The sequence below is a fragment of the Gastrolobium bilobum genome, unplaced genomic scaffold (genome assembly GCF_033153095.1).
Source record: "Gastrolobium bilobum isolate Gb01-03AN ecotype WA unplaced genomic scaffold, APGP_CSIRO_Gbil_v1 utg1406, whole genome shotgun sequence".
NCBI lineage: Eukaryota > Viridiplantae > Streptophyta > Magnoliopsida > Fabales > Fabaceae > Gastrolobium > Gastrolobium bilobum.
Window position 1 is genome coordinate 27,947 of NW_026899660.1, and position 64,482 is coordinate 92,428.

At 37.2% G+C, this 64,482-nt stretch overlaps 2 protein-coding genes across 2 annotated transcripts; one reads left to right on the forward strand and one right to left on the reverse strand.

The window, feature by feature from the left end:
• Positions 1-22,566: 22,566 nt before the first annotated feature.
• On the forward strand, positions 22,567-49,207 carry LOC133292399 (metacaspase-1). The gene is made up of 5 exons (XM_061490799.1): positions 22,567-23,008; positions 37,917-38,250; positions 48,422-48,542; positions 48,644-48,865; positions 48,992-49,207. The coding sequence occupies exons 1-5, from the start codon at positions 22,654-22,656 to the stop codon at positions 49,049-49,051; spliced, it is 1,092 nt and encodes a 363-aa protein (XP_061346783.1). The 5' UTR covers positions 22,567-22,653; the 3' UTR covers positions 49,052-49,207.
• Positions 49,208-50,681: 1,474 nt separating this feature from the next.
• Positions 50,682-60,225, reverse strand: LOC133292402 (uncharacterized). The gene is made up of 12 exons (XM_061490803.1): positions 60,076-60,225; positions 59,865-59,970; positions 55,865-55,972; positions 55,616-55,735; positions 55,453-55,503; positions 54,987-55,365; positions 53,900-54,834; positions 53,255-53,789; positions 52,969-53,160; positions 52,505-52,788; positions 51,410-52,346; positions 50,682-51,267 (listed from the first exon to the last, which is right to left on the reverse strand). Exons 1-12 carry the CDS (start codon positions 60,223-60,225, stop codon positions 50,682-50,684), a joined length of 4,383 nt encoding a protein of 1,460 aa, XP_061346787.1.
• Positions 60,226-64,482: the final 4,257 nt, after the last annotated feature.

The following is a 64,482-nucleotide window of genomic DNA, read 5'->3' on the forward strand; positions in this document are numbered from 1 at the left end:
GGGAATCACCAAGGGATTGGGGTTTCTGATTAATTTATCAATCAGGGTAGTAAGGGATTACATCTTGATGATAAGAAAAAAATTGATTAACATCACATGGGAGATAACTCATTATAGGAGTTGATTCTGACATAAGTTCATGCTTGAGGGAAATTGATATCTGACTACTTGTTTAGAGTATAATTCACAGTTTTATTTGTTAATTAAGTTTTAATACAATTCAACTAAGTTTCTGGTGACAAGAAATCAATGCAATCAATCATCTTTTATTTGATTCAACTTAAGTATATATGGTTAGTCGATGTTTGAATCCAAATCCTCGTGGGAACGATCTTTACTCATCATCTTGTGTGACTAGTACACTTGCTAAATCCACAACAAGTTTTTACCTCAGGAACACTCTCATAAGTAAGTGTTTGGCCTTTTTCGTTCCTTACCAGCTTTAGCTCACACAGATCAGCATCCCTCAAAAATCTGAAGATTAAATTCTCTTCACTTTTCCTATTTCAAGTACTCAGAGAAAGAATAAAAATGATTAATCATTGACTTTGTGTTTCATGTTATTGGCTATTCAAAATTGTACAGCCATAATACTATAACTGAATTGTATGTACCAAGCAGTTTGAACAATTTTTTTTTTTTTTGGGATTGTGTGGTTAGTGAACCACCCCAAAACTACGTTCCTGGAACAGAACGTATGTTATTTGGACTTTGGAGTTGAACATCAGACGTTCCCTCCATTTGGGAGCCATGTGGTTAAGGTTAACTACCCCAAAAGTTTGCTCTTTGTTAGAGAGCAAATGCATCCACTGGGTTGCCTCCCACAGCGCTTAGTTTAATGTCTTTAGCTAGACATGATACTTACCTTTCAGTTGAACTCAGAAAGAGGGATACTCTCCTCTTTTTCATTGAAGGTTTCATCAGTGTATAGCTTCAACCTGTGTCCATTAACTTTGAAAGAACGACCATGCTCAGATCCTTGAATCTCAAAAGCTTCATTCCTTGCATCATTTATAATCTGGTATGGCCCAGTCCATCTTGATTTGAGTTTTCCTGGGAACAGTCTTAGTTTGGAATTGAAGAGCAACACTTTTCGGCCAATTTTTAGTTCTCTGTTCCTGATCCTTTTATCGTACCACTTCTTCATCTTTTCTTTGTATAATTTATGATTCTCATACGTGTTCCATCTGAATTCTTCTAACTCTTCAAGTTGTAGCAGTCTATTTTCTCCTGCTGCCTTCTCATCCATGTTGAGGGCATAAACTGCCCAGTACGCTTTGTGTTCTAGTTCGAGGGGAAGGTGGCATGCTTTGCCAAATATCAATCTATATGGGGAACATCCTAAGGGTGTTCTGTATGCAGTTCTGTAAGCCCATAATGCTTCATCTAACTTGAGAGACCAGTCTTTGCGAGAAGGGTTGACTACCTTCACTAAAATTCTCTTAACCTCCCGGTTTGAGACAACAATGAGACCACTGGTTTGTGGATGATATGGGGTCGTGACTTTGTGTCTAACTCCATATTTTTCCAACAATCTCTCAAGTTGGCGGTTAATGAAATGTTTCCCACCATCGCTGATGAGACAGCGAGTGGTACCATATCTGGTCAAAATGTTTTTCTTTAGAAATTTTGTAACCACCTTAGCATCATTAGTGGGTAAAGCAACCGCTTCCACCCACTTGCTTACATAATTCAACTTCTAAAATGGGATTAAGGGGCATTTCATTTTGTTTGGTTAAGTTACCTTCCCTTTGACATTTATCACATTGTTTAGCATATTGAAGTGCGTATTTAAAAAGGGAAGGCCAGTAAAAACGAGATTGAAGAACCTTGGATGCAGTCCTTATTCCACCCAGATGGCCTCCATATGGGGATGGATGGCAGTGTAGAAGGATTTGGGGTTGTTCCTCTTCTGGAACATATCTCCTTATCATCTGATCTGCGCATCTTTTGAATAATAATGGTTCATCCCAGAGATAGTTCCTGCAATCATGAAAAAATTTCTTCTTCTGCATCCTGTTTGCTTCATATGGTTCCAGTCCTGCTGCCAGGAAGTTGGCTATATCAGCAAACCAAGGAACGTCTGTTTCTGTGTGATTGATGACAAATAATTGCTCGTCAGGGAATGTTTCCTTGATTGGTAGTCCCACTTCAATGTGTTCTAATCTGGACAAGTGATCTGCAATTTGGTTTTCACATCTTTTTCTTTCTTTGATCTCCAGATTGAATTCTTGCAGCAAGAGGATCCATCTTATCAATCTTGGCTTTGCTTCTTTCTTGGCAAAAAGATACTTAAGAGCTGCATGGTCAGTATGAACAGTAACTTTTGATCCTAAAATGTAAGGTCTGAACTTTTCGCAGGCATATACTACAGCCAACAGTTCCTTTTCAGTGACTGTATAGTTCACCTGAGCTTCATTCAAAGTTTTGCTGGCATAGTATATGCTACGAAAGAGTTTGTCCTTCCTCTGGCCCAGAACTACCCCAATAGCTTGGTCACTTGCATCACACATTAATTCAAAGGGTACGTTCCAGTCAGGAGGTTGGATGGCAGGTGTAGTAACGAGCTTGTTTTTCAAGGTTTCAAAAGCTTTCAGACAATCAGAGTTAAACTCAAATTTTACATCTTTTACTAACAAGTGGCACAAAGGTCTAGCTATCTTGGAAAAATATTTAATGAACCTTCTGTAGAAACTCGCATGCCCAAGAAATGATCTCAGAGTTTTGATATTAACCGGTGGTGGCATCTTTGCTATTGCTTCTACTTTGGCTTGATCCACTTCTAGTCCTTTTTTGGAAATTTTATGTCCCAGGACGATTCCTTCTTTCACCATGAAGTGGCATTTTTCCCAGTTAAGCACCAAATTAGAGGTGAGACATCTTTGGAGGACTTTTTCTAAGTTATCTAAGCAGTGGACATATGACGTTCCCAACACCGAGAAGTCATCCATGAAAACTTCTACTCCTTCACCTATCAAATCAGAAAAAATAGAGAACATACACCTCTGGAACGTTGCTAGTGCATTACATAACCCGAAAGGCATCCTTCTGAAAGCAAACGTTTCGTATGGGCAAGTGAAGGTGGTCTTGTGTTGATCTTCTGATGCTAGAGCAATTTGGTTATACCCAGAATAACCATCAAGGAAACATAAATATTCCTTACATGCTAGATGATCCAACATCTGATCTGTAAAAGGGAGTGGGAGGTGGTCTTTTCTGGTGGCATTATTGAGCTTTCTGTAATCTTGGCAAATTCTCCACCCTGTAACTTTTCTTACGGGGATTAGCTCATTTTTCTCATTTAATTCCACAGTTATGCCCCCCCTTTTGGGAACGCACTGGACAGGACTCACCCAACTGCTGTCAGATATTGGATATATGATACCTGCATCTAGCCATTTGATGACTTCCTTTCTTACCACTTCCTTTATTATAGGATTTTATCTCCTTTGGTGTTCTACTGAAAAACTGTTAGGATCAGTCAATAATATCTTATGCATACAAAAAGAAGGACTGATACCTTTGAGGTCTACTATGGTCCAATCGATAGCTCCTTGGTACTTCTTCAGATTGTTGATCAGCAGTTCTTCTTGTTCCTTGGTGAGAAATGAGGAGATGATCACAGGGAGGGTGTTAATATTTCCAAGGTATGCATACTTTAAGTGTTGGGGAAGAGGATTTAGTTCAAGATTAGGAGGGTGTTCTGAAAATGGTCGTTTGAGTTGCTTTTCCTGTTCAGTTCTTAGCAGCAGTTCAGGTTTCCTTTCTTGCAGATAGCAATTATGCTCCTCCTTTTGTGGACTTTCTTCTTCTTCTATTTTTCTGCTGAGCTGGTTATCTAACAAAGTGATTGCAGAACATTCTTCTAAATCTCCATCTTCATCCTGATACTTTATTTCTTTTACGATATTGAATTTGATTTCATCATCATGAACTTTCATGGTTAGCTCCCCTTTTTGTACATTGATGACCGCTCCGCCAGTTGCTAGGAACGGTCTACCCAGAATGATGGGAATGTCAATGTCATCTTCGTAATCCAAGATGATGAAATCTGCGGGTAAGATGAATTTATCTACTTTAACTAGTAGATCTTCAATCTTTCCTCATGGTTTGACAATGGATCTGTCTGCCATCTGTAATGTTACCGTGGTTGGTTTTGCTGGTTGATGGGACGTAAATTCATTCCCATCTAAGCCTAATTTGATGGAAAAATACCATTCGTTCTCTCATCTGATGAGCGACTTCAGCATGAAAATCACTTGTTTTACAAATTTGTGACAAAAATACAGTGGGGGAACGGATGATGACGTAATCCTTTGAAAACATATTAAAAGGGGAACAGATTGAGAGCATTTATTACACCTGCTCCCTTCATTTAATGCTTCTGTTCATTTTGCAGGAAACGTGGAAACAACGTCTTCTAAAAGCAAAGGCGGTGCACCACTTAAGCACCAAGAAACGTGAACAGTAGAGAATCAAGAGTTCTCATTGGCTAAAAAGAAAGCAAGGCATGAGGGACTGCAAGAAAACAACTAATCATCAAGAAAAACTGTCTCATCAAGCAAATTGCAAGCTTCTAAACACGGATGCCACCGCCCCATCCCTTCAGTCAAGAAACCAACTCCAAAGGATTTTACAAGACTGCCAATCCCTCTTCTGCCTATAAAAAGGACGTCCCAAACACGAAGACATCATCGAATTCCTTAGAAATAAAATTCCTGAAGAAGAGATCACCTAAATATTAGTTAGTAGTTTAATTTTGTATAGTTGTAGTTGTAGTTAAGTGACAACACTTCTACCTTGTTCTGTAACATTCACTTGAGACTCCTCACGAGCATCAACCATCTTCCCCATTTTATATTTTGTTGTAATCTTTCTTGTTTCATTTCAATATAAGTGTTTCTTCTTTCCTTTCCACTCGTTATCTCTGAACTGAATCTCGAGTCTATGGGACTTCAGTTTAGAATAATTATGTTTAAAGTATCAGCCTTGGGCTGAAATATCTGTGGGACGGATAAGCTGTAAAACTCTTAAAGAATTATTTCCAAAACTCTTGACTGAAGCTTTTTGTATTTCTTTGGCTAAGTAAGCTATATTCGTTGTGTATCAATGGAAATTGAACACATACTGAGAAAGGAACTTCCTTAAGGAAGGGATTTCAGACAGCTTAGCTATTGGGGAAGGTAGTGTTATGGAAAAAACACTACTGATCACCTTAGGAATAAGGGGCCACTTCGTCCATTTTAAGGTTCTGTACTAAGTACCTGTTGGAGTCAAGGGAGCCATAGGAATATGGAAACTTGTGAGCCATCTAGTCCATGAGCTGAGGAATCAGAGTTGGTACATAAGAAACGGGGACAAAGCCAAAAAGTGCTAAGTCTTGAGTAGAGGAAATAACTATTTAAGAATGGAACAGTGAATCCGTTCCTTCTGTTAAACTGTTTTTAAAACCATCCACCTTGTTGTCTCTTGATTATAGTTATTACTGTTTTATTCTTACTTTGTTTAATCTTGTATCTATCAAACTCCAATGATTATTATCACACCTTCTTTTAAACAGGAAGGAGCACATATATAATGCAGCGAGCAATTGTTTGCCATCAGAGTAAACTTACTGTTCCTGAGGAACGTTGTCAAGATAGTAGGGAATGTTTGACCAGATAGTTCAATCACTAACTTTTCTTTTCATTTTCATTCTTTATAAAATAGTTTAAGACAATATTTAGAGTTCTATCCTCGTGGGAACGATAATATGGGCCTTAATACACCCATTATTACTTGATGCGTTCACTTGCGCACTTGGGTTGGAAGTAAGGGAACAACTCTATTTTCTGTTGCTAATTGAGAACAGAGGAACGTCCCCCATCAGAATATATATTTTTCCACCATCAGCAAACCACCCAACACTGGTCCAGTGGACAATTGTTTAAAAACGGACAGAGGCATGAGATTGATGCTTGCCCCCAAATCACACAAGGCTTTATCTTGGTATGTGTTTCCTATGATGCAAGGAATGGTGAAACTTCCTGGATCTTGGAGTTTATGGGGGAGTTTACCCAAGTACTGGCAGCTTTCTTGTGTCATTTTTACAGTCTCATTTTTCGTTATCCCTCTCTTTTTGGAGAGAACATCTTTCATGAATTTTACGTACCTGGGCATTTGCTCTAGTGCGTCCACCAGAGTTATGTTGATGTGGAGTTGTTTGAGAATGTCCAGGAATTTTCCAAACTACTTATCATCTTGTTGTTTCTTTGTTCTCTGGGGGAACGAAATTTTTACTGGTGTTTGCTTGCTCTGAGTTGGACTGATTGTTTGACTTCTCCCCACCTAGGTTTCGTCGGCTTCAGTTTCTTTTCCAATCTCTAGGTGCTGCTCGTAGCTGGTTGTTGTTGTTGTGCTTTTGGAGCTGTTTCATATGTTTCCTTATGTTCTTCCCCCTTATTCAGAGTTGTGGGTTGTGTAGTGATTTTTCCACTTCTCAATGTGACAACTTTGATTTGTTCTGAATGAGAATTGGGAGAAGCAAGGACGTTCTCTGGTGAAGTTGTCGAGGGAACTTCAGTGTCCCCTCGTAGTTTTCCTGGTGTTCTTGTATTGAGGTTGGAAGCTATCTGTCCCAGGTGGGACTCAATGTTCCTAACCACTGCATCATTCCTGGTGACATATTCTTTGACATAGTTTTCCAGGGTGTTGATGCGTTGGTCATCTCTGTGGAACGGAACGTAATTGGTTCTTCTTTGTTGTTCAAACGTTCCACTGCTGCTTCCTTGTTGATACTGTTGCTGCTGATTGTTGAATGGTCTTTGGTTCATGGATGGTCTCCATTGGGGATTATGGTTTTGATCTTTTGTTATAGTTCCTCCGGGATTTGAGTTGGTGTTGCGTCCTGCTTGCTGATTGTCTCTGGCTTGGGTGAAGTTCCTGTTGCCAAAGTTCTCTGCATAACACACCAATGCAGTAGATGGACAGTCTGTTGAATCATGAAGGTCACCACAGGCTGAGCATGGTTCAGTTTCAGCTGCTGTGAGTTGCAAGACTTCCATTCTTGGTGCTTCTTGATCAGCCTTCAGGTTCTTCCATGGAAGTTTGTTGGTCTAGTTCTAGCATGCCAGGCTTCCTTACTGGGCTCACCCTGTCTATTGGCCATTGGAGACATCTTTCTGAAGTGCCTTCTATGATTTCATACCTGGATTCAAGCGTTCCTTCCTGTAAAAAAATATCCTCCTGCAGCAAAATCTAAATGTGACTGAGAAGTATGGTCAAGTCCTTTATAAAAAGATTGTTACACTCCCCAAGTCTCTACCCTATGGTTTGGACATTTTCTGATGATGTCCCTGTATCTCTCCCAAGCTTCATAGAGATTTTCTCCATAAAACATCCTGAAGTTAGAGAGTTCTGCTCTCACATCAGCTTGGCGAGACATAGGGAGAAACCTTTCTATAAACTTGTTAGAAAGTTCCTCTCACGAGTGTATTGATCCAGGGGTGAGAGTTTTCATCCATGTTTTTGCTTTTAAGCCCAAGGAGTGAGGAAATAACCTTATTCTCATACTTTCCTTTGTCACACCCTCAACTTTAAAATTATCACAAATATCTTGAAATGTTGTGAGGTGTGTGTAAGGATCTTCTGCAGGGAGTCCATTGAAGACTCCAGCTTCCCTGATCATGTGAAACATGATGGGTTTCAGTTCAAAATTAGGTGCTACAGGAGGAAGGATTACTCCCCTCTCTGGTCTGTTCCTGAAAGGAGCAGCCAAAGTTCTAAAGTTTTGCTCAGGAGGAATATCTTCATTATTATTGTGATGAGCCATATTTCCAAAAATTTCTTCCCTGAGGTTTCTTCTTCTTCTGTGAAAGGTACGTTCTGGCTCAGGATCAAAGAAAAACTCAGGTATTTCAGTGGAGTGGTGAGAATCTGTTTCAGACTCTTCACTCATAAACTATAAAACACAAGTTATATGAAAATCAGAATCAGTGACAAGAAATAAATGAAAAGAAAATATGAACTATACAGAGTATGTACTAAAAACAGTAATAAGAACAAAATTTAGTGTTTCTATCATCGGCAACGGCGCCAAAAACTTGTTGGGTTGTTTGTTGTAGGTGGAAAAATATATATTCTGATGGAGGACGTTCCTCTATTTCAAATTAGCAAGGGGAAACAGATTTGTTCCCTTACTTCCAACCCAAGTGCGCAAGTACACGCATTAAGTAATAATGGGTGTATTAATGCCCAGATTATCATTCCCACGAGGATATAACTCTAAATAATGCCTTAAACTATTTTATAAAGAATGAAAATGAGAGGAAAAGTTAGTGATTGAACTGTCTGGTCAAACGTTCCCAACTTTCTTGACAACGTTCCTCAAGAATAGTAGGTTCAGTCTGATGGCAAACAACTCCTCGCGTCGTTATATATTTGATCCCTCTTGATGAGAGAAGGTACGACAATAGTCATTGGAGATTGATAGATACAAGATTGAATAAAGTAAAAATAAAATAGTAATAACTATAATAAAGAGACAACAAGGTGAATGGTTTTAAAACAATTTTAACACAAGGAACAGATTCCCTGCTCCATTCTTAAACAGTTACTTTCTCTGCTCAAGACTTAGCACTTTTTGGCTTTGTCCCAGTTTCTTAAATGCCAACTCTGATTCCTCAGCTCATTGACTGGATGGCTCACAAGTTTCCATATTCCTATGGCTCCCTTGACACCAACAGGTACTTGGTACAGAACCTTAAAATGGACGAAGTGGCCCCTTAATCCTAAGGTAACCAATAGTGTTGTTGCCAAAACACTACCTTCCCCACTGGCTAAGCTGTCTGAAATCCCTTCCTTAAGGAAGTTCCTTTCTCAGTATGTGTTCTATTTTCATTGATACACAATGAATATAGCTTACTTAGCCAGAGAAATACAAAAAGCTTCAATATAAGAGTTTTTAAAATAGCTTTTTTAAGAACTTTGCAGCTTATCTGTTCCACAGACACTTCAGCCCATGGCTGTTACTTTAAACATAATTATTCTAAACTGAAGTCCCATAGACCCGAGATTCAATTCAGAGATAACGAGTGGAAAGGAAAGAAGAAACACTTATATTGAAATAAAACAAGAAAGATTACAACAAAATGTAAAGTGGAGAAGATGGTTGATGCTCGTTAGGAGTTTCAAGTGAGTGATACCGAATAAGGGAGAAGTGTTGTCACTTAACTATAGTTACAACTATACAAAATTAACTACAAACTAAATACTAAGTGATCTTCTTATTAAGGAATTCAATCCCTTAGGAATTCAATGATGTCTTCGAGTTTGGGACGTCCTATTTATAGGCAGAAGAGTGAGTGACAATCTTGTAAAATTCCTTGGAGTTTGTTTCTTGACTGAAGGGACGGGGCGGTGGCAACAGTGTTTGGAAGCTTGCAACTTGCTAGATAGGACAGTTATTATTGAGATTAGTCATTTTCTTGCAGTCCCACATGTCTTGCTTTCTTCCCAGCCAATGAGAACTCTTTATTCCCTGTTGTGCATGTTTCTTTGTGTTTAATTGATGCACCGCCTCTGCTTTATGGAGACTTTGTTTCCACGTTTCCTGCAAAGTGATCAGAAGCATTAAATAAGTGGAGCAGGTGCAATAAATGCTCTCAATTCGTTCCCCTCTTAATATGTTTTCCAAAATATTACGTCATCATCCGTTCCCCCACTGTGTTTTTGTCAAAAAAATGTAAAACAAGTGATTTTCATGCTGAAGTTGCTCATCAGATGAGGGAACAGATGGTATTTTGCCATCAAAATAGGCTTAAATGGGAACGAATTTACGTCCCATAAAAAACCCCAAAACTAAACTATTGGTTGTCCTCAAACAACTCAGAAATAGTGGTTTAGGCTGCTCAATTTCAAAGAATAGCTCAACATCAAAAACTTGAGCCAGTTAGCAATCATAATCTATTAAAAAAATGAACTACTTTCCATAGGTATAAAGTAGAAAGAATTTGTTCCAAGGTAAGTGAAGGTTGCTGATCTTCTGTCTCACTATCACTCAGGGCTTGGTGTTTCTTTGTCCGTTCCTGGATGTGATTCTTCAGAACTTGCTTTTCTGCTGCTTTCCTATAAAGTGCAGATTTTTTCCCTTCCAAGGATCTTTTGAGAGGAATGTTTATGGAGGTGTGGAAGAATGATGGTCATGATCATGGGGCCAAGGAACGTTCATTTTTGTGCTTTTGCACCGTAAAGCGTGCCGATTGAATTTTGAGCTCTAGGTTTTGAATACAAGTTATGAATGGTATATGGGACTAGGAAATATGATTTCTGATGAAAATTGATGGAAATTAGTAAGTTTGGGGAAGCGTGCCTACGACGCGCGTAACAGCTTAAAACTGCAATTTTTCCTAACGACCGAAAAACTCCGGATTCATCTGATCAAAGGCAATTAAAGGACAATGGTTAATGTTAAAAATTAGAGTTTCTAAATAGGTTATGAAATTATGGACGTTTAGTGGAATCAGAGGGAGTTTTGAATTATTTTGAAATCGGGTGAGGTGACAGTGGGGCCCACCTCACTTAAGCCCACATGTATATGACTATTCATCACCACTTTCCTTTCTCTTTCTCTCTCCAAGGGCCGCAGGTTTCACCATGAAAAGGGGGGAAGAACTTGGTTTGATTCATGGTGATTTAGCCACCAAATTGAGAAAAGTTTGTCATCAAAATTCAAGTAAACGACGAGCCGGACTCAACCATACCATCCATTAGCTTTGAAACTCGCTCATTTGAGAGGGAGGAGGAAAAATCAGCCACGAAATTCAAGGGGTTTTTGTGATTTTGGAGTTGATTGCTCAAGCCATTGCTTGGGGATCACTAGGAGGAGCCTTGTGACTTGATTGTGGGTAAGTTTCAACACCTTTCATGGATTGATTGATGAATTTAATTTCATGAAAACCTAGGGCTTGTATGCTTGATTTATGGAGTTAGAGAGCTCAAAATGAAATTGTGTATTAGATAAAAGCAGCTTAGACTGATATTTTAGAGTGATAGAAAACATAAAAAATATTGAGGAAATATGTTCATAACTTAGGAAATTTTGATGAGAAATCCAACACTTTGTGATTTTGAATTGTTATAGGATTGTGTAATTGAGTTGTTGGATGTTTATATGATTTAATATTAGGATGTTATGATGCATTGCATTGCTAAATAGGATTGGATATCCCTTGGTGGGAGGCAAGGGGGAATTCGGCCATATGTAGGATAATAGGGAATTTGATGTTGTAAAATTAATTGGTTGATGTGTTGTATGATTAAATGGTATTTTGAATGAGTTGTATGTTGAGTGAATGCATTGGAAGTTAAGGAAAAATAATTGGATTGTGTAGGAGGTGTAATTGGACCTAGAGTGAAATTAATGACAAAATAAGGTTGTGATGATGTAGGATGCAATTTGGCACCTAAAATGACATTGTGGTAGCCTTTGGATGCTTAAGAAAAATGAAAAGAAAATAAAGAAAAATAAATTATATTTTTACACTATAATGGCCAAACCTACCACGGTGTAGAGGAGGAATTTGACGTTTTGTGAATTTGGTGGATTCGCCGTATATTAATGATCCGTGTATAATCAATGTAGGTTGTCTTCCGCGAATTTGAACCGTGAGCTCGGTGGGTTGCCCTTGGTCCCGGACCAAAAGGGATTGTGGTAAGTATTTTGAATCATGCATTTATGCTTGATAATTGGCATGTAATTGGTGAATAGAAATTAAATTGGGAATGTCCTATGTGTAGGCATTTCTGTTTGTGTACCTAGCTCAGGGAAGTATTACATTGGAGCTACGTGAAGGAGATTAGTAAGGTAATCCCTTGGTACTGGGGTTTGATCCCCTTGTGTGTTCCACCATGCCCGTTAAGGGTAATGGTAAGAAGTGTGTGTAAATAATATAGGATAACATGTTCATGCATATTGTATGTGTGGTGGTACATAGGATGTACCGTGTCTCTGGCCAGTAGACTATTTGCCTTCGGGAGTTACAGACTTCCACTGGATAGGTCTCCGTGAGGGAGTTCCAGTTGACCCGGGGTCGTGGTGTGTGATCCGGATAGGAGCACACTAGGAAGTCTCGGGTGGTTATGGATGGAGGGTGCCTTGCTTGATGTTCTGAGAACACGCCTTGGTTTGAAACCCGTAGGCTTATATGCCGATGCCAATAGGCTGAACGTTGCGTGATTTTGGCATTGACCATTCCATCTTCGTCGTATTTTGTATCCCTATGCTCCCCTATTTCACTAAATCCCTTGCTTTATCCCATTTTCAGATGTTATGTTGTATTATTTATATGCATCGAAGTGAGCCATTGGGCGGAGTATTCTCCAAAACCTCTGGGTTACTGAGATATATTCGTACATCTCACCCCGTTTTGGGGACTTTATTTCAGGAGGTAGCAGTGGTGTCGGGGCGACGGGCAAGAAGCCCGTGGGTTGAGCAGAAGGACTTTTTCTATTTTCATTTTGTTGGCCATTGGGCCTAGGCTAGACTTAGGTCATGAACAATGCATATGATTAGGATTATTGTTATCATTTTGTTCATGATGTATTTTGTCTAAGTTTAGTCTTTGATCATTATGTTTTATTTTGTATACTTGAAGGAAGATTGTAATATGTCTATTTGAAGTTGTAAATTGTAATATGAAGAATTGATGTAACAATGAAGTATGTAATATGATGAAAGGGCAATAGGCCTATCTAGGATGTGAATGGTGCTTTATGATTCAAAGAATGCATGCAAATTGGATCTTGTGATTGAAATAAGTTAAATTGAGAAAGTAAGTATGAATTATGTATATTGATTAAATTGGATATAAACTGTGAAGGGTTGTAAGAGCACCAAGGCATTGCTGGTCCTTGTGTGCCACCCAATGATTATTAGGTACAAATTGAGGTTAGAGAACACTTTTGCAAATTTGGGATTTATTGGAAAAACAAAGGAAACTCTGGCGAATTTTCTAGAAATTGGCAGAATTTAGGAGAACTTTGGGAGAGCATATCTCCCTCCACAGAAGTCCGATAGGGATGTTCCATACACTGTTTTAAATATTGAGATGTCCTCTATCTTGTGTTAAAAGTTGAGAAAATTCTGGGTTGGGAGTCGGCCTGTAGAAGGAAGAGAACATGGACTGCTCATTTGGCCACTGCAGTTGTGGCTGATTTGGAGCGAGTTTGGGAAATTTATTCCCGCTTCGTTTCTTGGTCAAATTAGGCTTATGATATGTCAAATTGAAGCTTGAGGTTTCTAGTTTACTGTATAAAATTTAGAGAGCAATTGGTTGAGCGTATTGTCCATAATAATGGATTTAGTGAAGGATGTTTGGAGCCGGTTTGAGGTTGGCTGGCAGATTTGCTTGTCCAACTTCAAACGGCGTTATCCGGAGCAAACGAGAACTTTATGACTCGTGTGATAGCTTTCTAGAAAGATAATTAAGTCTAGAATAACATACTAAAAGATGAAAGGCTTGTGGAATGCGGTTTTCCCGCAAAAATTCAAAGACCAAACCATGTTCGAATAGGTAGAAAACGTAAAAGTGAGATTTTAGCTAAGTGGATTTATGGGAACCCCTTAGTGACTTGAGAGAAGTAATATATGTTATAAAATTAGTTTAAATAATTATTTTGCAAAGATTTTACATTTACGGTCACAACTTTTATTTATTACGCTTTTTATTGTTTTAAATGCTCGCGTAATAAACGAAAAAAGTTTACTCGCATTTTTATAAATGAATTGCTGTGATTGTAACTGCGCTTAATTTTATAATTAATGTTAACAATACCGGTGTACAACGGGCTGTTACACCTACCTGCTGGTCTGAGGTTAGAGATAAGGAGCTTTTTGGCTTGGATTTCGTCCAAGATACCACCCAGCAGATCCAGATGATCAGAGAGAAGCTGAAGCAGGCGCAGAATCGCTAGAAGAGCTATTATGATGTTAAGCATCGTCCACTGGAGTTCAGTGAAGGTGAGCACGTGTTTATGAGACTATCACCTGTCACCGGTGTTGGTCGGGCCCTCGGAGTGAGGAAGCTTAGCCCGAGATTCATAGGGCCATACCAGATTCTTGGTAGGGTAGGGTCTGTTGCCTACCGCCTTTCCTTGCCTCCGAACTTGGCCAACATCCATGACGTGTTTCACGTGTCTCGGCTTCGAAGGTATATAGCGGATCCTTCGCATGTGGTGCAACCTGATGATGTGGAGGTTCGAGAGAACCTAAAGACTCCTATCGGACCACTCAAGATTCTCGATCGTGGCGAGAAGAAGCTTAGGAGCAAGATCATTCCGATGGTCCACGTGCAATGGACAGGAAGAACTCCTGAGGAGTGTACTTGGGAGCGAGAGGACGAGCTTCTCCGGCAGTAGCCTGAGTTTCGGGACAGGTATGTTTTTGATTTTGCAGACAAAATCCTTAAAAGGTGGGGTGAATGTAAGAACCCGCACCGTTAAATTAGAAATTTAATTAATTAATTATGAGCTTAAGTGGATAAATTCCATAATTTACCTTGAATAATTATGAGAGGGCTTAAATAATTATAGTAAGTGATTAAAAATGTTGAAAGTCGCTTTTCTGACGAAAAGTGCAGATACCGGTTCTGCCTCACGAGAGGTGTGCGTCCACCACTCATGGGCATCGCCCTCCAGCATGTAGGTCGAGAACATCAGCTTCTGTGGGTCTGTACACTGCATAAACCGAAAGATCTTGTCCAGCGACTCTAGCCATCTCGCAGCAGCAATAGGATCCAGAGATCCCTCAAACACAGGCGGCTTATGCTTCTTGAAAGCATTCAGCCGGCGATCAATCACATCACGATCCTCAGCAATCCCCACAAGGGGCTCCCCCATCTCAGCGGCATGAGTAGCACTGCCGATGTGACTATGGCTCTCCTCCTGAACACTAGGTGGAGGCGGTGGCGGTGGTGGTGGAGCATGGCCTACAGCAGGACCAGCCCTCATCTCCTCCAACATGACTCGCATCATCGTCATGTTCGCCATCCTGTTCGCCTCGAGGACTTCCTCAGTGGTCCTCCGGTTCGCTTCACGAACCTCAGTTGCGGCTATCCGGTTCGCCTCGCGAACAGCTTCCATCATTGCCTCGTTGGCCACTCTAGCGGCCTCCTGATCGACTAACCTAGCCGCCTGCATCTCAGCCAATGCAGTCAGGATAGGATTAGATTGATCCTCAGAAGTCTCTCGTGTTCTCCCGGACCTTACCATGACTCTGCACAAGTTACACAAATTATGAGTTGATCAGGCCCACGCAATGTGATCACATATACAGCATCATAATAAAATTCGACGGAGTAAACACAAAGACAGACACAACCAAGCAACCTAGCAATTGCAATACATACAGCTTTTCCCTCGAACCAGGCTCTGATACCATAAATGTAACACCCCGTATATATATATCCGGTAATGTTATCATAATATCGTATTAAGCTGCGCTTAATTAAAATGCGGAATTACTTTTTCTTTTCAATTATGATGTCATTAACATTACCAACTTGCTTAATAATCAATTAATAAAACGTCGCCTGTATGTAATTGCAATAAAACAGCTAACTGAAATACCTCATAACATAGATAATATAAGTGTGGCTCTAGTCACGGAACTACAACAATGCAGACCGGACCATCTAACAGTTTATACAACTCCAAACTACAAGTACTAACAGAAAGTGTCATGGACAATCCCCATGCTCACTCAAATAAGGCAACATGCCCAACATCAGTCTCAACAACAACATATCAAAAATAACGGAAAACATAAACAGCATCCAAATCCAGTCATGCTAACATAAGCAGTAAAACAACATAATCAGCTAAGCTCCGGCCTCCTGCCGCCTGAGGCATTAGTACCCATACTACCTGATCCTGAAATAAGCAGTCCCCAAACGTGGGGTAAGATCTCTAATCTAGAAATCTCAGTAAGTCAATGAGTCCTCAAGGATCTTCCACCCCAAGCTCACTTATATGTGCAATATAAGTTCAAAAGCAGTTTATCATTTATCATTTCAAAAACAATGCAATGCAGCAGATAATCATGTCATGTGTGTCAATAATAATCTACTGGCCAGAGACAGTGCAGGTATACATCTATCACCTACACACCGTGCAAGTACCACTTGCATTCACCCCGGTACACCGTCTTGTATGGCGCTACATACTCAGGCTTCCCGTCAAGATGAAACAACACATGCATATTAAAAGCCATTACATGTAAAGTTCAATCAACATATCAAATATCCAAAAGCATGTACACAACATGCATAAACCATACCCCCATGGGACATGGTGGAACCACAACATGGCTAAACCGAGGACACGAAAGCTTACCTTGCAAGCTAACTCCAAAAGCCAAGAGTCCACAGCTCAAAGTCCAAACACAGCAGATTCACAATCTGTTATGGACCAATACTATATCAATAATAATGCAACACAAGCATATAACTTAAGGACAACGCCTTTCCTTACGTTTTACGTCTTAAGGCTCCATACCAAGCCATAAGTCCTTAATCACTTAATTCTGACTTAGTTCATTAATTACAGAAGTTCAACTTCATCAATCTAGGGTCCACAAACCCCCAATAGCCTACTGTACACACAACACAGCTACTGTTCTACGAAATCTCAGAATATCCGGATATTCCTCGGGATCATATCCGGATATGCAATATTCGGATATCTCACTGTACATATCTGGATATGCCATATCCGGATATCCCGAATCCCATATCCGGATACACAAAACCCATATCCGGATATCACATATCCGGATATTCATCGGGCACATATCCAGATATTTCACGATAGAATGCAGAAAATGCATTTCGTGAAGATATCCTTCCAAGGTTGGGTTTTTAACGATTTAAAGCACCTAAACATGCATTTCTAGGTGTGTTCAACATTACCCCACAACAAGTTATCATCTTTAAGCCTTAACATGCATCAAGCTTTCATTTTTAAGCATAAAACTCAATATCAAAGGTGACAAGGCTTACCAAAGCTCAAACTCAAAAAAGGGTGCTCTTGGAGCTCACACAACAGCTCCAAGGTTCTGTCTCTCTCTGCACACGAAAATGGTGCACAAAGGTGGTTCTTTTACACAACAAGGAAGCTCCTTGAAGCTTCAAAACACCTAAGGAAAGCTCCCTCCTTCCCAAAACGTGAAAACAGCAAGCTCACCCTCTCAAGACAGAAGCCAAACTCAGAAATGAAGTCTCTTTCTCACTCACAAGGATTGTTCACACTCACCCAATGTGTTTACAAGAGAAAAAGTGAAGAATCAAGGAAGAAAAGGCCTTGAACCTCAAGAAAAGGAAGGAGAAAACCCAAAGGCTGTGTTTCTGGTCAGCCACCAACACAACTCACGTAGCAAAATCTGGTATCTAGGGCAATGTGCCCTTAATAAGGGTATTTATAGCCCAAACGCACTTAAACACACAGTATTAACTTTAATTGCTACGCTTAGCATTTTAATCCCAAACTTTGGATTATGAAACTACATAATTTTCTAAGATTTATCATATTTTTCTTATAATTTTCTGAGCACTTTTCCGGTACGCGCTTTTCCAAGCTAGTACCAGTTTCCAACACCAGTTCTCATTATCTGGACTAGAAACTCGTTTTACAAGTCCTACATATTATTCTAGTAATTATCATGCTCTTACATTAATTTTTCGGGACGCATTTATACCGACTAGCAGAACCTGTACCTGTACTTTTCTTCCGAAAAGCGACTTTCAGCATTATTATTCACTCACTATAATTATTAAAGCCTCATAATAATTATTAGGGTCAATTATTGAATCATTTCCTATTTTCTCATAATTTATTAATTAAATATCTTAATTAACGGTGCGGGTTCTTACATTTATTAAACCATATCTAGATTAATTTCTAAAAATTGGTCAAAGTAAGAAAAATTAATAACCAATGAAAGTTGGTTTAGGTCAAAGTTGAATGCAAAGTTGTTAAGTTAGTAATATAACTTAACTTTGTGAATTCTTTGCATGATTTTTGATATATGATTGATTCTTTGAGACCTTGTATGTTTTATATTTTTAAAGGTCAAAGTTAAGTGTTGACTAACCAATAAGAATTAAGGTTGAATAGTCTTGAACAAATGGACCAATGGTTGTTAAGTTTGAAAGTCTTAAGTGTTCAAAATGCCAAGTAAGCAATCCTAGTCATCCTTGTATATGGTTGGATGGTTTCTACATGTGTGAAGGATCTAGAATGTTGTAGAGAAATATGACAAGGCTAATGTGAAGACAAAGGACCAATAGTATTTTAACTTGTGTATAAAGTGGTAAAGTGAAAGTTTAAGTAACTTTGTGTAAATTTTTGAGACATAACCAGTCACCAAATGTCTTCCTAAGTCCCACGTCCATTTTCTTCTTCTTCCTCCTCACATGGCCGTGACATATACCTAGAGAGAGAAAGTGTGAGTTCTTGGAATTTTAAGCACTTTGTGGAGAAAACTCATTACACAAAAGTTGTAGTGCTTGATCTTATGAGCTTGAATCTATTTTGCTTTCTTCTTGAAGAGCTTTGTAGAGAGAGTAACTCTCATCCAAAGAGTGTTGGCACTATTCATCTAGAGAGAGAAAGTTAGGGTTTTTGGAAATTGATTGGTGGAAAAGAAAGCTTGGTGTTCAATGAATCTATTCAAGGTATTAATTTCTAATTTTGATGGTTGGAAGATGATTTTTCATGAGGTTAAAGTTTGATTAGGGTTTATGATGATTATGAATATTTGATGTTGTTTGATGTGGTGTAAAGTTGTTTTGAGGTTGTATGTTAATTTTATGTAAAATTATGCTTGGAATTGTTTTAATGAGTTAAAGAACCTTGTATTTTGACAAGACATAATTCAGCCATTAAGGGTTTAATTGTGTAAATCATGTGTTTGGTGAAATGTAATAATAGAATTAAGGTTCTAGAATGATTTGATGATGTATGGTTGAAAAGAAATCAATTGGAAATGTTATATAAAATTTTGGAAAATTAATTAAGGTCATTCGACCATTCGAACATAAAATAGCTAGGATAATGTTATGATAGTGTTTAATTAATCAAAGTGTACCTAGTGTATGTTTAAGTAAGATTTGAAGTGGTTTTCATGGATATGGAATTAAATTGATGACATAGAAACCATATAAGTGTCATAGGAAAAGTATAGAATGTAATGTCAAGTAATGATCATATAAGTGAACTAGAGTGTTTAATGAATTGTGTAGTGAAATTGAAGGTGGATTATAAGGTGTTTAAGTTGGCTAATCATAGAGAATTATGACATGTATAATTTGGCCAACATAGGTTAAATTACCTAAAATTATGTAACTTGACAACTAAATATTTGGTAATGTTCAATTGGTAAAAAGAATGAAGATTGAACATAGTTTAAGTGAATTTGATGTGAGGAAAGTAAATAAATTTACATAGGTGTCATTATGACTATGTGAAGAAAAATAAAGTGAAAGGACATTGAATCCAAATCATGTAAAGTTTGTAAACATGATAATTTGTGAAAGAACGTTACACTAATAAAGTGTATGTAATTGTGTGTGAGAGAATGCAAGTTAAAGTGTTGGGTAAGGTTTATGTGTGATGCGAAATAACCTAATATCAAGTGATTATAAACTAGGTTGAATGATATATCAATTTGAGTAAGTAATTGAAAAAAAGAATGCATAAAAATGCATGATTTTGATGGGATGCAATTTGGCCATGATGATTTAAATATCATGGTATGTTAATTAAATTTAATTAAAGGTTGTGCGATGTTTGTGATATGAAAACAAGTAAGTTTCAAGTGGTATTAAGGTATGTTAAGCCTGAATTAAATGTTAAATACTTACGTGAGCTAGTGATTAACTAACTAGAAATGTGGGTCTAATGTTAAGGTATGAAATTTTGTTAAGACTTGTGTGGTATGACATGAACTGTTACTTGAAAGTTAACTGCAAGTTAATGAAAAAGAAGATTAAAAGAATTACCAAGTGGGTAATTAAGTTAATGTGTAAATGGTATTTGGTTGTGTGTATAATGTCATATGTTTTAGATTGATGATTGATTATGTTTTATCATGGTTTAAACGGACACAGTAGGTGGACATAAAAAATGCAGGTTGTGTGGACAACAATTTATAAATAGGACGTTGATCAGGTAAGTTCTCAGTTTATGAGCTTTCTCCATCTTTATGTTTCGCCGTAATCAGATATATGGTTATGGTTTCTGTTTGAAATATCTGTAAGAAATATTAATCATTGCATAGATTGCATTTATATAGGATCAATAACTATATATGATTGGTATGATTAAATAATATGATCTTATATGAATTGATTTGAAAGTCTGTAAATAATTATGTTATGCTTGATGAATGAAATGATGTGAAATTATATGATTTGCTATGATTAACATGCTGAATGATTGATGCATTGATAACATGTGCATTATGTATGATTGTTATGAATAACATGTCAATAGATGTAATATGCAAGTTTTTCTGTTTCCACTTAATGAATGATGTTGAACCTGAATTTGTAAATAACATGTTGTATTGGTTTATGCAAATTGAATGATATGTTATTTAATATGATGTGTGTGGTTTAATATGTTCTGCTAATATGTTCTTTTGATCATGATTATGTTTGAAATTCTGTGTAGAATGTACTTTAAGTAATGTTATGATTCTGTTACCAGCAGGTAAACTGTTGTGTTGTGAGGATCTAATAATAAAGTAAAGAATGGTGTATAATTATAATACACTGATATAAATGATTATGATTGGAAATAAGAGTGTTGTGGTAGATATATACATACAATATATATATGAGAATTCTAGTACGAGGCCATTTAATAATTTGGTCGTACAAGTGGAGAATTTCCGTAAAAAGGATAGCTCTGGTGGAACTTTTGAGAATAAATATCATTGTGAAAGTATGTGCTTTTCAGTTGATTCTGATTACTCTGTAAAATAGAGATATATAATATTCTAGTGTGTTTTGAGGATTTTGATGTCTATGTGTTATGATATGTTCTGGTGATTGTGACAGAATGTATTCTGATTAATTCTGATATGGATAATTCTAATATGAGTTTATGATTGTTGAAGTAAAGTCTGTTTGTGTAAGAAAGGTAAATTCTAGTTGAATATAAATACTAGAACGAAGTTATAAAGTATATGTTGTGGAAGTTTTGTTTGTTAAGAGAAATAATGGAATTATAAGATAACCAAAATATTATTAACGTCATTCCAATGTCTTAAGGGGCAACATTATGTCTAGCTAGAACTTTTACTGCAAATGCAATATCAGGCCTGTTGCAATTTGCAGAGTATAATAGTGCTCCTATGATGCTTAATATTAGGAGCGTAAGGTCATAATCCTTTATAGTTGGTTTATTTTGGTATAAATGGATCTATATTCGCTTCCGGTAAACATACCATCATTAGGGCACCTATATAGTAACATTGGTGCACTAAAATAACCATTTTGGAAGATGATAGATTTGCAAGCTGAGACAATAATATATTTAAGATCACCATACAATGATCTTAACAGTTTGATGCTAAACATGTTGTGAATTTCATTTTTTCCATATGGGATATAAGGAATCCTTCAGGAATTTTTATATAAATATCATCGTCAAGTGACCATGTATTCATGATGTCCATTAAATGCATATCAAGATGCTTCCTAATTGCCTCAATGACCATGTAACAAAACATAATAAAATCCATTATGGAAGAATAAACATCGTAATTGATTTAGGGTTTCTACGAAAACCCTTGTTCTTTCTTAATTGCCTCAGAACATTCAATCTCATCTGAATGCTTCTAGCATTCAATCTCATATATATATATATATATATATATATATATATATATATATATATATATATATATATATATATATATATAGGGGTACGATATATTTACCACCAAAAAAGTTTACCACATTTACAACCAACCTAATCACCATTGATTTCCGTCAATCTAACGGTTATAATTTATTAGATTTATTGAAAATTAATAATTAATTAATAAGTACGACTCAATAATTCTCAATAAATTATAACCGTTAGATTGACGAAAATCAACAGTAACTAGATTGGTTGTAAGAGTAATAAACTTTTTTTGTTCTAAGTATATCATTTCCCATATATATATATGAGATAGGATCATTTGACACCAGTGTCAAATTTAAAGTTTGACACCTCATCTGATAGCCTTTAGATCAAGAAAGATCAATGGTGTAACATGTTTACTAATCAGGGTCGTTGATCTTTTTTAATCTAACGGCTATCAGATGAGGTGTCAAACTTCAAATTTGACACTGGTATCAAATGATCTTACCTCTATATATATATATATATATATATATATATATATATATATATATAAGTCACCCGATTGTGACGTGGATTGTGACGTCTAAAGGTTAGCTTACCTAAAAGGTCAAATCTCTCTTTTTCAAATCGATTTTGAAAAACGCGTAGCAGTTGCCATTACTCCAATCTCTTAACTTCACAAAACCCGTTCTCTTCTCAAACACTCTCTTCCTCCATAAACAAATTCCCCCAAAATCTCGATTTACCAATTCAGCTGCAATCATGTACAGCAACATGCTCGTCAACTGCACCAACTGCCGCACACCTCTGCAGCTACCAGCTGGCGCCGGTTCTATCCGTTGCGCGCTCTGCCACGCTGTCACTCACATCGCTGACCCACGCGCTCTCCCACCTCAGCCCGCATCATCTCCCCAAGCGCCGTTCCCGTCTCCTTACAACCACGCGCCGCCCGGCCTCCCGCCGAATCCTCACGGCCGCAAGAAGGCTGTCGTCGTCGGCATCTCGTACCGGTACTCGCGGCACGAGCTCAAGGGATGCATCAACGACGCAAAGTGCATGCGTCACCTTCTCATCAACAAGTTCAATTTTCCCGATTCTTCCATCATCATGCTCACCGGTATGTTCCTGATGCTGTCTTTGATCGATGCGTTTTCTGTTTGTTTCCCGAGAAAATAACTGGTGGAAATAATATAGGATGTGCGAACTTGGGGAATTTTGTTAAGATTGGATTTTTTCTCTCAATAATTCAGGTTTTAAATTTTCTTGTTAATTTCGTTTAAATCAAATAATTCGTTCTGTTTGAATGCAATTTTCTCAATAAATTCAGACTTTATTTTAGGAATTCTAATATTTGTTGGATTTCAGAGCCAAACCCGTTTTCATGTTAAATTGGTTTAGATATTAATTTATTCTGATTTGTTTAGTAATTTTCCTTCATTAATTTCAATCTGAAAATTTCCTAATACCCAACTGTTCTATCTATGTTATGCTGTATTGCACCTTTTAGTTCATATACATTTTTTCAATTGATAGGTAAAAATAGAATGCTAGAGTTGAGTAACAATGGTATTGTTATGGCTGAGGAATGTTACTTGCATTGCACCCATTATTTCTTAAACACCTATGCACTTGATTCCTGTTAGTAACTATTACTATATTGTGTTGATAATTTCCAACAATGATCACAGAACACCATCACATTCTTAAGATATTTTGGGTTTTCACCTTAACAGAAGTGTATGAATAAATTTATTCTGTAGACCCTGTTTTTGTCCAATTGTTTTTCTTTATTACCAATTACCATTGTATCAAACTGGTGCTTGCTTGACCTTTTTTGTTAGTTAGTGGTGACTGCTGATTCTCTTATAATTTTGTGGATGTGACTTGACTTTTGATTTTCGTAGCTAATTTGAAATTAATACAAACTCAATATAACCTGTTTCAGTTTAATGTTACATTGAGATTATCTGAGAGGGACTTGTATTAATTTTCCTTATTGTTTGTTTTCAGTTCATTTAACATTCTGATTTCTAGTTCTCAAACATAATACTAAGGTGTTCAGTGCAACGAATAAAAGCCATATGGTCCCCATCCCACCCACTCTTTTGATTGTTTGACTGGTAATTTACCCTCATTCTCCATCCATGTTCTCAAAAGGGCCAGTACACGATATTTAACATAATGGTGTTAGCCTTGGTTTCCTCAACAAAATATCTTCAACTTTAATTCAAGGATAAATTGCAGCTTACTTCATGTGGTTTGAATCAGAATCACACTGACTGCCTACATATAAGAACTAACACTTTGCCCCGTATGCTTTGCTTTGTTATCACTTGAAACCACACTAGGGTTTAGAAATTTATTACTAGCCAAATCTCAACTGGAATTGTGCATACTACTAATTTGTTTTATAACAAAAGTGAACCATTGTTGTTTTGTTACATGAGGAATTGATGGGTTTATCCTCTTTTTGATGTAGGATATTATTCTTTTTCTATTTTTTAGCAATTGAATACTTCGTGTACTCTGTAAAAGTTTTTAAGTCATCAATGAAGATTTTTCTAAACATGTTTGGATGGAAAAACTACGGGGTGGTTATGCTATATTGGAGCAAACCACAAGGGGGACAACTGTAATTTTACAAAAATTTCTTAGTATTATGAATTGTTTCTCTATCTGAAGTTTTAATTGTATGATATCACATTTTAGCTCCTTGCTTGTATGATTGTTCAATGAATAACCCCTCCAAGTCCAAAGAAAGTTGACATCAACTTAGTCCCTTAATTATTGAAAGTGACATCAATTTAGTCTCTCAACTAGAAGATCCGTTAGTTGTATTCATCCAATGTGTATACAGAAGGATGAATTTGATGTCACTTCTAATGATGGAGGGATTAAATTGTTGTTGACTCTCTTTGGGGGATTAAAATGAGTTTTTACTCTAGTTCAATGTGCATTACTTTTGCATCTTTATTGGGTTAAGAGTTGCATATCCATCACACTTTTTTGACTAGACATTTAAAGATTACAATTGTTAGAATATTAGATATGATATGATTAGATATGATTAGATATGATTGGATTCCGTCTTATCCGTAAATATTCTGACTGTATTCTGACTGTATTAGGATTAGGTTTGGGCCTTTCACTTAAGCCCATTAGGGTCTCTATATATTGTAACTCTCTGACACAGATCAATACATAACATATTATTCTTCTATTATTTTATATTCAAGTTGGTATCAGAGCTCTTTCGTTCTGGGAACCCTCGCTTCCGCTTAGAAACCTTGTTTTTTGCTTTAAAACCTAAGCCCACTGCTTAGGAGTCCTCTTTCTTGCCGTGCGTCCTTCCGGCAAGCCTTCTAGGGCTGTAAACAGCCTCTGAGTGATTTTTCCAAACGCGTCAGCACCTCCGACGGCCACCGGAACCACCGCCCGCCGTCAGAATCACTGTTCAGGCAACCGGAGACTTTTTCCGGCGACTTTTCCGACCAAACTTCACGCGATCAGGACCCTCTCTTCCCGGTGACCAGGTCTGTGGTGGTCCGGTCAGCAACGCATCTCCCACGCGCCGTCACGCGCCACCTGTCTTCTCTGCGCGTGGGCTTCACGCGCCACCTTCTGCCGGCGCGTGAGCACTATTCCGGCAGCTTTTTCCGGCCGGTCTTGGACAGAGAAGCTCGCCTTCTCCTCCCCTTTCTGGATCTGTGATTGTTTCTCTGTGGGTCTGACCTTAGACGCGTGGTTCTTCTTGATTGGATATCGTTTGCCTTCGTTTACGACTTTTATATTTTATCTTTAAATGGCAGCAGCATCTCCTGATCTCTCGGAGGTTAACTCTCTTTCTATTGTTGCAAATATAGCTCAGTCAGACAATGCATCATTTGGTTCAGGTTCGGACTATGCTGCACTCCAAACCCCTCTCAGGAAGGCTTCTCCTCAGTCTCAGCCTTATACTGGTAATCCTGTTGCTTGTGTTTCTCATTCTACATCACTTGGCACTTGGATATTTGACTCCGGTGCTACCGATCATCTCTGTGGTAATAAGGAACTCTTTACATCTCTTACTTATTCTGATCATTTACCGTCTTTTACCCTTGCGGATGGAACCAAAGCCCCAGTTCGTGGGATTGGACAAGCTCGTCCGACCTCTACCTTGGCCTTGACATCTGTCTATTACATTCCTGGCATCCCTTATAACTTAATTTCTATTAGTAAGTTGATCCACTCCCTCACTTGCACCATTACTTTCTCTAACCATTCTGTTTCTGTGCAGGATCCGGGTACGGGGAAAATGATTGGAGTGGGTCGTGAGTCACGAGGGCTTTATTATCTGGATGTGCCTCGTCCTTCAGTAGCATGCTCTCTCACAGAATCTCCACAACTTATCCACAGTCGCCTTGGTCATCCAAGTCTTTCAAAGTTGCAGAAAATGGTTCCTCTTTTGTCCGGTCTTCAGTCTTTAGATTGTGTGTCATGTCAACAAGGGAAGCATACACGCTCCTCTTTTGCCAGTCGAGTCAATAAACGAGCTGATGCCCCTTTCTCTCTTGTTCATTCAGATATCTGGGGTCCAAGTCGTACCTTGTCTGTCTTAGGTTTTCGGTATTTCGTTACCTTTATTGATGATTTTTCCCGTTGCACTTGGACCTATTTAATGAAAAATCGTTCCGAGCTATTTTCCATTTATAAAAAGTTTTCTACTGAGATCCATACTCAATTTGGTGTTTCTATTCGTATTCTACGTAGTGATAATGCTAAGGAATATGTTTCTATTGATTTTTCTAATTTCTTGGCCACACAAGGTACTTTACATCAAACTACTTGTCCTCACACTCCACAACAAAATGGGGTGGCTGAACGTAAAAACAGACATCTCATTGAAACTGCCCGTACCCTTCTTATTCATATGCAGGTTCCCCTTCACTTCTGGGCAGATGCTGTACTCATCTCTTGTTTTCTCATCAATCGCATGCCTTCATCTGTGCTCCACAATGACATTCCTCATAATCTATTGCTTCTAGATGTTCCTCTTTATCCTCTAACTCCACATGTCTTTGGTTGTACTTGTTTTGTTCATGATCTCACTCCTGGTAAGGATAAGTTAACATCCAAAGCCTTTCAGTGTATCTTTCTTGGTTATTCTCGTCTTCAAAAGGGTTATCGTTGTTATTCTCCCGACCTTAAGCGTTACTTAGTTTCCGCTGATGTCACTTTTCTTGATCAACAACCCTTTAATTCTATCCTATCTCAGATGTCACAGGTTGATCATGTACTTCCTGTCCCTTTTCTTGACTTGTCTTTGCCAGCTACAAGTGCTTCTATTCCAGATGAGCAACCTATTGCTTCTATACCTGAGGACCGTCCACTTCTCACCTATCAGCGTCGCAAAACTGTGCCTCCTGTCGACTCGACTCTTGCTGACTCATCGCCCACTGCTGTTGCTTCTTCCCCTCCGGATCCTTCATCAGAGACTCTTCCCATTGCTCAAAGAAAAGGTACACGTACTACTCGTAACCCTTATCCTCTTTATACCTTTTTGAGTTATGACCGTCTTTCTTCACCTCATTTCACCTTTGTTTCTAGTCTTTCTTCTATTTCTATTCCTAAGACCACAGGTGAAGCACTTTCCCATCCAGGGTGGCGCCAAGCAATGCATGATGAGATGACTGCACTTCATTCCAATGGCACTTGGGACCTTGTTTCTGCTCCTCCAGAGAAGTCTATAGTTGGTTGTCGCTGGGTTTTTACTGTGAAAGTTGGACCTGATGGCCATATTGATCGTCTCAAGGCACGTTTAGTTGCCAAGGGTTTTACTCAAATCTTTGGCCTTGATTATAGCGATACATTTTCTCCGGTCGCTAAGATGGCGTCAGTCCGCCTCTTTCTTGCCCTTGCTGCTGTTCGTCACTGGCCACTCCTTCAACTTGACATCAAAAATGCCTTTCTTCATGGTGATTTACAAGAAGAAGTTTACATGGAGCAACCACCTGGTTTTGTTGCTCAGGGGGAGTCTGGAAAGGTGTGTCGTCTTCGGAAATCCTTATATGGTCTCAAGCAGTCTCCTCGAGCATGGTTCAGTCGCTTCAGTTCTGCTGTTCAGGCGTTTGGCTTAATCCGCAGTAAAGTTGACCATTCTGTGTTTTATAGGATTACATCTCCTGATAAGTGTATCTATTTGTTAGTCTATGTTGACGACATCATTCTCACCGGAAGTGATCAAGACGGAATTCGTCAGTTAAAGCAGCATTTGTTTAGTACATTTCAAACAAAGGACCTTGGGAAGCTGCGTTACTTCTTGGGAATTGAGGTGGCGCAATCCAGACAGGGCATTTCTATCTGTCAAAGGAAATATTCCCTGGATATCCTAGAAGAAACTGGTATGTTGGGGAGTAAACCAGTTGATACACCTATGGATCCTAATGTCAAGTTATTGCCCGGACAGGGGGAGCCGTTATCTGATCCTGGACGTTATCGGAGGCTAATTGGGAAGCTCAACTATCTTATTGTGACTAGGCCAGATATTTCTTTCGCTGTTAGTACGGCTAGTCAGTTTCTTGATTCCCCTTGTGATTCACATTGGGATGCTGCTGTGAGGATCCTCTGAAACATCAAAGGAGCACCAGGAAAAGGTTTGTTGTATTCAGATCAGGGAAATACAGAAATTCGTGGTTATTCAGATGCTGATTGGGCAGGATCACCCTCGGACAGGCGCTCTACTTCTGGCTATTTTGTCTTCTTTGGAGGAAACTTAATTTCGTGGAAGAGCAAGAAACAACCTGTTGTTGCTCGATCTAGTGCAGAAGCTGAGTATCGTGCAATGGCAAATGGTACCTGTGAGTTAGTCTGGTTAAAGCAGTTGATTCAGGAGCTTCATCTTTGTGAACAGAAACAACCCATGACACTCATCTGTGATAATCAAGCTGCGCTACATATATCCTCTAATCCAGTCTTTCATGAGAGGACCAAACATATAGAGATTGATTGTCACTTCATTCGAGAAAAGATTCAGTCAGGAGAAATCAAGACTGCTTTCGTCAACTCCTCTGATCAACTAGCGGATGTTTTCACTAAAGCTCTTAGAGGTCCTCGGGTTGAATACATTTGTAACAAGCTTGGTGCTCATAATATATATGCACCAGCTTGAGGGGGAGTGTTAGAATATTAGATATGATATGATTAGATATGATTGGATTCCGTCTTATCCGTAAATATTCTGACTGTATTCTGACTGTATTAGGATTAGGTTTGGGCCTTTCACTTAAGCCCATTAGGGTCTCTATATATTGTAACTCTCTGACACAGATCAATACATAACATATTATTCTTCTATTATTTTATATTCAAGTACAATTAAACAATTCAGATCACTAACTTATCAGATGTCTTTTTTTTTGTATTGAATTTGGTTCATATAGTTGTGTTTCATGATTACTTCAATATTTTGTGGAGGTACGATACTCATCCATCACTATCCAGTTCTCACTTTGATTCTTTAAACCGTTTACCTTAGGTTACATAGTTATCGTTACCAAACCAATTACATATTACATTGAATAATGGCAAAGTAGATACATTTCTCTTGTTACAGAAGTTACAACTTATCTTCTGCTAATACAAACAATGATTTGTTAAATATACATGCGATTTAACTGATTTGACCTTTTTATATGTTATGGAATACTTATTTCTTGGCTATTTATATAAATAGATAAAGTTTAGATGCATGGTTTTTTCTCTCTTTCTTCTCCTTTTCATCCTAATGTCAAAGAGTTAAATCCACGTGACATGCTCACTTTTTGTTGAAGAGGAGGGTGATTTTTAAATAATACTATAATAGAACACGTCATTTTGTAATTTAGAAGTTAGGTGATGTAATTTTACTATACATAAGGAGGTATGTGTAGTTTACTGTGGATAGTATCTGGTCTAAATCCACATATATCTATTATCTTCACTCTTCGTTTGTACTTGTTCAGACAACAATCAAGCCATTTCCTTGAGGAACACTTGTTCCCTTGAGAATTAGGGCCAAATATTGTTACTTGTTATGATTTTACTTGCATTCAGATAAGCTGTTAACTAAATAAGCTGAGCTCTGACAAGTCACCTTTGAGAAATTGTCAAGCAGTTTTCGTCATTTCACTTCTGACAATTAAGAATTTAAGTCAGCCTTGTGCACTTCCCCCTTTATCAAATACAATTTTGAGTAGCTGACTTCCTTCATTTTCGTGTACTGTGGATATGTTTCACTAACTGTCCAACATATTTTCATCTTGCATTTTTATCAACTAACATAAAATGTGAAGATCGGAAAAGATAGAAGAACTGACAAGAAATTTTAGTGATCCCACAATGGGGATTGGTATAACTTTTCTTAGATGCCTGCTATATTTTCATTCTCCTTGCGTCCTGTTATTCGTATACACTTCCAGGAACTTTTGATGAGTAACTTGTTGAAACAGTGTATGAGAGATATAGTGTGCTGGGAAGCACATTGATCTCTTATTTATAGTGTGATTATGATGGAACCCAGAAAATTATAACTATGTATTTACTAAATCAAGAGATTACAAACACTAATTCAAGATAAAATGCAGAAATTAAACACCAAAAGACCTCCCTCACTCTCAAGCCAATATACCTAGGCCAAAGAGATCTCAAGAGATCCTTTCCCAAAACCCCATTCCAAATATTCTGAATAAAATGCATACCCACACTACACACACTGCCTACCTTTTATCCTATATTTTAGGAATATTCTAGAATAGTTTTCATAACAAAATAATTAATTCAATAACTTTTAGGCCCATAGCCCATCAATACTCCCCTTTTAAAATTCACCTTGTCCTCAAGGTGAGGAAGAGAGTAGGTGATTTGAGTAAACATCCACTAGGATCCCACTGCTTGAAGCATATTGTCCCAATTAGCAACTGTAACGTTTTCGTTTCTTGAACCTCCCTTTTAGTATATTCTCAATTGATTACCCTCAAATCAGTTTCACTTCCATACATGGCGCAAACAAGAGTTGGCTGGAATTTAGTCTGAAATGTGATTGGGTCCTCTGCTTGTCCCTGATACACTTCCTCTATTGCCTCACTTGCTGTCCTGGCTTTCAGAATATGCACAGCACCTGTAGCTATCAAGGTCACCCCTCTTCGTCCATGAATCTCTCTCCAAAGTTTGAAGGAACAACTAGACTTATGGCCCACCATGTTGAACAAGCTTAGATGAATGGACTGCTCATCAACAACGTTACCCACTTCCCCAAATTCGATTTCATCTTCTGCCCATTCCTCCGCCATTAATCGTCGGTATCTCCCACTGCATCGGTCATTGTTGTTGGTCGCTGAACTCCCTTGTATCGAACCTTGGCTTTCCCCACTCACCTTGGGTAGCTGCTGAACCCCATTAGTTTGAGTATTACCCTTAGAATTGGGCTCACAGTGATAAGTATTTGGCCCTAATTGCAAACCAGCACCCCCTCCCCCAATTCCTTCACAGTTTGAATTATTTGAATGGGCCGTGAGTGCAACCCTCTTAAATTGTCCTGATTCAGGCCCATTACCTTGCCCATATCTGACCTCATTATTCCCAACATTGGGCCGCCCTTCAATGTTACTAAAGGCCCGATTGGATAAGGTTGTTCTGGTGTGACTTGCCCTTTCATAATCTGACCCATTATTGGCCCGTCCAACTACAAACCCGACCCGTTTCTTCACCATCTCCCTCTCGTCTAATCTCTACAAAAGGGTCATCGTCCGTCCACATTCAAAAGAAAAATGAAGACGAACCTCTGCACGAGTGTCTTCCTTCGAGTCTGTCAGAAGAACTGCATGTGTCATCTCCTCATCTGCATCTTCTTCATCTTCCCCTTTTGCGTCGTCTTCTTAGCTCACTACTTTTTCTTCTTCTTCAATTTCTTTTTCTTTTTTCTCTGCTTCTTCGATTCTCTGTCCATGCTTTTCTTCTTCTGCATCGTCTTGTTGTTGTTGTTCTTCATTAGCCTCTACCTTTTTTTTGCAGGTCACTGTTTCCTTATCTTCTTTGTTGATTTGTTTTTCTGTTTCACGATCTGGTTCTTCATCTTCGTGTCGTTCTTCTTTGTCTACCACACAAATCTCCGGTAGATATTTACTTATAAATGCTTTGGTAAAATCTCACAATTTTGCGTTAGGATTGTTAAGATTCCAAAGCCTAGACTAGTAGAACGCACATCCTTTAAGCCCACTCAGGGTTTCTGCCAATTGTTCATCTTCGTTTATTTGTTTTTCTTGAAAATGTTGTTCCATAGCAATTTGCCATCCCTGAGCGTCGTCTCCTTCTCCATAAAATGTTGGAACCATTGTATCAGATCTGGATTTGTTGCTCAATTTTTTTTTATTTTTTTTTTATTTTTTTTTCACATCTGTGGATCAAAGAGCACTCCCAGGATTGTAGTGCTTTGATACCAAATTGATGGAACCCAGAAAATTATAACTATGTATTTACTAAATCAAGAGATTACAAACTCTAATTCAAGATAAAATGCAGAAATTAAACACCAAAAGACCTCATTCACTCTCAAGCCAATATACCTAGGCCAAAGAGATCCCAAGAGATCATTTCCCAAAACCCCACTCCAAATATTCTAAATAAAATGAATTGAATCTGAAATATATTGTTTATTCAAGTATATGAGTCTGTACAAGGAGGCTCTCTATTTATAGAGACTAAAAGACCTAATGGGATGACCTAATGGGCCAAGCCCACAATCTAGACTATTGGTAATAATAAATTAATATTATTTCTAACACTCCCCCTCAAGCTGGTGCGTATATATCAAAAGCTCCCAGCTTGTTACAAATATGATCTATTCGGGGACCTCTAAGAGCTTTAGTGAATACATCCGCAAGTTGATCATTGGAATTGACAAATGCTGTCTCGATCTCCCTTGACTGGATCTTTTCTCTAACAAAATGGCAGTCAATTTCTATATGCTTGGTCCTCTCATGAAAGACTGGGTTATAGGATATATGCAAAGCGGCTTGGTTGTCACAAATGAGCTTCATAGGCCTTTGTTCACAGAGATGGAGTTCCTTCAGCAATTGACTCAGCCAGATGAGCTCACAGGTTGCATTTGCCATTGCCCGATATTCTGCCTCCGCACTGGATCTGGGACCACAGTTTGCTTCTTACTCTTCCAAGAGATCAAATTTCCTCCGAAGAGAACACAATACCCTGAGGTGGATCGTCTATCTGAAGGAGAACCTGCCCAGTCAGCATCTGAATAACTAGAGATCTCTGAACTCCCTTTATTTGTATATAATAAACCTCTTCCTGGCGCCTTTTTAATATATCGGAGAATTCTAATAACTGCATCCCAATGGGAGTCACAAGGAGAATCAAGAAATTGACTTGCAACACTCACTGCGAAGGAGATATCTGGCCTTGTCACAGTAAGATAATTCAATTTTCCAACTAGTCGGCGGTAGCGACTAGGATCTGGCAGTGGCTCCCCCTGTCCTGGTAATAACTTAACATTGGGGTCCATAGGTGTATCAATGGGTTTACAACCTAACATGCCAGTCTCATCTAGGATATCCAGTGCATACTTCCTCTGACAGATGGAAATGCCCCGCCTAGACTGTGCAACTTCGATCCCCAAGAAATATCGAGGTCTGCCAAGATCTTTGGTCTGAAATTGATTGAATAAATGCTTTTTCAACTGATCAATCCCGGTCTGATCACTGCCTGTAATGATAATGTCATCAACATAGACCAGGAGATAAATGCACTGGCTAGAAGAGTTATGCCGGTAAAAGATAGAATGATCGGCTTTGCTTCTGATTAATCCAAAGGATTCAACAACTGAACTAAAGCGGCTAAACCAGGCCCGAGGAGATTGCTTCAGGCCATATAAAGATTTTTGAAGTTTACATATCATTCCAGAACTCTCCCCCTGAGCAACAAAACCTGGTGGTTGCTCCATATAAACTTCCTCCTGCAAGTCACCATGTAGAAAAGCATTCTTAATATCAAGTTGGAGAAGGGGCCAGTGATGAATGGCGGCAAGGGCAAGAAACAGGCGAACAGAAGCCATCTTAGCAACAGGAGAAAAGGTATCCCCATAATCAAGACCAAAGATCTGTGTGTATCCCTTGGCCACTAAGCGAGCTTTAAGGCGATCAACAGTGCCATCAGGACCAACTTTAACTGTGAACACCCATCGACAACCAACAACAGACTTCCCGGGAGGAGCACGAACAAGATCCCAAGTGCCATTGGAGTGAAGTGCCTGCACTTCATCAAGCATCGCCTGGCGCCACCCTGGATGAGATAGTGCTTCACCTGTGGTTTTAGGGATGGAAACAGAAGAGATACTAGAAACAAAAGTAAAATGTTGCGAAGAAAGTCTGTCATAACTCAAGAAAGAATAAAGGGGATGAGGATTTCGAGTGGATCGAATACCTTTCCGAAGGGCAATGGGAGGAGTCTCTGATGGAGGATCCGGAGGAGAAGAGCCGACGGGAAGGGGCGATGAGTCATCAAGAGGCAAAGTCGGAGGAGGTGCAGGCTGACGACGCTGGTATATGAGGAGAGGACGATATGCAGGTATGGAGGTAATTGGTTGCTCCTCTGGAATAGGGTCACCTGCAGCTGGTAAAGACAAATCAAGAAAAGGAACAGGAAGGACCTGATCAACTTGGGACACTGGAGACGGAGTAGAGTGAAAAGGCTGCTGATCAAGGAAAGTGACATCAGCAGAAACGATATAACGCTTGAGATCAGGAGAATAGCAACGATACCCTTTTTGAAAACGTGTATACCCAAGGAAAATACATTTGAAGGCCTTGGATGTCAACTTGTCTTTACCTGGAGTAAGATCATGAACAAAACAAGTACAACCAAAAATATGTAAAGGCAGAGGATAAGAAGGTGCTCCGGAAAACAAAATACTGTGGGGAACATCATTATTTAGCACAGAAGAAGGCATGCGGTTGATAAGGAAACATGAGGTGATAATAGCATCTGCCCAAAAACGGAGTGGGACGTTCATATGAATGAGAAGGGTACGTGCAGTTTCAACTAGATGTCTATTTTTACGTTCAGCGACTCCATTTTGTTGTGGAGTGTGGGGACAGGTAGTCTGGTGTATCGTCCCTTGTGTATCCAGAAATTTAGAAAATTCAAGAGACACGTACTCTTTTGCATTATCACTGCGCAAGATTTGAATAGAAGCACCAAATTGAGTTTTTATTTTTGCACAAAACTTTTGATAAATTGAAAATAACTCAGAACGATTTTTCATTAAATAAACCCAAGTGCAACAGGAGAAATCATCAATAAAGGTGACAAAATACTGAAAACCCAAAACAGACGTTGTTCGACTCGGACCCCAAATATCAGAATGAACAATAGAAAAAGGAGCATCAGCTCTTTTATTGACTCTATTAGCAAAGGAGGAGCGAGTGTGTTTTCCTTGCTGACAAGAATGACAGTTTAAAGACTTAAGATTGGATAAAAAGGGAACCATATGTTGAAGCTTGGAGAGGTTTGGATGACCCAGACGGCTGTGAATTAGCTCAGGAGACTCTGTGAGAGAACAGGCTACTGGAGAAGGTGGTGCAATCAGATAGTAGAGACCTCGTGACTCAACGCCTGCTCCAATCGTCTTCCCCGTACCCGAATCCTGCATAGAAAAGGATTGTTTAGAGAAGGTAATAGTACATGAATGAGAATGAATCAACTGGCTAACAGAGATTAAATTAAAAGGAATGCCAGGAATATAATAAACAGAACTCAAAGTTAAAAGAGGAGTTGGGTTGGCTTCCCCAATTCCACGAGCAGGAGCCTTAGTGCCATCAGCAAGATTGACAGGGGGTAGGTTATTAGAATAAGAAAGTGAAGTGAAGAGATCTTTATTACCACAAAGATGATGAGTAGCACCTGAGTCTATTATCCAGGGTCCAAGAGATGATTGATAAAAACAAGCAACATGATTACCAGTGTCTTGAGTAGGATGCTGAGAAGAAACCTTCTTGAGAAGTGCCTCATAGTCGACACTTGAAAGAGTTACTAATCCAGTTGAAGGTGGCGTAACATCGAGCAAAGTTGGCAGTCGGTGGCTTCAAATGAGGGTACTTCCTATAGCAGCGTTCTTCAAAATGCCCAAGATTCTGGCAATAATTGCAACGAGGCCTCTGTCTGCGGCCACGTCTGCGACTGCGTCCACTGTTCCAATTGGAATCACTTGCCCGAGAAAAGAATGGAGATGGGGTAGTACCGGAGATGATGCCAGTCGTGTTTTTGGACGCATTATTTGAGCCCTCCATCACAAAATAAAAGGAGATGACCAGAAAATAGCAAAGAACTATAAGAAAGCAAGAAATCGCGCAAAAACGTTGCACAAAAGTGTCCAAACAACGGGTTTTTCACTGATATCTTTCAAACGGATGGGACCCACAACGAACGGAGACCAGATCTGGAAAGAGGGTGAGGAGGCGAGCAAGATGGTGGTGGTCCGGCCTGGAACGGTGGCCGGACGGTGGCTCACGCGCCGGAACAGTGGCTCGGCCGCCGGAGACTTCCACCGGCGCGTGGCGGCGCGTGGATGCTCCGATCAACACGCGGCTTGGACAAACAGGGTCGCCTCCCTGAGCCGCTCCTGATCGCGTGGTGGTTGGTCGGAAAAGTCGCCGGAAAAGCAGTCTGACGGCGGTGAACAGTGGCGGACGGTGGTTTTGTGGCGGTTTCCGGCGATGAACGGAGGCTGACGATCTTTTTCCTGATGATACGTGGTTGAGGACAAGAAATTTGTGACTAAATAAGGGTTAGGTGTGAAAGGATGGTTGCCGGTATGATGCACGGCAGTAAAAAGAAAGAGAAAGATATATATGCGGAAGCAGAGCCCTCAGATCGAGAGCTCTGATACCAAATTGAATCTGAAATATATTGTATATTCAAGTATATGAGTCTGTACAAGGAGGCTCTCTATTTATAGAGACTAAAAGACCTAATGGGATGACCTAATGGGCCAAGCCCACAATCTAGACTATTGGTAATAATAAATTAATATTATTTCTAACAAAATGCATACCCACACTACACACACTGCCTCCCTTTTATCCTATATTTTAGGAATATTCTAGAATAGTTTCCATAACAAAATAACTAATTTAATAACTTTGAGGCCCATAGCCCATCAGATTATAGTCAATCAAAGAGCTAATTCAAAGCTAATCAACAGGAAATTACACTCTAATCATGAACTACCAATCTCAATAATTATGAATACAGTTGACTAAATGATAAACATAAATGATAATATTATAACACTCTCACTGAAGTTGAAGCTTACTAAGTTCTCATCTTCTCACAAATGAGCACGGTTAAAGAAAATAAATTAAAAATGTAATTTGGGCTTCCTAGACCATAGCTGGAAGATAACTCAGCACAATGGGGCTTGCTGAATAACGCTAAACTATGGCTGGAGAACTAATATGCAAAATGAGCATTACTAAAAAGATAACCTGCTAAGACGGCTAGAATGACATTCAGCTACAAGAGCTTGGTTGGAATTTTTCATGGCGAAGAAGTAAGAGACATCACTTGAAAGACGTATTTCTTGGCAAGCAATCATACATAGCAAGATGCATACCTATCCAAATTCATCGAATGCGATAACCTCACATATTGTGTCTAGGGTTACAGAAAGTTTGAGAGAAATTGTGTGTCTAGGCATCTCACTGATCTCATATTGTGTGATTACAATCAATCAAGAAACAGCCAAGGAGAAAATTAGTAGCTTACAGGCTAATCAAACCTAAGAATTAGGAATCATCATAAATACAATCAAATAAAAAGATTCTAACATAACTCATAAATATTTTGAAGTTCATTCTTGTATTAGTACATATATTAAGAGTTGACATACATTGCATATTTATGACTTTGTCTCAACATTTGGCAGACCTTTTTCCAGTGCTACATTTTTTTTGTATAAATCTTATATTAAATATCATCATTTAAATTTCAAAATGCAGAAGAAGAAGATCCTTATGGCCCCAAATTTCCAAACAAGCAAAACATCAGGATGGCAATGTTTTGGCTTGTACAAGGATGTCAACCAGGAGACTCCCTGGTTTTTCATTATTCTGGTCATGGATCACAGCAAAGGAACTATAGTGGTGATGAAGCTGATGGATTTGATGAGACTCTATGTCCCCTTGATTTTGAAACACAGGGTATGATTGTAGATGATGAGATCAATGCAGCAATTGTCAGGCCTCTTCCTCACGGGGTTAGGCTGCACGCACTAATTGATGCCTGCCATAGTGGCACTGTTCTAGATTTGCCATATCTTTGCAGAATGAACAGGTTACCTTCTAAAAGATTGCGTGGTTTACTATTATGAATTTTTGGCTTTGTTGACTTTGGCATTGTGATGTTCGATAAACAATTTGCAGCTTTGCATTAACACTTTATCTAAAGGAAAACATATACTTGTATATTCTGCTAAAAAATAGTGACCTCAAGTCTTTAATAATTGTGCACGTGATTGATCAATATCCAAATTTGGAACCAGTTGATAACATTAGTTTTATTTAGCAATTCATCTTTTTCATTTTTTAAGTTCAATATCAAGTTTGTTTATGTCAAATTAAGCGTGAGGTCTTGTAGTTTTCACTATTTTGTTTCTCTAATGAGAAAACAAGGTGTAAGGAAATGCTAGATGAGTGGAAGAGGAGAGGAGCACTTCGATAAATATTTGCAAGAATAAAGGAAGAACGGAAAATCATGGCAAGCTATAGAGAAAATAAGCTCATGAGTTGCACTGTGAACTGTTGTGGGAAAGAGTAATTGGAGTAGATTAAGATGAGAGATTTGTATATCAGAGAACTAGTTTTGTTTTATGCCAGGGAGGTCGACCATGGAGGCTATATTCCTATTGCAGGGTTTGATGGAAAGATATGAAATGAATAGACCTAAACTTGTATTCCTTGATCTAGAAAAGCCTATGATGAGGCACCACGACTCCACTAATGGAAAAGCTTTTGAGCAATAAAGAATATATCTGATGATAGATATTGTAAATATTAGAATTATTTTATTATTATTTTGTAATAGTAAGAATATTCTATAAGTGTATTTAGGCTTAGCCCATTAGATTTTTTAGTCTCTTTAAATAGAGAATTCTTGTATAAATATTATACAATTCAATAATATACAAATCTTCTTTTCTAGTTGGTATCAGAGCTCTTGATTCTGAGGGCTCTACTTCCGCAAATCACCACCTATAAAAACCAAACCCTATTTGCCCCTCGCCGCCAAAAAAAAAATTCTGGGGACCTTTTGGACTGTAAGGATTCCTGTTTCACTCCGTTTTCTCAGATCTATCATTCTACGAAGGTTTCTTTTTCACTCAACATTGTTCACGCGCACTGTTCACCGGTACTGTTCATCGGCACTGTTCATCGGTATTGTTCACAAGTATTGTTCATAAAAAAAAAAACGGAAGAGAAATTTATTTTATTTCACTGTTCTGATCGACTATGTTTGGTAAGATCACACACCCTACATCTCTTCTTACATCTTGCACTGATTTCAAAAATTCATGGATTATGGATTCTGGTGCAACTGATCATATGACCTGTCTAGTTGATTCTTTTCTTTCATATCACCCTTTACTAGTGGTATCCGTACTATAGTTGTAGCTGATGGATCTCACAAATCAGTTGTGGGTTCTGGTAACATTCAAATTCAACCTTCCTTATTTTTAAAAAATGTTGTTTATGTTCCTCAGCTCTCCACCAATCTTATCTCCACTTATAAGCATACAACTAACATGAATTGTGCTGTCATCTTTTTTCCTACCCATTGTGTTATTCAAGATATCATCACGGGGAGGACGGTTGGAGTTGCTAAGGAGTAGGGTGGGTGGTACTATCTCATTCCAGAGCATGCTACAAGGGATATCGGGAATCAATTATTGATGAGTCATCACCCATCTACTTCATTCTCACAGATTTGGCTTCATCACAAACACCTGGGGCACTCGTCATTTGGCTTATTGAAGTCAATGTTTCCTTCTTTGTTTAAGGATCAGTCAATTGACTACTTCCATTGTGATGTTTGTAAGCTTGCGAAACACCACTGTGTGCCCTTTACTTCAAGTTCAATAAAGAGTATTGAGCCCTTTACTCTTATCCATTCGGATGTTTGGGGCCCTTCTATAGTACATAATATTTCAGGTGCTAGGTGGTTTGTTTCTTTTATTGATGATTGCACTCAGGTAACATGGATATTCTTGATGAAAGATGTTAGAAATAATATTAGTTTTATTATTATTAGTTTATTATTCTAGAAGGTTATTTGGGCTTAGCCCATTAGGTCATTTAACCTCTTTAAATAGAGGACTCTTGTACAGCATTATACACAATATACAATACATTCATCCTTTTCAAGTTGGTATCAGAGCTTGTGTTCTAGGAATCCTGCTTCCGCATATCGTGCCGTGCATCATACCGGCAACCATCCTTTCACACCTAACCCTTATTTAGTCACAATTTTTTTTTTTTTTGTCCTCAGCCTCTTATCATCAGGAAAAACATCGTCAGCCTCCGTTCATCGCCGGAAACCGCCACAAAACCACCGTCCGCCACTGTTCACCGCCGTCAGACTGCTTTTCCGGCGACTTTTCCGACCAACCACCATGCGATCGGGAACGGCTCAGGGAGGCGACCCTGTTTGTCCAAGTCGCGTGTTGATCGGAGCATCCACGCGCCAGTGGAAGTCTCCGGCGGCCGAACCACTGTTCCGGCGCGTGAGCCACCGTTCGGCCACCGTTCCAGGCCGGACCACCACCATCTTGCTCGCCTCCTCACCCTCTTTCCAGATCTGGTCTCCGTTCGTTGTGGGTCTCATCCGTTTGAAAGATATCAGTGAAAAACCCACTGTTTGGACACTTTTGTGCAACGTTTTTGCGCGATTTCTTGCTTTCTTGTAGTTCTTTGCTATTTTCTAGTCATCTCCTTTTATTTTGTGATGGAGGGCTCAAATAATGCGTCCAAAAACACGACTGGCATCATCTCCGGTACTACCCCATCTCCAATCTTTTCTCGGGCCAGTGATTCCATTTGTAAAAGTGGACGCGGTCACAGACGTGGCCGCAGACAGAGGCCTCGTTGCAATTATTGCCAGAATCTTGGGCATTTTGAAGAATGCTGCTATAGGAAGTACCCTCATTTGAAGCCACTGACTTCCAACTTTGCTCAAACTGATGCTACGCCACCTTGTACTGGATTAGTAACTCTTTCAAGTGCCGACTACGAGGCACTTCTCAAGAAGGTTTCTTCTCAGCATCCTACTCAAGACACTGGTAATCATGTTGCTTGTTTTTATCAATCATCTCTTGGACCCTGGATAATAGACTCAGGTGCTACTCATCATTTTTGTGGTAATAAAGATCTCTTCACTTCACTTTCTTATTTTAATAACCTACCCCCTGTCACTCTTATTGATGGCACTAAGGCTCCTGCTCGTGGAATTGGGGAAGCCAACCCAACTCCCCTTTTAACTTTGAGTTCTGTTTATTATATACCTGGCATTCCTTTTAATTTAATCTCTGTTAGCCAGTTGATTCATTCTCTTTCATGTACTATTACCTTCTCTAAACAATCCTTTTCTATGCAGGATTCGGGTACGGGGAAGACGATTGGAGCAGGCGTTGAGTCACGAGGTCTCTACTATCTGATTGCACCACCGTCTCCAGTAGCCTGTTCTCTCAGAGTCTCCTGAGCTAATTCACAGCCGCCTGGGTCATCCAAACCTCTCCAAGCTTCAGCATATGGTTCCCTTTTTATCCAATCTTAAGTCTTTAAACTGTCATTCTTGTCAGCAAGGAAAACACACTCGCTCCTCTTTTGCTAATAGGGTCGATTAAAGAGCTTATGCTCCTTTTTCTATTGTTCATTCTGATATTTGGGGTCCGAGTCGAACTGTTTTGGGTTTTCAGTATTTTGTCACCTTTATTGATGATTTCTCTCGTTGCACTTGGGTTTATTTAATGAAAAAACGTTCTGAATTATTTTCAATTTATCAAAAATTGTGCTGAGATAAATACTCAATTTGGTGCTTCTATTCAAATTTTGCGCAGTGATAATGCAAAAGAATATGTGTCTTTTGAGTTTTCTAATTTTTTGGAGAAACGTGGGACGTTACACCAGACCACTTGTCCACACACTCCATAACAAAATGGAGTGGCCGAACGTAAGAATCGACATCTGGTTGAAACTGCTCGTACCCTACTAATTCATATGAATGTTCCACTTCGTTTTTGGGCAGATGCTATACTCACCTCTTGCTTTCTCATCAATCGCATGCCCTCTTCCATACTCAATAACGAAGTTCCTCATAGTGTTTTATTTTCAGGAGCACCTTCCTATCCTCTACCTCCACATGTATTTGGATGTACCTGCTTTGTTCATGATCTTATTCTAGGAAAAGATAAATTAACATCCAAAGCCTTCAAGTGTATTTTCCTTGGATATACTCGTTTTCAAAAAGCGTATCGTTGCTACTCTCCTGATCTCAAGCGTTATATTGTCTCGGATGATGTCACTTTCCTTGATCAACAACCATTTCATTCTATCCCATCTCAGATAACACAAGTTGATCAAGTTCTTCATGTTCCTTGTCTTGATTTGTCTTTACCAGTTGCAGGAGACTCTATCCCGGGGGAGCAACCCCTTGCCTCCATCCTTGAGGACAGTCCTTTTCTCACCTATCAGCGTCGTCAGCCTGCGCCTCCAGCAGATTTGACCCTTACTGACTCACCGCCTGCTGCTGTCGACTCTTCCCCTCCGGATCCTCCATCAGAGACTACTTCCATTGCCCTTCGCAAAGGTATTCAATCCACTCGTAACCCTCATCCACTTTATAGTTTCTTGAGTTATGATAGACTTTCTTCACCACATTTTACTTTTGTTTCTAGTATTTCGTCTATTTCTATTCCTAAAACCACAGGTGAAACACTCTCTCATCCGGGTTGGCGTCAAACAATGATTGATGAAATGCAAGCACTTCACTCCAATGGCACATGGGATCTTGTTCATGTTACTCCTGGAAAGTCGGTTGTCGATGGGTATTCACTGTCAAAATTGGTCCTGATGGCACTATTGATCGCCTCAAAGCTCGTTTGGTGGCCAAGGGATACACTCAGATATTTGGTCTTGACTATGGGGATACTTTTTCTCCTGTTGCCAAGATGGCATCTGTTCGCCTATATCTTGCACTTGCTGCCTTTTATCAATGGCCTCTTCTACAACTTGATATCAAAAATGCTTTCTTACATGGTGACTTGCAAGAGGAAGTATATATGGAGGAACCACCAGGTTTTGTTGCTCAGGGGGGGAGTTCTGGCATGGTATGCAAGCTTCGTAAATCTTTATATGGCTTGAAGCAGTCTCCTCGGGCCTGGTTTAGTCGCTTCAGTTCTGCTGTTCAATCCTTCGGTTTAACCCGAAGTCAAGCGGATCATTCTGTCTTCTATCGGCATAGCTCTTCTGGCCAGTGCATCTATCTCCTGGTCTATGTTGATGACATCATTATTACTGGCAGCGATCAAGCTGGGATTGATCAGTTAAAGAAGTACTTATTCAATCAGTTTCAGACCAAAGATCTTGGCAGACTTCGATATTTCTTAGGAATCGAAGTAGCACAGTCTAGGAAGGGCATTTCTATTTGTCAGAGGAAGTATGCACTGGATATCTTAGATGAGACTGGTATGTTGGGATGTAAACCCATTGATACACCTATGGATCCTAATATTAAGTTATTGCCTGGACAGGGGGAGCCATTGGCAGACCCTGGTCGTTACCGCCGACTAGTTGGAAAGTTGAACTATCTTACTGTGACAAGACCAGACATCTCTTTTTCAGTTAGTGTGGCAAGTCAATTCCTTGACTCTCCTTGTGACTCTCATTGGGATGCAGTTATCAGGATTCTTCGATTTATCAAAAAGGCACCAGGAAGAGGTTTATTATACACTAATAAGGGGAATGCAGAAGTGTCTAGCTATTCAGATGCTGACTGGGCAGGTTCTCCTTCAGACAGACGATCCACCTCCGGGTATTGTGTTCTCCTCGGAGGAAATTTGATCTCTTGGAAGAGTAAGAAGCAAACTGTGGTTGCCAGATCAAGTGCAGAGGCAGAATATCGGGCCATGGGAAATGCGACCTGTGAGCTCATCTGGCTAAAGCAATTGCTTAAGGAATTACATCTCTGTGAACAACGGCCCATGAAACTCATTTGTGACAATCAAGCCGCATTGCACATATCCTCTAACCCAGTCTTTCATGAGAGGACTAAACATATAGAAATTGACTGTCACTTTGTTAGAGAGAAAATTCAGTCAGGCGAGATCGAGACAGCATTTGTCAATTCCAGTGATCAACTTGCAGATGTTTTCACCAAGGCTCTTGGAGGTCCCCGAATAGATCATATATGTAACAAGCTGGGTGCTTATGATATATACGCACCAGCTTGAGGGGGAGTGTTAGAAATAATATTAGTTTTATTATTATTAGTTTATTATTCTAGAAGGTTATTTGGGCTTAGCCCATTAGGTCATTTAACCTCTTTAAATAGAGGACTCTTGTACAACATTATACACAATATACAATACATTCATCCTTTTCAAGTAAAGACAAGTCAGAAGTACCAGAATTGTTTATTTGATTTTATCAAATGATCGAGACACAGTTTGGTAAAAGTATTAAGTGATTAAGATCTGACAATGGTACGGAGTATGTCAACCAGCGTCTGTCACAATTCGTTTCAGATAAGGATATGATTCATGAGCTCACATGTGTGGATACCCCTCAATAAAATGGGGTTGCTGAAAGAAAAAATCGACATTTGCTTGAAGTCACCAGAGTATTATTGTTTCAGACATATGCACCCAACTCTTACCTAGGAGAAGCCTTATTAACTGCAGCTTATTTGATCAACCTCCTGCCTTCCAGAGTCCTTGGCCATTTAAGTCCTGTTGATCTCATGACCTATTTTTTTCCTTCTGTTCCAATTATGCAAAGTCTCTAGTCTCGTATCTTTGGATGTGTTGCCTTCATCCATATCAATGAACAACATCGGAGTAAATTTGATCCTAGAGCCCTTAAGTGTGTCTTCCTTGGTTATGCTCCCAACAAGAAAGGATACAAATGTTACCACCCTCCAAGTCATAAATTATTTGTCTTTATGGATGTTAGCTTCCATGATTTTGAGTCTTACTTTCTACACACTCAGCTTCAGGGGGAGAATAGTATAGAAGCTTCATCCATTTTCTTCGAGTCTGAGTCTCCCTTTCTGTTACCTACATCTTCTACTCCAGTAGTTACACTACATGACAATGAGAAGGAAGACTTAATTGTTGAGGCTAAAAATTCATCTGATTCCTCATGTGACATGCCTCCTGTTGATAGACAGAAAGTACGCAAAGATGGGACACCCGAACTATTGTACCAAAGGAAGAAACAACCCACACTGCCCCACTAGCAATTGCAATCGCCTGAATCGCTGATAAGTACTGAACACACTACTTCTTTTATTCCTGAGCCTGATATTAATTCTGATGACTTACCCATTGCAGTAAGGAAAGGTAAAAAGTCTTGTACCCAACACCCTATTTCTCATTTTGTTTCTTCTAAGAATCTCTCTACGCAGCATAGAAGTTTTATTACAACACTTGACTCCATTTCAATCCCGAAATTAGTACATGAAGCATTAAAGGATGATAATTGGGTTCAAGCCAAGCATGAGGAGATGAATGCATTGGAGATGAATAATACATGGGAAGTTGTTGGCAGGTCAAATGGAAAAAGGACAGTAGGGTGCAGATGGGTGTATACTCCGAAGTATAATTCTGATGGGACTCTTGAGAGGTATAAAGCTCGATTGGTAGCCAAGGGATACACACAGACCTATGGCATTGATTACGAAGAAACATTTGCTCCAGTGGCCAAAATGAACACTGTAAGAGTTCTATTGTCCCTCGCTGCTCATTTTAGTTGGGATTTGAATCAATTTGATGTGAAAAATGTCTTCCTCAATGGTGAATTAGAAGAGAAGGTTTATATGGAGATTCCGCCAGGATTTAACTCTACAAATGGAGATAATAAAGTTTGCAGGTTAAAGAAGGCATTGTATGACATGAAGCAATCCCCGCGTGCTTGGTTTGGAAGATTTACCGAAGTTATGCTTTCATTGGGATACAAGCAAAGCCAAGGGGATCATACACTTTTCTTTAAACATTCTCAGGAAGGTAAGACCACTATCTTTCTAGTTTATGTTGATAACATTATTGTAACAGGGAATGATATAGGTGAGAAATATGCTCTGAAAAAAAGACTGACTGCTGAATTTGAAGTTAAAAATCTTGGAAAACTGAGATATTTTCTTGGGATAGAAGTTGCTCATTCAAAGTAAGGGATATTTATTTGTCAAAGGAAGTAAGTTCTTGACCTCGTTAAAAAAGCAGGAAAACTTGGGTATAAACCTTCCAGTACTCCGATTGAGCATAATCACAGACTAGGAAGTGCAAATGAGAGCTCTCCAGTTGACAAAGAACAATATCAACGAATAATGGGAAGATTGATATATCTAGCTCATACTAAACCTGATCTAGCTTATGCAGTTAGTGTTATTAGTCAATTTATGCATGATCCGAAGGAGAAACACTTGCGAGCTGTGGACAGGATTCTCCAATATCTGAAAGGCACACCAGGTAGAGGACTATTGTTCCAGAGAAGAGGAAACCTATCCTTAGAAGTTTATACAGACGCCAATTATGCTGGATCCGTGACTGACCAACGGTCTACTTCGGGCTATTGTATGTTTCTCTGTGGTAATCTTATAACATGGAGAAGTAAAAAACAAAATGTGGTTGCTAGATCAAGTGCAGAAGCAGAATTTCGAGTTATGGCTCAAGGTATCTGTGAGTTATTATGGCTGAAAATCATTCTCGATGATCTCAAGGTGAGATATGAAGGATCTATGAAGTTATTTTGTGATAACAAGTCAGCTATCTGTATAGCCCACAATCCAATTCAACACGATCGAACCAAACATATTGAGATTGATCACCACTTCATTAAAGAGAAATTAGACAGTGGACTTATCACTACTCCATATATTCCTTCTGGTCGTCAATTGGCTGATGTCTTAACTAAGGGTCTTCCTAATGATAGATTTCAAGAATTTACTACCAAGCTGGGAATGATAAATATCCATTCCTCAGCTTGAGGGGGAGTATTGTAAATATTAGAATTATTTTATTATTATTTTGTAATAGTTAGAATACTCTATAAGTGTATTTGGGCTTAGCCCATTAGGTTTTTTAGTCTCTTTAAATAGAGAACTCTTGTATAAATATTATACAATTCAATAATATACTTATCTTCTTTTCTAGTATAGATAACAATTAACGTGTTCCCTCATGGATGTTAACAAAAGATTTTTCTATAATAATAGGTTTGACCAAGGGTTGATTGAGTCTATACCTTCTCAATTTGCACATCCTAGAGTCAGTGTGTCAAGGCATGCTTTTTTTGGATGATGCAATCATGCAATCCCAGTTGAAATGCAAGTTCAGTAACGGCACAAATTTTCAATAATCTGGAGCTGAGAATTGATAATTGCAAAGTGATTGGGAGATTGATGGGGATGTTGCATATAGGATTCAAGCTAGGTAAGACGAAATGGAGATATGCTTCAGGCATAATTTGTGATTGCAAACTGCCAATGTCTACCAAACTCAAGAAGAATTCTACCGAGCAGATATAACACTAGTAATGCTCTATGGTAGTGAATGTTGGGCAATGAAGTGTCAACAAGAGAAGAAAGTAAGTATAGCATGTAAGAGAATACGGAGGTAGATGAGTGGATTTATAATTTCAGATAAAAAAATAGGAAATATTGTATACCAAAGAAAGATGGAGTGTCACATATTTGAGTAAATAATGACTAACTCAGCTAAGGTTGTTTTGTTACGGGAGAAGAAAACAAATCAATAAGATTTGAATCATTTGATACTGATGCTGTCCATTGAACTATGTAGTTGTCTCCACCAACTGGGATAAGGCTTATTGTTTTTATTTTTTCTTCTTTGCGTTTGTTCCCTCAAAAACTGGAGTCTTAAGATGGGAGGAGAGTTTGATGAAGATATGCATTTTGTACTTCTTTTTTTCCAGAGAAAAAAAATTGTAAAGTTGCTCTTTGTGACTGGAAGGTCACAGGTTCAATTTTGGGAAATAGTCTATTTGTAAACATTTAAAGGTAAGACTGTATACAATCAACTCTCACTCCTATCATCACAAGTTGTGGAGCTTTGTGCACTAGGGTTTGCCCTTTTTTTTTTCTCTTGAATGTTTTTCAAATATGATTTTTGCTTTATTTTATGATTGAATACATGCAGTAGTCTTCTTCTTTCCATGAAATAAATGTCGTTCTCTAATACCTGGTTTTTACTCTGTTTCTATCTTCTTTGCAATAGGAGTGGACAATATGTATGGGAGGATCATCGCCCTAGGTCAGGTATATGGAAGGGATCAAATGGTGGAGAAGCTATCTGCTTTAGTGGATGCGACGATGATCAAACTTCAGCTGATACATCTGTAAGTTTCGGAAAATTCACATTGATATCTGTCTGAGACTGTTTCAATCTATGCCTGTGAAACCTGTTGTCTGAGAATATGATCACTATCACTGTAAACAGGCACTATCCAAGATTACATCAACTGGGGCCATGACGTTTTGCTTCATCCAAGCCATAGAGCGGGGTCATGGGGCTACGTATGGCAGCATTCTTACTGCAATGCGCACTGCCATCAGAAATGCCGGCAATGATGGTGGTGGTATTGTGGGTGGAGGCGTAGTAACCTCTCTTCTCTCCATGCTTTTGACCGGAGGTAGTCTCACTGTTGGTGGATTGAGACAGGTTAAAATGGTTTTTTCTGATCATATTACTGTTCTTTATAGATTTGGGTCTATTGAAAGGTTCTTATAATTGAACTAACTCCTGCTATTTATTGTTTTTCCTTCCCCTTTTCTTTTATTTCAACAGGAACCACAGTTAACAGCTTGCGAACAATTCGATGTATATAGAAAACCTTTCTCATTATGATATTTATTACTTAACATTTTTATACTGCTATTTTTTCCATTGGCGCTGCCCTTGTATGTGAGCATATCGATTACAATGACAAATTACTGTATTATATGGTAGAAAGAGTTCCTTTTTCTGGGAATTAATTAGGATATGTTTGGTTGAATTTATGCTTACCCTTGAGAATGTGATATGCTTATATTAATGACTTTGGTTGCTGTGTTCCTTGGATTAATTTGCTAATTCGCCTCGGCTAACACAATTTGAATTCCACATCAGAGGTGAGCATATTAATCCTGTTAAATTAGGTGCATTTGTGAAATCAAATTTAATACGTGAAAAGCGTAACTAATGATTTGAAAGTTATTGTCTCGTATGGATTATACTATTTTCATTTGAATTTGATGTAATTACTTAGGAAAATGTTACTCTCATTTTACATGAGAGTAATTTTCTCATGTTATAGAGAGAAATCACATGAGATCCATAATTAAAGAATAAAAAAAAAAGAGTGAATGAGATTTTTGAAGTGAGATAATATGAGATAGTTACCTCAAGTAAAATGAGAATAGTATTTTTCAATTACTTATTTAGTGTGTTGGGAACAAATGTTAAGATTTCATTTGGGGTCTCACTTCAGCACTACCGTAGAACCTACCACCTTCAATGACTTTATAATTTTGTTTTCTTCACGAGCTTGTAATTTTTATGATATGGAAAAAAAGTTACAAACTTTATATTGAGAGTTATAATTTATGAAAAATTATAAATTCAAGGAGGATGTTCAGTACTGCGGAGGTACTGAAATGGATTTCATGCATTTAATTTTATATTTTATTAGTGAATTACCCGTGCGATGCTCGGGGGAAAAAGAACAAAATCGTTGTCGCCGTCGTTGGTGTGTCGTCTTACTGGTAAATCCACACGTTGATCTTGATATGAAACTCTTAATAATAATATCATAATAAAAAATAATTGTATTGTTATAATTTTTAACTTGAAAAGGCTGTAGCATTCAGAAAAATAAAAAAGTAAAATAAAATTTTGTAGGATGAAACGTTTAATTGTATCGAGTAACCTTCACGTCCAATTGCAAAAGTGATAAATAGAATAATGTCAATGTAAAAACAATTTAAATGTCATAATGTCAAAACTGCTCACAATTAATAATTCACAAATAACATGATACAATTCGGTGTTCCAGCAAAATATCTCTGACATCAGCCTGCTAACTATAAAAGAAATAAAAACAGTATATGTTAGCATAACATATGATTTAGGGAATAAAGAACAGAAGAACTGAACAGGTAATTGCCAGAAGTATTATTCAATGTGGTTTTTTGCTTTTGAATTTCAGAATCATATTTTAAAAATACAGTATAAAAATAATCAAAATCCAACGCTAATCAACATTTGAAAAAAATATAACTTAAGGAATGCAGATTTTACCTGTATCAAAGAGCAACGTTATATCCAATCGACTGAAGCAATATAAATTACGAATTTCAGAATCATATTTTAAAAATACAGTATAAAAATAATCAAAATCCAACGCTAATCAACATTTGAAAAAAATATAACTTAAGGAATGCAGATTTTACCTGTACCAAAGAGCAACGTTATATCCAATCGACTGAAGCAATATAAATCACAGTAATCTCTGAAATACTTCTTTGTAGACTATGTTAAAGGTATTGTTTGTTACACAACCATCATCATCAACTATCAAAATCTTCAATCCCTTTTTGCTCTTTACTCGGGATAGTGCCACATATAATTGCCCATGACTAAAGACTGGCCTGGGTAGATAAATTCCAACATGAGAAAGCGATTGTCCTTGACTCTTATTGATTGTCATGGCAAACGAAACGACGAGGGGAAATTGTCTTCTTTGGAAATTTACAGGAAAAGAATGACTTGAGGAGCTCATTGTCATTCTAGGGATTAACACATTTTCTCCTATATTGCTTCTTGTAAGAACAGTTGTCTCAACCACATGATTGCCTAATCTTGTAATAAGTAATCTTGTTCCATTGCATAAACCTCTTGATTGGTCAATATTTCTTAATAGCATGACTGGAACTTTGACCTTCAAAATTAATTTATGATCCGGAAGCCCAGAACAGGAGAAGGTATTTAAGATCTCAGGTGAGAATTCATCATCCTCAAGGGAAGAATTACCGTCTTGCTTCAAAATATTATCTGAACTTAAATATATTCTTTCGTCACCTGGAATCAAAGACATTAAGTTCTCATTTAAAATAGAAACATCTGCCAATTTTGGAGTCAGAATGGCACGTTCTTTAAAGAATGTGGGTTCTAAAATATGATCCAAGATATCAGGGTACACAAAATCCATCAAATTTGAAAGTGGATTCAGTGATTTTTTTAATCAATAATTCATCTGGAATTGTTATAATAGATTCTCCATCCACATCATCTCCAAGAACACCATCCCCGACTTTAAGAAGCCAATCAGAAAATTCCTTTATTTCCATTAAATTGTGAATGTCACTTCCAGAACTAAGCCACATGTTCTTGGTCAAAGTTAATAAATGACAATGAGACCAAAGACAAGAAGAATTAATGGTTGCATGGACTATATCTTGTCTGCTTCCATGAGGAACAACAGGTAAGATTTTCCTAAAGTCACCCCTAAGAACAACAACTTTCCCACCAAATGGTTTATCAACACAACTTGAATCAGAAAATCTAAGAACATCTCTAAGTGTTTTGTCTAGAGCCTCAAAGCAAAATCTGTGTACCATTGGAGCTTCATCCCAGATGATTAGCTTTGTTTTCGCCAGCAATTCGGCAATATTAGAATCCTGCCGTATATTACAGGTTGAATCCTCAGTGATCTGAATTGGAATACGAAATCTAGAGTGTGTTGTCCGGCCTCCAGGAAGCAAAAGTGATGCAATCCCGCTAGAAGCAACATTAAGTACAATTTCGCCTTTTGATCTAATGGATGCTGACAATGTATTCCAAATAAATGTTTTTCCTGTACCACCAAAGCCGTATAGAAAAAAGAATCCCCCTGTACCCACTGAAACTGCTGAAATTATCTTGTCATAGACAACTTTTTGCTCATCTGTAAGGGAACTCATTAGTCTTTTATGTTCTTCAACCAAAAACAATCTGTCATACAGTAATTCATCAAGCACTAAGCAATTGTGCATATCAAGCAACGATGCACCAGTGATGCAGGGCATTGAAGGGTAATCAGAAAGGCATTTTCCATTACTCTGTATCACTTTATCAATTTCAGCAAGTGTTGTGTTTTTTATTTGTTCTTCAGTAAGATTTGCATCTGTAGAAACGTGGAAAACAATGAAAAAATGACAATTGAAAGTACAATTCTAACAGGACTCATGGTACATTATTTTTACCACAAAAAGCAGTATATTCAACAGAAAAAAATAATGATAAAAAAAATTATAATGCATACGATATGTTCATAATGAATACCTGGATGTCCTACTGTTGTTCTATGTCGATAAAGAACATCGTCAGAGAGAAATTGCCAACACTTCCCCCAAACATTTTCAGGTCTATTCATTGAGTTACCGAACAACAACAGAGCAAAAAGACGTCTAAGATAAGAAGCTGACTGCCAAGAACTTGCCTCCTTAATTGCATCAATGTATTCATTGTCATCATCCAAAAGTCCAAGAGAATAGCAAGCATCTTTAAATGTTGGAAACATCACCCCATTGATAGTTCTCAGGTCCTCGTAACTTGTGCAACCCTTTTTAAAATTAAGAAGCATTCGAAGATAGGAATCTTCTCCACTATTTGTAGAAAAACGATTTATTCTTCCAATTGAGAATCCTTTTTTTCTAGGATGCCATTCTTGACTATTTGCATTATAAACAAAATGAGTTGGATATTCAGCATAAGTAAGATGCCTACCTTCTGGAAATTTTTTATTTGCATCCATCCAACTCTCAAAAATTGATTGTCTAAACTCCTCCCTTGTCTTTACTTCAGATATTGATGCAGTATCATGAAAAACAACGGTCTTTTCATTGGGTAAGTGAAATGGCAATCTCATCACAGGGGGGTTTCTGTAATGAATTTCAAATCCAAATATTCTCCAAGCAGCTTCACATGCGGATACATACCTATCATAAATAAAGAATTATGTTAAATGGAGTCTAGTATAAAAAGTAATACATGCACAGTAATTCAAAAGCTAATGGAGATTAATTTCAGTACCTACAATCATAAAACATTTTAATTTCATCATCTGAATGATGTATAGCAGCAGTAACTCTATCATTTCCTTTATGAATGTATTTAAAAAGATATTTAATAGCACTGGTCTGACAGGTATATTCCACATTAATATGAGCCTGGTACTTTAAAAGGAGTTTTGCATTATAAGGCACAACAAAACGATTATCAAGTTCAACACCATTTTTCTTCGCAACCCTCCCATTATCTCTTCTCTTATAATGAGGGAATCCGTCATCATCAATAATCGTACGGGAACAAAAACCCTTTGGAAATTTCTTTGTACACTTTCCCTCCTTCATGCAAGGTGACTTGTAATTGTTAGCACCACAGGGACCATGCATCATGTAACTTGTGACAGCAAGAAAGAGAGAAGGATGGGTTTCCTTGTTAGGAATCTCTGCTGAAATCAATCTATCAATATCAAGTCCACTGTTGGGCTTGTTAGAAGGGTGCAAGAACAACAGAATATGAGCATGAGGGAGTCCACGTTTTTGAAATTCAATTGTACAAACATCTGTTACAGTTCAATAAACGATCAAAGGCTGGATTAGAAGACAATAATACATATAGAGCATTTGTGGGTTCCAGTAAAGTTGTAAAAATTGATTTTGCCCATATACTTACATGCATTAACTCTGCCAAGAACATGTTCTTTTTTTAAATCATGGAGCAATTGGTCTAACTTGAACTTGAAAACTCTGCAAAGAATATCAGGTCGATCTTCAGCGTTTAAGTTTCTGGCCCTAAGAAACCGTGTAATTTCTGGCCACTTAGGATTGCAGGTAATTGTTATAAAAAGATGAGGATATCCAGCCCAACGGCAGATTGCAAAAGCATCCTTACAATTCTCAGCCATATATCTAGGTCCGCCTGTGAATGAAGAAGGAAGAATAATACGCTTTCCAGTTTTAACAGCTGCATCCTCCCCTTTATCCGATGCATGTATTATATTTTTGTACAACTCTGCCCTTAGTTGATTTTGATTATGGCGAATGAAAATAAGACGGTCATACTCAACCATAGTATAAGCATCAACCAGGAATTGCTGGAATAGTTTTCTGGAGTGAAGAAGAATTTGGGACTCCCCTGATCTCATTTGAAGCCTAAACGAAAAGAATTCTTTCATGCTAATCGTTGATCTTGGGTTTGTCCTACCACTGGAAATGGAAGCACGCTGGACATCATCGCGATAACCATCCTCTCCATAAGGAAATAACAAAGGATATTGTAAGCCAAGATATAGGGGATGCTTGACATCAATGCGCTGCAAAAGTCCGGTTTGTGTCTCCACAATGATGTCTCTGTCACCCATGACGTTGTCTATATCTCCTACAATCAAAGCAGCAACTTCAGATGCAGAGGGAAGATTATAAACTCTTCCATCGCTACCACGCTTTCGAATAAGCCTCAACTTCACCCCATTGAAGTCATCTTCCTTATAACGGTCTCTAGCATACCGAAAAGATTGCGCAATTCTGTTGTGCTCATCTAGCATTTCCTTCAAAGATCTCACAATATCGGGATCTAGGATGTCTTCATTGTTTGTGGGACTGCATTTCCAATAACATGTAATCGTTAGTAAACTAACTATAATAACACAGATAATACACTTCAATGCACAAAAAATGCGAAAATAAACAAAGAGCAATGCCTTAGAAAATCCAATCTATTGTCAATTTCATTCTCGGTATTGTAGATATAAAGTTGAGCAAATTTTGGAGACGTGTTATCAGGCGGAATAAGGCTGCCCATTAAATGATGAACCTGTCCTCCAACTCGAAAACAGTAAGGTCCAGAACCTTCATTTACGGATCTATCAACTTTTGCACCGAAGGAGGTGAAGGCAAAAATCATGTTGTACGTTCGAATATATCGTAAAAAATGACGGCTCCTTATATCTTCATTATTGTGCAGTTGAAGCAATGTATCTGGAGCCATTTTTAAAGAAGGAAGTTTAACTTTTCCATTGCCGCAGCACAAACCGAACTCAGGCGTGCATGACTTTCTGTCTTTTTTAAGTCTCTCTTCATACCACATACTTGCTCCACAATGCGTGCAGATGAAAGTGGGATCCCCAACGTCCCAATAATCTACATATATTCAAAGAGCAAAAAGTCATATTACAAAGAAAATTATAATTCAGAATAAAAAATAATCAAATTAATTTATACAACGACCTTCGTTGACAGAAGATATGTCTAACACAGGCTGATCGGGTGAATTGGTGTCTGTAGCAAACACGGCTTGGTTAAAAATATAACATAGGACGGTAGAAAAAAAAAATATTCTTGTCAAACATCATTAAAAAACATTGAGCGAAATAGTATACGTTGATCTTACTTTGTTGACAGACATAAGTTGAAGTACTACTTGGGCAGTTATCATTCCCTGACACGAATTTCTCTTTAGATAACACAGTAACAGTTGAACGCATGGTGATTGCATCCTCAGCATTAATCTCTATTCAAACATTAAAAAATACAGATTGGACACCCTATTAAGCATTGCATTAGAAAAAAACTCAAACGTTGAAATCCATATCCATGTAGTAATGACGTATTAAATGTTTAAACTCACAGGTAAACTAACCTGTTAAATCAGCCATTCTACTAATGGAATTGAGTGTGCTTGTAAATTTCTTTGAATTCTTCCTCTGAGCAATGATTCCTTTGCGTCTCATCCTAGCATTTTTGCTATCTACAAAAAAGATAAGAACTATAGTATTATTATAATAATTCATAATAAATTTTTATCATCTTATTCTATAACATGATATATCGAAACAATAAAAGGATTTTTTCATTAAAGATTACCTCGATGTGGATTTGAATTATTAACTACTTCAGCAATTGGGGAGGGAAAAGTTAAATTTGTTCGTACGTCGTTTATTTCATTAAGCCTGCTCGGTCCAGACAGTCACACTAAATTACAGTAATGTGCAATTGCAAATTTGTAGCTCTACAAAAAAAAATGAAAAATTCTTATCTATCAACGGGTGAGTTCGAGCACGAAGAAGGATTCCCTAGACAAAATTGAGACCATAAGTTCAATTTTCATGTCAGTAATAAAAAAATGACATTTTATATCAGGAAGTCACGGAACAAATTTCATAAACACAGTTGAAGAAGAAGTTTGCTGACCATTAGAAATATCACGAAGAGGGTGTCTACAACTGCTACCACCACTATGCATATTGGTAATTTCAGAAAGACTGCTTGTTGAAAACAACAAAAAGTAAATTGGTATGATGATGTCTAATAACTGCAAGGAGTAAAGATTATTCACTTTGGTTTTTGGTAAATTAACATTTGAGGGAGACAACTTACGTTCCAAAATTGGAGGGAGAAGCAGCAGAAATATCTTCTTGACAATATGAATAATAACAATTAGACCACGGAGACAAAGTATATGAGGAATATGAATAATAAAATTAAGATAGGAATATAATGCAGAATAATAACTTAGTCATACCAATTGACAGTAAATTTGGTATACACTCTGTAGGGGAGGAATTACTTAATAACTCATTGAAACAACTCGTTTTTTTTTTTTTTGTATTTCTCCAAGGAATCTCTGTTCATAAAATAAAAGCAACAAACATGGTAAAAAAAAAAGATCGACTATGATGCTAAATAACCAAGAAAATAAAAGATAATGTAAACATAAAAAAAGAACATTTTTTTTATTACCATCGGAAGTATCAAGAATACACTGTCTACTGCATGTGCAATCGTTCCCCACATTGGTTACTTGAGAAATGCTAAATAGTATACAAAATAAAATTAAAACGTTAAATAATAATAACACACATGCTATTCTTACTGATAATTTTGCTGCACAAGAAAAAATGATAAAGAGAACTTGCCTGGGAAAAGGAGAAGCAGAAAATGTAGGAACATTTTCTACACAATAACGAAAACAAAAATCAGATGGTAATATACTTCAACAAAGAAAACGAAGCATATTGTTTCTGCCGTACCTTTCAGTGCAAACCTTTCATGACTGTGTCGTCTCTTTCGCGAAGTAGTTTTCATTGCTGATAGATTACTACTCATTATGGGATGCAAAGGAAATAAACAAAAGGGTTTGCAAATGAAGAAGCGAAGTTGATATCAAAATATTAAAAAACAAATATTAAGGCCTTGGTACACTGTCAAAGTTCAACACATGATAATAGGCCACAGAATAAGGAAAATGTCAATAGCTCCTCGTTACAAAAAATCGACCAATCTACCGCTTTTATTGGCATTTATTAATTTGTTTAAAAATTTAAAAGTCCAACACACTAATTCGAAATTCAGGGGAGCATTAAAAATAACTTCAAACGAAACGTTTAATGCGCCACTTACCTTCACATTGGAATTGGTCATCTCATCTAATGAGTCAGCTGATTTAAAATTTTGAATTTTGAAATGGAATCACTCACCTGTTTTAATGATTCAGCTATTTTTACATTGAAATTATTAAATATTTTAAATATTTTAAAATACGAAAAAAATGGAAAATTAATTTTTTATTCAATTAAGTTGTGGTGTAAAATTTTGAATTTTGAAATGGAATGACTCACCTGTTTTAATGACTCAGCTGTTTTTACATTGGAATTATTAAATATTTTAAAATACGAAAAAAAAACGGAAAATTAATTTTTTATTCAATTAATTTTTTCGATTTTTCTTTTAAAAATCAAAAAATCAATTTTAATTTCTAATAATTTAAAACAAATGTGGTGGCAGACAAAGCATTTAATGCGCCACTTCCCTTCACATTGGAATTGGTCATCTCATTTAATGAGTGAGCTGATTTAAAATTTTGAATTTTGAAATATAATCACTCACCTATTTTAATGACTCAGCTATTTTTACATTGGAATTATTAAATATTTTAAAATACAAAAAAAACGGACAATTAATTTTTTTGATTTTTCTTTTAAAAATCGAAAATCAATTTTAATTTCTAATAATTTAAAACAAAAGTGGTGGCAGACAAAGCATTTAATGCGCCACTTACCTTCACATTGGATTTGGTCATCTCATTTAATGAGTCAGCTGATTTAAAATTTTGAATTTTGAAATATAATCACTCACCTATTTTAATGACTCAGCTATTTTTACATTGGAATTATTAAATATTTTAAATATTTTAAAATACGAAAAAAAAACGGAAAATTAATTTTTTATTCAATTAATTTTTTCGATTTTTCTTTTAAAAATCGAAAAATCAATTTTAATTTCTAATAATTTAAAACAAATGTGGTGGCAGACAAATCATTTAATGCGCCGCATACCTTCACATTGGAATTGGTCATCTCATTTAATGAGTCAGCTGATTTAAAATTTCTAATAATTTAAAACAAATGAGGTGGCAGACAAAACATTTAATGCGCCACTTACCTTCACATTGGAATTGGTCATCTCATCTAATGAGTCAGCTGATTTAAAATTTTGAATTTTGAAATGGAATCACTCACCTGTTTTAATGACTCAGCTGTTTTTACATTGGAATTATTAAATATTTTAAAATACAAAAAAAACGGACAATTAATTTTTTTGATTTTTCTTTTAAAAATCAAAAATCAATTTTAATTTCAAATAATTTAAAACAAATGTGGTGGCAGACAAAGCATTTAATGTGCCACTTACCTTCACATTGAAATTGAAAATTTCTAATAATTCAAAACAAATGAGGTGGCAGACAAAACATTTAATGCGCCACTTACCTTCACATTGGAATTGAAAATCTCTTCTAATGAGTCAGCTGATTTAAAATTTTGAATTTTGAAATGGAATCACTCACCTGTTTTAATGACTCAGCTGTTTTTACATTGGAATTATTAAATATTTTAAAATACAAAAAAAAAACGGACAATTAATTTTTTATTCAATTAATTTTTTTGATTTTTCTTTTAAAAATCGAAAATCAATTTTAATTTCTAATAATTTAAAACAAATGTGGTGGCAGACAAAGCATTTAATGTGCCACTTACCTTCACATTGAAATTGGTCATCTCATTTAATGAGTCAGCTGATTTAAAATTTCTAATAATTTAAAACAAATGAGGTGGCAGACAAAACATTTAATGCGCCACTTACCTTCACATTGGAATTGGTCATCTCATCTAATGAGTCAGCTGATTTAAAATTTTGAATTTTGAAATGGAATCACTCACCTGTTTTAATGATTCAGCTGTTTTTACATTGGAATTATTAAATATTTTAAATATTTTAAAATACGAAAAAAAATGGAAAATTAATTTTTTATTCAATTAAGTTGTGGTGTAAAATTTTGAATTTTGAAATGGAATGACTCACCTGTTTTAATGACTGAGCTGTTTTTACATTGGAATTATTAAATATTTTAAAATACGGAAAAAAATGGAAAATTAAATTTTTATTCCATTAATTTTTTCGATTTATCTTTTAAAAATCAGAAATCAATTTTAATTTTTAATAATTTAAAACAAATGTGGTGGCAGAAAAAGTATTTAATGTGCCACTTACCTTCACATTGAAATTGGTCATCTCATTTAATGAGTCAGCTGATTTAAAATTTCTAATAATTTAAAACAAATGTCGTGTTGGCCTGAAATTACCCGTATTCAACCCAACTCCAAAATTTTTTATAAAATAAGCATCACCCTCATGAATTTTCTTCCGAACCTGCAAAGTACCCTTGGCCGTAGCATGGATCCTTCCACCCTATAAAATGAAAACACGCAACAAAGCAAAAAAAAAAAAAAAAAAAAACCGACAATGAGCTACTGAAAAGATAAAAACATTGAAAAAAAAGAAAAAATACATTACCCGTTCGTCGACCAAAACCATATCCACATTGTCATCAAAATCTTTTTGATTAAAACTGGGAACCTTCCAACACCTAACTACACGCACTTTAATCCTCCACTCTTCTTTCGTCGGATTAAGATCCTTTACGAAGTCATATTTTGAGGACATTGAATACATTGGAGGAGTAGAGAAATGGACCAAAGAAGATACAAAATGCTCGTGGCAGTGATGCAGACCAAAAGGCAAAAGCAACACCAAATATCGTCTTTATACATGCAATGAATACATAGAAAATTTCAAAACATTTTAACCATTATGATCTTAATTAACTCCCAAAAATACCTAATGAGTCAGCTGATTTAAAATTTTGAATTTTGAAATGAAATCACTCACCTGTTTTAATGATTCGGCTATTTTTACATTAAAACGGAAAGAATCCTCTAGTGTGAACAGAAATTCAAACATACATATTTTGTTCACTATATCGAAAAGAAGTAAGTTTTCAAGACATCCTCTAGTGTGAACAGAAAGCTGAGATTTAAGGAGAATGCGACACCTCAGCTAATTTTCAAAAGTTTTTTTACATTAAAACGGAAAGAATCCTCTAGTGTGAACAGAAATTCAAACATACATATTTTGTTCACTGTATCGAAAATAAGTAAGTTTTCAAGACATCCTCTAGTGTGAACAGAAAGCTGAGATTTAAGGAGAATGCGATACCTCAGCTAATTTTCAAAAGTTTTTTTTACATTAAAACGGAAAGAATCCTCTAGTGTGAACAGAAATTCAAACATACATATTTTGTTCACTACATGGAAAAGAAGTAAGTTTTCAAGACATCCTCTAGTGTGAACAGAAAGCTGAGATTTAAGGAGAATGCAACACCTCAGCTAATTTTCAAAAGTTTGGTTCTCCTTTCTATATAGTAAGATATTTTATGTTATTTCACTTTTACAAAGAGATGAGATTCATATCTTTATTTTTATTTTATTTTTGTTCACTCTCTCCCCCAATTATTTATCTTTTTCTCTTACTTAGAATGACATAACTTTATATTCTTTAAAATTACAAACATTTTCTTCAAAAGTTTAATTCAGTTTTTGATTGACTAATATTTTTACAGATATACTAATTGACCCCTATTTAGTTTGACTCTGGTTTTAAATTTTTTATAAAACCTCAGGTAAAGTAATTGTTTAGGGAGATATACAGCATTCGAATGATTAGTTACCTATAAGTCAGAGCAAAAATAAAATAATGCTATATACAGCATGAAGAGAAGATGTCTACAACTTTTTACATGTAATTATTAAATTTATATAGTTTTTATAAATTTAGATCAACGTTACTAATATAAATAAGTTATAATCTTTATACAAATGTTATTATTATTATTATTGATAAAATAAAAAAATAGAACTTATTGGAATGCTATGTACAAATTTTAAGGTCATTGATTGTTGATTAAAAAAAAAAATAGCAAGACGGCAATTTGATAAAATTAAAGAATATACAACAAAAAAGACAAGCTCAACGTGACAAAAAACGAAGAATGGCAGATTAGTAATCGTAATCGACGAGAGGGGATTCCTGTGTTGTAGAAGAAAAAACTTAGTTGTATGGATTATAAAAAATTTAAGATAACCTAATTAATTCTTGTAAATGACCGTACTCAACAACTTGTATTTGTATATCAAATATTAAAAAAATATGGGTGAGATAGTATTAATTGTAAAAATAATTTGTAATACTTTGTCAAATTTAACATTGTAAAGCAATTATATGAACGCAAATTAAATTATTTAGTTACAAAGGCACAAAATATGAGGAATATAAACAATAATGTCTTCTGATTATGAAAATAACAACAACAAAAAAAGAAGAAAATTGTTGTATTAAAACAAAAAGATTACAGAAATTTGAATATATATATATATATATATATATATATATATATATATATATATAGGTTTATCATCTATCATTTAACATAACTACAAAAATTTTCCTATACACACAACATTTTGTGGGTCCCGCAGCAAAAAAAAAACTCCAGCACGCAAAACGAATCTCTATAACATAACACAATTACTTTTCCTACAACATAACTCTTATAAAACCCTATATATATATATATATATATATATATATATATATATATATATATATATATATATATATATATGGATAAGTTATTTGTAACACCCCGTAATATCCGGTTGTTAATATCCATAATATTTAGCATACACAGCGGAAAACTTTATTTTAAAGAATAATAAAGTGTCTTATAAAAATACGAGTAAACTTTTTTCAAAATATCTTTTAAAATATTTTCAAAGCGTTCATGTGATATATTGCATTAGCGTAACATTAACGTCTAAGTCTACTAATTGTAACCATTGGCCATCACAAGTGGTCGTTGACCATCCGGACATGACCTTAAGGGGCCGTTTGGTACTCGGATAATTTTTGCATCCCTGGGAAAGTGCTATCTGGATTTTGCAATAGCCATGTTTGGCAACACAAAAATGATAAATATCCCCGGCAACAAGTTTATCCGTTATTTGCATTTCATGTATGATTTGTATCGAAAGAATGGAAACATGTTGTCCAACTCAAAAACGACTTTCGTGTTTGCCCGGGGAAGTGAAATGTGAACCGCGAATGCAAATACGAAAATAACCCTCACTTTTGTACGATCTGTGCACTGATGGTGAATCTGATTTGACTGGTTGGTGGTGGGATAAAAGGCGTGTGGAAAATTGGCGCGAAAGAGCCTTATGTCTGCCATTTCTCCCTCCATTTCCTATCCGCGCAAGTGAGGAGGAAGAAGCCGATTCCTTGCATGTGACTTCTGTTGTCGGTATGACTCTTCCCTTGTATGACACTTGCCTTCTATTTAGTCTTCCATCTAATTTCTTCTTTCATATCTGCAGTCCGGGTGCTAGAACGTGTTGAAGGAAATCGTTTTTTGTTCAACCAAAGTCACTTCCATTTTTGCTGAGGTGGGTCATACTCTGTTTTGGACTTCATTTGTCCATATTTGGGTTGTGAGGGAAAACTAATTTTTTTTGGATCTTTGTTTTTTTATACACGTGTTCATTTGTAGCTTATGTGTTGTGGTCATCTTAGACCCAGCACAACTTCGAGTCATATGCGATCAGTGATGTTATATTGTGCTTGTTTGGAAATAATATTAAGACTCCCAAATGATGTGTAGATATTTGATGTGGTCCGATCCTGCATGCATGTTTGTGAAGAATATATATGTAAGTTTGACTATGATTTAGGTTTGCCTTAGGTGTGAAAGCATTTATTTCATGAGTCTAACCTGCCCATGGTTGCAATGAGTCCAGTAATGTGTGTTGTTTTAAATGAAGTTGTGATTATCAAATTGAAAGGACAAAAAACACTGATAGCATATTTTGATTTCTCATATATAATATTGTTCATTCATCTACTTTTCGCTCCAAGCAAACTTGATAATGAAAAAAATTAAAAACCTAGGGAGTAAAAAAATCTGTAAAGATATATATTTAAAAAAATATAAAAAATAGGAAGTAGTAGGATCATCTCAATTTTTTTCCCCATCGTTTTTCCTTCCTCAGTCATAGTAAAGAATGAAAGACAGAGATTGGAAGGTGAATGAGTTTTTTAATCAGTCGAGTTCTACTTTCCTAGTTACGTTACCTTTTATTCCAATATATTAACCAAAATTGTCATGACAAAAACTCTGGTTTTGTTTTCTGCGTGAACTTCCAAGATTCCCACTGGCCCTGGTTTTGTTTTGTGTGTGTTGTTTTAAATGAAGCTGTCTTGGTGGAGCATGTGAGGTATGTTGTATGTAGTCATCCATATATTGGAATGCTCATTACATGTAATTGCAAATAAATTTTTAGCATTAAGCAGTATTGAGCTGTGAGTTGTGTTGTAAACTGTGATGTTATGGATTTAACATAACATGAAATTGCAAAATAATTTTTGACTAAATGTGAAATTCGAAATTGAGAAGGGATAGGATAAATGAATTTATAAAAATTGTGGCAGCATGCATTTACAAACTAGTACATGAGTTGAACATGTGTTAACATATATCTACCTCATTATTTGCACTGAACCAGATTATAATCCTTGTCCTATATTTGAGCAATATGACTGATTGTGTTGTGATGCTTTGAATCCCGTTCATCATCGTTGGATTAATGTTAATTACTCTTGGCTGTGTTGTGTTAGATTGAGGAGATGAACACATCAATGGCGTTGAGTGTCATTATTGTTATCATTTGTCATTTGCAAAATTTGAATCACTGAACTATGTTATTATTGAGAATTTATGGTGTAATATTAGCTCACATTGAAAGAAGGAAAAGGAAAATGAGGAGATTGAAGTGGGATTTTTGCAGTAGGGTGCCTACGAGGGAAATG

Excerpts from the sequence above, each read along its gene's own strand:
- LOC133292399 (XM_061490799.1), top strand. The coding sequence starts at position 22,654 with ATGTACAGCAACATGCTCGTCAACTGCACCAACTGCCGCACACCTCTG. Across the intron at positions 48,543-48,643 it reads AAACTTCAGCTGATACATCT|GCACTATCCAAGATTACATC; the intron begins GTAAGTTTCGGA and ends CACTGTAAACAG. Across the intron at positions 48,866-48,991 it reads CTGTTGGTGGATTGAGACAG|GAACCACAGTTAACAGCTTG; the intron begins GTTAAAATGGTT and ends TTATTTCAACAG.
- LOC133292402 (XM_061490803.1), bottom strand. The coding sequence starts at position 60,225 with ATGTCCTCAAAATATGACTTCGTAAAGGATCTTAATCCGACGAAAGAA. Across the intron at positions 54,835-54,986 it reads GATAACACGTCTCCAAAATT|GAAATGCAGTCCCACAAACA; the intron begins TGCTCAACTTTA and ends TACATGTTATTG. Across the intron at positions 51,268-51,409 it reads TTGATTAAAAAAATCACTGA|TCCAGGTGACGAAAGAATAT; the intron begins ATCCACTTTCAA and ends AATGTCTTTGAT.